Genomic DNA, 72089 nt, shown 5'->3' on the forward strand with positions numbered 1-72089 from the left:
AGCCTGTCACTCCATTGTGCATGCCATGCCATTCCCTCTGGACAGCGCTTGATTGGAGCTAATTTCCCCCTCCTACAGGACAATGATGCTAAGCACAACTTCAAATTATGCAACAAGTATTTAGGGAAGAAGCAGGCAGCTGGTATTCTGTCTGTAATGGAATGGCCAGTCACCAGATCTCAACCCCATTGAGCTGTTGTGGGGGCAGCTTGACCGTATGGTACGCAAGAAGTGCCTATCAAGACATTCCAACTTGTGGGAGATGCTTCAGGAAGCTTGGGGTGACATTTCTTCAGATTAACTCAAGATATTAACAGTTAGAATGCCAAAAGTCTGCAATGCTGTAATTGCTGCAAAAGGTGCATTGTTTGACGAATGTCTTTTCTACAATTCCAATGTCTTGACTACAGGTATATGTTCTATTCATTTTGCTTCTCATTTGCTAAATAAGTCAGTTTTCATGTAAAAGATGCAATTGTCTAAGTGACTCCAAACTTTTGAACGGTAGTGTGTATATATGTATGCAGTTGTTGGGTCGACAGTCATTATGTGGACTACTATTGGCAGGAGGTCAACATATGAAAAAAGCCGACATGCATTGGGTCGACATGGTCAAAAGGTCAACATGAGCAAAATGTTGACATGTTAAACATTCAACATTAAAAAGGTCAACAATACTTTTTTATGTTTTTTTGTGTCTATGTTGATGTACAGTAGGTCGACATGGACACCATATAAGTGTATTGCACCAAGTTGTCCTTCTCAGTGTAGCTGATACTGGGTGAATATGCTGCGCGGATCTTTCTCGCTCATCATTTTCTACTGACAGATTTATATTTGTATATCAGTATGTAATATAAATGTAGCTTTTTTCATTATTTTCTTTTTTCACAAAATAACTGGTTATTTCAATTACTTAAATTTTGCTAATATATTTCAAGGAAACACTATTTTCCACATTCAAAAAACTAAATAAATGTATGTATATATACAATACTGAGTGCCATTACTAGACATTTGCACTGTGCCAGAAAGAGAATTGGTGTCCACCATAATAGAAACAGGGATAGGCAGATAACTTTGTGTGACACCCACACTTAGGGGCTCATTCGTCCAGGGGGTTGGTAGACAATAAACGAATGCAGGCTTGAGAGCGCAGATGCAATTGAACAGGAGTGATTTTATTCTTCACTTTATAACAATAAGAAATATTACGACCTCTGGTGAACCAATCTCTGTACCCATCAGGTCAATGGTACAAGATACTGGAATAAACAGGCAATTCTCAACATACCATACATAATATACTAACAGTACTTTGACCTATGTTAACTTGAGTCTAACTGGTACCGGTACCCCATTTTTATCCAAGATCCGAGTTTAGGATTCGGCCTGTGTACAGGAACCAATGTACAGTTCCGGGGGAGGTGTCCCTATGGGGTAACCCTGCCTTCCTACGGATAAGTAGCCGGAGGGTGACTCTTGAACTCTGGCCTTCCTACGGATAAGTAGCCAGAAGGTCACTCTTGAACTCTGGCCGAGGTAATGGTGAAATAATCCTTGTCGTGTAATACTGTGGAAGGCAAATGAACTGTCCTTGTAGCTCAACAAGAAAGGATTAACTGTACTCCAATGGTTTACAGGACTAAAAGCAATGAGATCTGTATATCCAAGTCCATGCACTAGATGGGGCTATTCCCAGGCACTGTAATACAGACACTGTCCTGTAGATGGGGCTACCTGGGTCTTGTACTGCAGCCAGGCGGCCTACTGTAATTAGAGTCCTCCTTTGCATAGGCCCTGTTAACATGTGGGATGGGGACCAGTTACTCTCTTTCCCCACATGGCCTATTACATTAACTTGGTGTAGCTGAAATGTCACTGAGTCACAGGGATCAGCACATCCCTAGGATACCTATTAATATTAAGCTTCTTTCTCATCTCTTCTTGTTTGGAGCGTTACCCTTAGGGCAAATGTTCCATGTATAATAGAAAGTCTGGAGTAGTGTTCAATGTGAGTGTACAGGGCAACACATACTCACAATGTCCTGGGTCAAAAGGCACCCGAATGCTGAACCCTTCCTGATATCTGTACAGCAGGGATTCCACTGCAGCTGCTGCTCCCACTCTTCTCTGTACTTCACACAATCTGTGCTGGTATGATGCCTAACACTGCTCCTCATGGTCTGTCCTGCCTCACTGTGCACACTGCTTCGCATGGTCTGTGCTGCATCACTGTGCACACTGCTGCTCCCAGCTGTAACACACCTGCTCTGTATCTCAGCACACTGCTGCTCATGGCTGTAACATGTTCTCTCACTTTCTCAGCACACTGCTGACTCTCCCTTTAGAGCTCCCCCAGCTCCTAGCTCTCACAGCATACTTCAAGTGCAGTCTCCTTTTTACTTCCACTTCCTGTCCCAGCAGCCTGCTCACATGTGTTCTTCCCCTGCAGTCATCTCTGGGTCCTAAAGTCCTCCTCATTTCACAGCTCATTGCAGACTCCTGCTATTCACAGTACAGTAAAATGGAGTTAACCCCTGCAGTCTCTTGGGAAGATTTACTATACTTTTTGGGTGTCAAACAAGAGAGGGGCATCAGGCTGTGGACTGCATGCCTCAGCAACTGGCAATGCAGAGACAGGCTGGCACTTGTAGTTCCACAGCAGTCCAGGGGTACTACATTTGTCTTGAAGGAATGCGGACATAGAATTGTACCAATTCAAATTACACTGTACAGTACTGTTCTTTATGCACATTACACTGCACAGTAGTGTCCATTATTCACATTACACCAGCAGAGCCCCTTATGCATATTTCACATGTAAGCCCCTCCTCCGCATTCCTCTCCCTTACCATCATACCTCCTCCACATTCCTCCTTCTCATCAACATACTTCCTCCCCATTTGTGTGTGTGTGTGTGTGCATCCTATTCCAGGTGGCACTCATAGACTATACAAGGATAAAATTGTTAGGGAGGGACATTTATTTATTTATTTTATTTACAGTTTCTTTTATAGCGCAGCAGATTCCGTTGCACTTTACAATAGTAGACAGTGATAAAACAATCTGGGTAACAACAGACAGAATTGGGGATTAGAGGGCCCTGCTGACAACAGCTGATGGTGGCAGGGTATACAAAGGGAATCAAAGGTGGATGTGGTAGGTGCGTCTGCAGGGCAATCGCGCTTTGTGCCCAGCATTCTCTGCCTAACCATAGCTATGGTCCTGACAAGAACAAATAGATAGATGGCACATTTAGTTAGCTTAAACACTTTAGAATCTTCTTCTTTTTACTAAGAATAAAAGAGCTTCTTTAACTTCCTTGTTACGAAGGCTGTAGATAAATGGGTTGGCCAGAGGTGTGAAAACAGCATAGAACAATGCCATCACCTTGTTTAAGGATCCTTCACTTGCAGTAGGTTTAATGTACATGGCAAACATTGTTGAGTAGAAAGTGGTAACAACTAAAAGATGTGATGCGCAGGTAGAAGCAGCTTTCTGCTTTCCTATGTCAGATTGGATTTTCAAAATAGTTCTAAGGATATACGCATATGACATCATAGTTAATATAACTGAGCTTAGAATGACTGAAGATGCACAAATAATAATAGTTAGCTCTTTAAAATAAGGATCAGAGCAGGACAGCTTTAGCAAAGGGGCTGATTCACAAAAAAAATGGTTAATAACATTGGCATTGCAAAAATGCAGTTGTGACACTTTAATAATTGGAAATGAAGTAGTCAAGAACCCTAAGACCCAGGATGCAGCAGATAGAAGAAAACAGAGCTTATGACTCATGATGCTTGTGTAGCGCAGAGGGAAACACACTGCCAAAAAGCGGTCAAAGGACATTACAGCAAGAAGGATGGTCTCTGTGGCACCAAGGAATGTGAAGAAGAAGAGCTGTGTAATGCAGCCAGAGAAGGAAATACTTTTTCTCTTCCTTGGAATGTCCACTATGATCTTGGGGACAGTTACGGAAATGTAACCCAGCTCCAGGAAGGATAAATTACTAAGAAAGAAATACATGGGTTTGTGAAGCTTACGAACAAACCGTATTATGGTGAGGAGTGATATATTCACAATGAGGGTTGTGATATACATTACCAGGAAAAATACAAACAAAAAGTTCTGGTATTCCTGAATGCCGGAGAATCCCAGGATAATAAATTCCTTCACATTAGACCGATTTCCCATATTTGTGTTCTGCTGCAGTAAGAATAAAGAGAACATGTGACCATAAAAAAACAGAAAGACAGTAACAGTGCCAGACACAGAAGTTTCTAGTTTGCTTTTGGCCCCCAAAAAAACAACAAAAATCTACCTTATGGAAAATGAGGATTTCATAATAATGTGGATAACAGATATCCAGATAAGGCATACTCAACCTGTTGTAATAATTGGAGGTCACCAATGATGTAGCACATATCATTGTCCACCAGCACTCTTCAAGGTGCATGCCTATACTCACTTTAATGGAGATCCCTCTGCAATCTAGAAATACATCTACTGCCGGTGTGCAAAGTGTATATCTCTCTATGCCACTCACGCCGTGAGATTTCATCATGTTTCAGACTGTATGGCTTTATCGCCTTAGATAGTCAAGGCTCAGAGTCTTCAACTAATGGAGAGCCCTCTGGATAGTCTGGACCCTATACTTAGGTCGCCTTTGTTACCACCCATTTTATGAAAATACACTTTTAAATGCACAGTTTAGCTATGGGCCAGATGTACTAAGCCTTGAAAAATTATAACATTAAGAGAGTGATAAACCACATAAATGTTTCTCATACAACTGCCACATATATTTCACAACTTTCAGTATTTTTAGAAGTTATATGGACAAGCTGTACTAAGATGTACCACCAGGGGTTAAAGTGAGGGGGAACGGGGTGGAACTGAGTTCCACCACCTCTAATGGTGAGGTGGAAAATTTTAACCTCCACATTGGCCCTGCACAGTAATTCTAACAGAAAAGCATTCTAGTTTGCAGGGGGATGCCAAAAACCCTACCACTGGCCTTGTCTCTGCCTAATGGTGGTAAGGGAGGGAGGGATAATTAGGTGGCAGTGATAAATGAGTTCCACCACCTCTGCATGACCACTTTAAGCCCTGTGTACCACCAACCAATCAGCTCCTACCTGTCATTTTTTGCTGTGGCCGCACACACCCGGCATATGCACAAGCACAGAAATGCGGGAGTGTATACGCCAAACTTCTCCTTTATCTCATAACAATAATTGCACTCCTAAAACTGATTGCATTTGGGCTACTGATGATAAAAAAATATTTTTTCTTTGCTCAAGCATATACAGAGCCGGCCCTAGCCTAAATAACGCCCTAGGCAAGATTTTGTCAGATGCCCCCTAGCACCGCCACTAGTTCCGCCTCTGACCCTGCTCCCCTTTCCCAGTACCATCAACCCTCATCATAGCAGTCATCATTTTGGTGCTACTACCCGCAATATTTTAAATAAAAACAGTGCACACATTTGGTGCGCAGCCCAAACAGGGGTGTGTTCTTGCTGGGAAGAGGCATGGCCACACAATTTTACCCCCAATTCAAATTATGCCACACAGTAGTGCAATTTTATTCACATTATATCATACGATGGTGTCCCTTATTCACGTTACATCACACTGTATTACCACTTTACCTTACATACATTACTCCTCACATTATTCACATTATACCCTTAGAAAAAAATCCTGAGAAATATTGTATTTCAACCACCTCCATGGCCACACTGCAACCCAGCACAAAGCAGTGTGTGCTGGGCAGAGGAGAAGAGCTGCAGCTGCTGCTGTCACTTAAGGGGAGGGGGCCCGGGGCCACCACTGGGCCCTCCCATCAGACTTTGGCCTGGGTAATTTGTAGCCCCTACCCCTTTCTCTCTGCACCCCTGATTATACCACACAGTAATGCCCCTTACACATGACACACATTATTAATGTCCTTATAACCATAATGCCCCTTACACATTATGCCAACCTTTATCAATGCCCTTCATACACATAATGACACACATAATGTCCCTTACACATATGTTGCACATTATTAATGCCCTTATACACATGACACACATAATGCCCATTACACATACAGTATGTTGCACATTATTAATGCCCTTATACACATGACACACATAATGCCTGTTACACATATGTCGCACATTATTAATGCATTTATACATGACACACATAATGCCCCTTACACATATGCCGAACACTATTGCACAACCAACCCACCCGCAGACAGCACTCGGACAGCCGCTAACACTGTGAACTCTGCCTCTGCTTGCATACAGATGTTTCCTCATACGTATTGCCTCAATAGGCCATGCAGCTCCTGGCCAGTACTGCTAACGCTGGGTGCCTTTTTTTTACAGAAAATTTGTCTTATTTGCATTGTTATGACCAGCACACACAAGGAGCTTCCAATGATTAAAATGAAATGCGGCATGCCTATATTCTGTGCGACTGTGGCTGTACCTGAATACGGAATGCTATGTTACAGTGATTTCCATGAATACACTATTTCATATGCAGATACAGCCTCACTCACACACAGAATATAGGCGTGCTGCGTATCATTTTAATCAGCAGAAGCTGCTGATGCCTCATTCCTAATGCCCTAGGCAATTGCCTAGTTTGCCTATGCCTAAGGTCGGCCCTGAGCATATAGTACAGTATATAATGTTTGTGTGTGATGCTTCAGCAATTTTACATTGTAGACAAGATGCCAGGATGTCTATCAATAGTTTTTTTAAATTAGTTTATAAATGAATAGTGAATGGGTAATGTGAAAGCAAATTAAATGGTTACAAACATTATTATACAGTTAATGTACAGTACATGATGTACTATATTCAGTGTTCTCTAGTAGTATGAACCTGCATCCTGTAATAGTTACAACTTTGTACTATATATAGATATACACACTATTGCATCTTTTCGGTGAACACCTGCAATTATGTATGATAGTGAATAAAAATCAGAAGATACTGTTAAAGACATTTATCCATACATATTGTTAAGAAAAGATGTTACACTGCTCTCCAGGAGAACTACAGATGGAGCCGGCTTCATTTTTCCAGCGGCCAGCTCTCGCCAGTGGCTACGGAGCTGGCTATGGATCCCCGCCACCTCTTCCGCCGCCTCCCCCGGTGCCCCTCGCCGCCCCACTGTCCCCCCTCTCCCTGCCCCTCTCCCTCAAGTGGAGACGGGTAGGGACCCGTAGCGGCGCCGTCCTAAAACTGGGATGCGCATGTGTGTGAGACGCACGTGTGTCCCAGTCAGATGGAGCACCTCTGCACCGGCGATCGCCAACGAGGACATTCTGGCGATACCCGGCCAAAGAAGAGAAGCGCTCCATCTCTATTCCTGTAATTCACACCAACAGTTTTAAATATTTATAATCTGTACTTGGGGGGTTATTCAGCAAGGATATAAAAAAAAAACTTTTTTTAATGGGCAAAATCATGCTGCACTGCAGGTGGGTGCAAATGCAAAATGAGCAGAGAGATTTAGATTTAGGTGAGGTGTGTTCAAACTAAGCCTGATCGCAGGACAAATATATTCTCAAAATGGGCAAAACCATGTGCACAGAAGATGGGTCAAATGTAATATGTGCAGAGAGCTAGATTTGGGTACGTTTTTGTTTTTTTTGCAGAGTAAATACTGGCTGCTTTATTGTTATACTGCAATTTACAATTTAGTTTTCACATACCCCACCCAAATCTAACTCTCTGCACATCCTAAATTTGCCTCACCTGCCTTGCACGTAGTTTTGCCCATTTTGAGGACAAATTTGTCCTGCGATCAGGAATGAATTAGTCCCTAAAATCTAAATTGCATTGTAAACATAAAGCAGCCAGTATTTACTCTGGACAGAAACAAAATAACTGACCCAAATCTAACTCTCACATCGCACATATTACATTTCCGCACCTTCATAGATTTGCCCATTAAATAAATATTTTGCTTTTGTGATCCTTAGTGAGTAACCCTCTTAAACTGAAGTCCTTACTTGATATGTTTTTTAAAAATATTTCCAAACATTTTATTTTGAACTGGTGATAAATCTTTTTGGGTGCCTGCACACTGAGCTCAATTGCTAGCAGCTGCACTTTCCAGGTGACCAACCCAGACTGGTTTGACAAGTTGTATTTGGTTGGTACCTGTATAACGTACCTGTATAACGTTACACTATATTTGTTGAAGGTGTATGTATTGTTTATGCACTTATTTCTTTAAGTAAAGCTTTAAGCACTTTATTGTATATCAAAATCTGTGTCATCATTATCACACACACCAAGGAGCAGAGCGCAGTACTACCAACCAAATACATTTTAGTTTGAACAAATTTTAAACTGCAGGATTTTCCTCATATTATACTAGTTTGCCACATGTACTGTACAGTAACACATACTGCAACATTCCTGACAGTTTATTGCTTGTAAACTTGGAAAAGATTTCATAATGCAAAATAACTTGTCACAATACAACAGTTTTCTTGTGTGCATGGGTAAGACAAATGAAAATTAGATTAAAAACAGAAATACATTAAAGGAAATCATAAATAAATCATTTTAAACTTGATAATAATAATAACAAATAAATATATTTGTTGAATAATATGTAACAAAACTGCTGCATACAGTACCTACAATTTATGTAATTGGCACTGAAGATTGTATGGAAATGGTCACTATTCTGCCACATCCTATAAATAAAATATAAAATAAATAATTTCTCTACAATGCATCTTCTGTAATACTTTGAGCGTTCTTCTATAACACGTATCTCTGTCCTCTTAAATCAAATTATTTATTGTTCCTAAGGGGTTTCACCCATAGATAGAGTTTTGATTGGCCAGTGAAACACTACAGTACTTACCAATGGGAATACATTATTCTTAAAGGTGTGTTTTATCATGGGAATAGTGTATCAAAACTAAAACAGTAAGAAAGTTATATTTATAAAGTTTAGACAAACTAAAAGAAATATATGAACAAAGTCTGCCATACACATGGCTAACATATAAAGTAAGAATAAAGGCATTCTCTTCTTATGGAGCAGTAAGGCACACTTTTTCTGAGTACCCAGACCTCCCCCCCCCCCCTCAAGAGAAGATTATGAGACTAGGCACAACAATCCTAAACTCGACCCTCATAAAACAAATTTGCGTGTCAATAGGAAGGGGGCAGAGCCAATATAGTGTGACACCATTAGAATTATGGCCTTGCCCCTACCGATATTCCAGTGAATCATGGTATTTAGCCACTAGAGCAGTGGTTCCCAACCCTGGTCCTCAAGTACCCCCAACAGTGCACGTTTTGCAGGTCTCCACACAGAATCACAAGTGCTATAATTAGCTCCACCTGTGGATCTTTTCAAATGTGCCTGAATAATGAGTGCAACTGCAGGATGACCTGGAAAACGTGCACTGTTGTGGGTACTTGAGGACCAGGGTTGGGAACCACTGCACTAGAGCATGGGGCTAAGTGATATCATGCCTGCCCTCTTCTTATCTACAACATGCTGATTCTGTCGGTAAAAAGGAGGGTCAGATGTGCTAAGCTTTTAAAAGTGATAAAATGGAGATTGATAAATGACCATCTAGCTCCTAACTGACAGTTTTCAAACACAGCCTACAACATGGTAGTTAGGAGCCGATTATCACTGTCCATTTTTTCACTTTTCAAGGCTTAGTGTATATTGGCCAGAATGTGCATGTACAGTATATGTTAATGTGTGTGTGTATATATATATATTTGGTGAGTTGAACAGTTTCTGCTTTATATCTGATGATGGTTAAGTAAACCGTTTATATTGAACAACTGAGTGGTCTCAGTTTATTTGCTGAAAGTGAGTGCCGCTGCTCCGCCGCCGCTCCCCTACGCGTTTCGTCACTAGGACTTTGTCAGAGGGCTGACGAAGTCCTAGTGAAGAAACGCGTAGGGCCGTGGCCTGGCATCATCATTGCTGTTCGTCCAAGGAGTAGCTGAATCTGCCTCTGCTTAAATCTTTTCCCTACGGGAACCATCAAGCTGATAACGGTGCGGTTCTGTCTAACCGCCCGCTGTGGTACGTGATTCTGTACTTTGTGGTCCAGTGTTTTAAAATAAATAAAAATTGTACCATCTTTTACCTGCACTATGGAGCGCTCCTGTTCATTTCTTTTATAGAACAAATCTGTCACCTGTGGAAACCAGGTTGTCTGAAGAGCCGGGTTGAAGAGAACCCAGAGGGCTTTTACAAAGAACTGCATCCCCATATTGGGGCAAAGAAACCTCCCATCAGTGGACATTTCTTTAAGGTGTTTGCGCACATCATTTATTTTTGATATATATATATATATGTGTGTGTGTGTATGTGTGTGTGTAATGTCTTGCATATATATATATATATATATATATATATATATATACATATATATATATATATATATATATATATATATGCATATATATATATATATATATATATATACTTTCTGCATGTAAATACGGTATATATATGTATTGTGGCAGGGACAGATCCAGTCCAGGTTTTGGAGCAGCAGCAGCAGTAAAACCGATATGATCAAGTTTAGTTGGATTAGCACCACCTGTGGCTTCCTAATAAATGCGTTTCTTTCCAGGGCAGAGGGTAATTTCTCGTGATGGTGGAATAGCTACCCAAGTGATAGGCGGGGTTGTGGGTCTATGGTAGAACCACTGGTGCATTCTGTAGAGTTTGAACTATTCTGTGATTACCTGCTGCTTGCTGTAACTATGCTTGTCTATGCTGTGAGCTGTTCCACAAGTAAAGAGAACCTTGGGTAAGCCAGAAAATGTTTCACTTGTGGTCTAAGAGGCAGCAAGCCTTAAAGGGCCACCGTATCATTGGTAAAATGTTTGCAGTTTTGTGTTAAAAGTGGGCAGTAAAGCAGGCAGGTGTCAGCTAACACTGTTTTGTGAGTCTGGCATATTATATTCAGCCTCCTAAATTTTCCCTTAAAGGGGAAATGCAGGGAAATATGGAGGAATCACTGAAAAAGTTTACTGAACTGGTAGTTGGGCAGAAAGCTCAAGTCCAGATGATATATGAGGCCAACAAGCTCAAATTCAGATGCTGCATGAGGAGTTAAACAAGCTGAAAAATGGTGGGCATGAGTGGGAGAGGCTACTAAAGCTCACTCCAGCTGATTGAGGCATGCTGATTGAGGCTGTGGCTAAGTCACATTCCTACCCTGATCTTAAGAAAACTGTACTTGACAGGATTGGAGTGATGGGCCCCAGCAAAGTCCAATAATTCCATGACTGGTGGCTGGAGATCTCTGAACCTTCCTGGATTCAGCTAGCCAAACTTGCCCAGCTGGTCAAGGCCTGGTTGCACAATGTAGAGACAGTCGCATTGGACAAGGCTATGTGGGTGTTAGACTTATTGGTGTCTGGCTGACCCCCAGAACTCAAGACCCAGTGGTTCCACCTTCCATGGTGTGCTTTGAATGTGGCGAGCCTGGTCATGTACCTTGAGACTGCCCAAAACAGGGAGAGCCAATGGATTGCAGTGCGGTAAAAGTGGCTTGGCCCATGGCAGCTGCAGGTGTGTCCCAAGCAGAGTTCACTCTGTTCCGAATGCTGGTACAGTTAGAAGCCGGAAGATCTGGACACTGGTGAATACTGGTAGTGAGCTCACCATTGTCACTGCCAATGAGGTTCTGCCAGGAGCTGACAAGGTCCTCCCTACATACCCCTGATTATACAAGGTCAGACATTGAAGGTGGTAGATTCAGTGACCTCCAGACCACCTTATTCATTAATCCTGCGCCATGACTTCCCAATGCTGTAGGAGCTGGTTACATGTTATGACCCTAACAAACAGTGAGCCGCTGAGGCGTCTTGGTCCAGAGACCAGAGACTACCAAATCAGGGAGAGCTATGTCAGCTACTGAACCACCCCAGGAAACAGAGACTGAGGCCAAATGGAACCCTGTGGGTGAGAAGATATCATTGCAGGACTTTGGGCAAGATCAACGCAATGGTACATGTCTTTTGAGACTGTAAAAGTAGTTAGTGGTAGGGTGATTGCTGCTTTACCATCAGAATTTGTGCCATATTTTATGTTGAAAAATAATTTGCTATACTTTGTTACTTCTTTACAGGGGAAAGAGTCTACTCTTTTAATCGGTTGTTAGTTCCCTGTTAACTTGAGCTGTTGGTATTGAAAGCTGCACATACACATTTGTGGGGTGGACGTCTAGGGGAGGAGAAGGAACTCCAATGCTGCTTTACCATCAGAATTTGTGCCATATTTTATGTTGAAAAATAATTTGCTATACTTTGTTACTTCTTTACAGGGGAAAGAGTCTACTCTTTTAATCGGTTGTTAGTTCCCTGTTAACTTGAGCTGTTGGTATTGAAAGCTGCACATACACATTTGTGGGGTGGACGTCTAGGGGAGGAGAAGGAACTCCAATGCATACATTTAAGGTTTTTGGCCAGGCATCTATGCCTCTATCAAGAGTTATTGTCAGGAATGCCCAGTTTGCCATAAGACGGCCCCTCGGCCAGAGTTAAGGGCTCCACTGGTAACCTCCCCTATAATTTCTATACCTTTTGAGTGAATTGGTATGGATCTGATAGAGCCCGTGGAAAAATCTGCTTGATACATACCTACTAGTGGAAGCAGATAATGCCACTAGATATCCCCAGGCTATACCTTTGCATAATATGAAATCTGGCACTATTGCCAGAGAGCCAATAACCCTGTATACCCACCTGGGAATACAAAAGGAGGTCTTAATGGACCATGGTATCCATTTTGTTTCCAAACTAATGAAGGATTTATGCTGGTTGTTAAAGGTCAGGATTACCACCTCAGTGTACCACCCACAAACAGATGGCCTGGTAAAAAGGTTTAATCAACTCTTCAACAAAATATAAAGAGGGCAGTGTCATAAGGAAAATGAGACTGGTATTTGCTCCTACAGTACCTTGGGCCTTATTCTGATCGGTGCGGCCAGTTCCGAATATGTGGCCAGGACCGTGCGTGCGAAACCCCGCCTTCCATACGGATCGCCAACTCCGTCCGTACGCGTTAAGAAGCTGGCCGAACGTACCGCACGTGTATTTTTCATGGAATACGCCTCCTCCATCTCAGGGAACCTCCCCCATCATTCGATGGTCGCAGAGTGGTCCACCAGCTCCTGCAACCTCAGACCACACAGACATTTTTCCGTGCAAAAGCAGGGATCTTGGCGGGCAGCTGACATCCGGCGATGTCATATGTCCGCCCCCTACACGTGCGTCACGACTGCATTACCATACGTACGCCCAGCGTTTGCATGGGAACGCCCATGAAACGCGGGGCGTATGCATATGGTAATGAGCCCAAATAGCCCTTCACGCCCCTCTCCACCCCCTGTTCGGAGTGTTCACATTTCATGCGGGATTTGGCCGTACGCCCCGCTCGCACATGTGCAGAGACACCTCTGCACATGCGCAGACACAAAACATCGGTGGCACGAACGCACGTGGATATTACCGCACCAACCAGAATAAGGGCCCTTATTTGATGTAAGTGGTCCGAGAGGTACTCCAATCTTCTACAGAATTTAGTCCTTTTGATCTCCTCTATAGAAGACAGCCAAGAGGGATTGTGGATCTAAAACAAGAGTGGGAACAACCACCTTGTCAGAATCCTAACATCATTCAGTTTGTGTCCCAATTGTATGGCCATCTAGGGCAGATTGCACACTACTGAAAAACACAAACACAATGTCAAAAACAAAGTTATGATGTCACTGCAGTCAACGAGACATCTTACAGCAAGTAAGATGTATGCTCAATGGCGGGGCCCTTATGAGATCATAGAGGTGGTGGGACCAGTCTATTACAAGGTTCGAAAGGAGGGTAAAAGAAGGGATACCATATAAACCTGTTAAAACCTTGGAAGGAAAGTGCCAGTCAGGACTCTTTAGTAGCTATGAAACGGTTCCAGGATGCCAGGTACCCATTGAAGTCATACTTCGTCCTGGTCAGAAATTTTGAATTTGGTGGCACTGTACCAAGATGTGCTTTCTGCCATTCCGGGAAGGTCAGAGATCATCCAACATGATGTTCTAACTCCACCCAGAGTTGTCATTAAACAAAGGCCATATCACATACCTGAGGCAAAGTGGGCAGTGGTAAATCAAGAGGTGGATGAATTGCTACACCTAGGGGACCTAAAGAAATCAACCAGTGAGTGGATTAATCTCATTGGCCCTTATTCTGATCGGTGCGTACTTTCCCGAATTCTTTCGGATCGCGTTTTTTAGCCGTCTGCGCATGCGTGGGGAACGCTATGCGCATGTGCCACGTATGGTCTCCGTACTTGTTCTCACTAATACCGTACAGAAATGTGCACCGCAATCATTCGGCCAATATGGGTGTGTTATGGGCGTCATGCGGAATGACACAGGGGCGTAGTTTCAAAGTGGGCTAAACTGGGCGGAAACATGGGCGGACACGGGGGAGTACACATATTTGGGTAGGCGTGCATTCGGACAGCACGCCGAATGCACGCGAACAAAAAGGGTAGAAATGTGCGGTGTCCAAAAGGCTAGTATTGCTTTGCGGACACCACTCGGTCATGCGCTAGGCAATCGGAACGCCTAATCAGGACGGACGCAACTCAACCAATGTCAGCTGAACACAATACAATCACCTACTTTACTCATTACTTGTTAATTACACGCTTCTCACTGCTACAATTGGAAGCATTGCAGCTTAAAGGGAACATTACATGCTGCACTTGTCACACACTTTTACACAGCAAATAATCAACACAACTTAATATTAATAATACTAATACACATGTCACTTCTGTGTGTATCAATTAATACAGACATTTGTGGGGCCCAAATAACATTTATTAAATAAACTTTGCCAAAAATGTCAAAAACATCACAAAACAAATGGTACCATAACAGGACTAAAAGTAAATAATATATAATAAATAGCCACAGCAGAATCATTAGGAACACATCAGGTGGCTTCACAACAAAAGTACAGCACCAACACTTCAAGTACAGCACACAGTAATGGTAGCCGAAACAGGGCAACAGGGGAACCAAACATGACATTTGAACCGCGGGCAAATGTGGTGACCCTCGGCACGGATTTTGACACAGGATGCTGACACACACAGCTCAATGGAAGATTTGGGAAGACATAACGGTGGAGATAAATGGGGACACAAGTTCATTTGCGGGCACATTTGCCCCTGGCAGGCTCCTTGCCACGTGCAGCAGCTCTTCGGCCTCGCCCACGGCCACAGTCAGATGGTGGGTCACGTGGAGCACATGCTGGGGAGGGGGTGGATCTTCTTCCCCCTCTGGCAGCAGGGAGTGATGATGTTGGTAATGCACCAGAAGCGGGTGACATTAGGACCCTATTGGTGGTAACTAGCTCCACCATAAGTTCATTATGGCGGAGTAGGAGTTCATTTTGCCGCAGGGCTTGATCAGCCAGCACCTGCAGGCTAGCAGCAATAGCTTGCTGGCTGTCACTCATAGCTTGCTGGCTGGCACTCATAGCCTGCAGGCTCGCAGCAATACTCTGGTGGCTGGTGGTCAAACCCTGCAGCACCTCCTCGGCCCTACGCACCCGCTCGAATGCCGAGTCTCCCTGCTGCACAATACTGTCTAGCACACGGCCTTACGTGGACAATTCAGCCGCGGACATTTCCGGCTGCTGCTGCACAGGCCTGCTACTGGGGCCAGGTGGCACATACTCCACAACCTCCTCAAGAGAATCTGGACCAAGCGGTGGGGATGCTGTTGAACGAGAAATTACCAATTACCACACATTCCATGCCAAATTCAAAACATCTACTTATGGCCTGGCAAATAATTACCTTCAAGCGTAGAAGCCATCACTTCCGCTGGGGACTCGCTGTCTATGGTGCTCACCCTCCGGACCTCCTCCACTGCAATGCAGCACTGGGCCATCTCTTCCAGGGGGGTGAGCTTCAGCTTGCCAGGCATGGGGCCAGCCCCAGAGGTGTGGCTGTGTTCCCACCGCTGGGTCAATTTCTTTTTGAGGTTGCCTTTGAAGTCTTGCCACCTGCAATCAAAGTGTACATATTAATACATGTAACTCCTCATGTTTGCTGTAGCACCCATTGCAATCTGAAACATAATACAACATGTGCCTACTGACACCAAACTTACTGTACATTATATTAATTTTTAAAACCAACCCTTAGAAGATACAACAACAGTCACCCTCCAATAACTATCAATTCAATGTCATGGCCAACATGTCTGTGCCTCCAAGCAACGTGAACACCCATTGACCAACTCCATCTAATATTGAATGTAAACATTACTGGACTTGTACTGCTCAAATGTAACACACATGTACTTGCCTCTTCTTAACGTGCTCCGCCTCACGAACTTGTGGAGCCACTGCATTAATCTCCGCCGTTATCTCCTCCCAGATCTTCCATCTCCTTGTGTGTGTCAACTTTACCGCTGGGCACTCTATTAAATCACGTGCCCGGGTCACCAGGATGTCAAGCTCCTGCGGTTCATATGCCATGTTTCTTGTGGTTGGTTCCTCTGTTGCCCGACTGCGGCCACGGGCACGGCCACTGGCACCGCCACTGCCACTGGCACTGCCACGGGCACGGCCACCGGTTGCTGTACTTAAGTGCTGGGCTGGCTACTCTGTTGGGAAGCCACCTGCTGTGTTCCCAATGATTCTGCTGATGCTGAGGATGGGCCAGCTGCTGATTGGCCTGATGTTGATGGCCCATCTGGCTGCTCTGGGTTGAGGGGGACATAGGTGGTGTTGGCTTCCATGCGGGACAAGAGATTCTGCACCACCTGTTCTTCCTCTGACTCTGAGCCAGCCATGTTTGCAACAACTGTTTGCCTTTCTAGGACAACTTTAAATACTATTTCTGTAATTGGCGTTAATCAGCTGCAACCTGCGTTCCGTACGGCCGCGTTCCGTACGCCAGCGTCAACCGTGCGGCCCATACGGGACGCCCCTTGGTGTTGAAAAATATTTCTCAAAAACCTGGCAAACTGAGTAAGTCTGATTTAGTAGCTAAATGCAGATTCCAACACCAATGACAAAATAAAACTGAGGTCACACATGAAATGTATATTTGAATGTACATCTGTACTGTGCACTTGTTTGGTATGTAGTACAGCTGACACTACCCATTCCATATGTCAATCCAGTCCACCACTTAGCCACAAGTAATCAGTGCTAGCATCCAAATCACATGTGAAAGCACTCCAAATTCAGGCTGGATGCTAGCTACTTTTCATTCCACCTCTGTAGTAGGGGCCAGTAGAAGGTAAGTGTACACATGGCAGCATGGCCTAATTTTTGTAAAAGGTCTGCCACTATTTGCTATGTTTCTGCTGCATAGCTTTCATTATAAAATAGCTGTTTAGAACCTTGTGGAGTTAGGTGTAAGTGTCTAGTGATGCAGACTATTTCACCTGGTGCTTCTACCCATGTTTGGTGGATGGTATAGATTATATATAATGTGTTTCCATCTTATTTTACACTGTCTGTTTAGGATGGGTGTGCGATGCAATGGGTTAGCCGTCTGTTTTTGGCGCATACACGCTGTTAGTGTAAAAATGAACAATAAAGTTAATACCAAATATCACTCTGATCAACCAATGACAGCACATGATTGTTTGATTTGTGCCATTGCTAAGATGGCGGCCTATGGGAGAGCAGCCCCATTCTCACCCGCGGAGCTGAGAACTCTGGTCTCCGTTATGGAGACCAGGCTGGGGCGGGCGGGCCCCTTTATTACCAACCGCCAGAAACGCAATGCCTATGCGGTGGCCCGCCTCCGTATATTCGCACGCACCCAGGTGCGGCGGACCATCGCTCAGCTGGAGCGGCGGTGGTCCGACCTCAGGCGCAGGGAGCCAGAGAGGCTGCAAGAAATAAGGGCCAGCATTGCTAGATGTGAGTATTTCAACAGTAAATGGGGATTTGGACATGATTGCTTACCTGACATTATTTAATCCACTAAGGTCACCAGCCTGATCATGAGTTAAACATGGCATACAATATATGAGTGCTACTTCCTGTTTGACACCCTGTAATGGTCATAAAATATGTTATTGGGGAGGATTAATGCTTGTGATGCTTACAATGGCCCAAATGTCACAGCATACCTGCCATGTTACAGGCTGTGTTTTGTAAAGGCCACTAAGGAGCTGTTTGCCTGTACAATTATCTGTACTTCTAACCTTTGCATTTATAGCTTGATAAGGCTTAATAGTTATTACCACTAATTGCCACTTTTTTGATTTTTCCCTTACACAGCACGTGATCGCGCAAGACAGGCCCGGGAGGAGGCAGAGATGGCCCTGGAGGACCTGCCGCAGGAAGGGAGCCCGGAGGAGGGGGCCCAGGAAATGGAGGAGGAGGAGGCAGTGGTGGCCCTGGAGGACCAGCCGCAGGAAGGGAGGCCGGAGGAGGGGGCCCAAGAAGTTGAGGATGAGGAGGGGTGGGCTGTGGAGGCGCTGCCACCCGAGGAGGAGGTCATCCAAGGTGAGGCCGAGGTGGGAGCATTGGAGGCCCCTGAGGAGGAGGTGGAGGCCTGTGAGGTCGTCCAGGCGGCCGGAATTGGTATGTATACATAAGGATTAATGTATCCGTTTGGCATTTACTATTTGCTATGTAGCACTGGTGATTCAATTGATTTTTACAATACTATAAAGTGACAAAACAAACGGGATAGCAACAGACACACTTTGGGGTTAGATAGGGTGGGCAAACCATCCCTTTCAGCCAGGACACATATTAATGACACAGGTTGTGAGGATGTCTTTCATATCGATTTTAAGTGCCACTGAACCTGTGTAGTTAATCTGTATCCTGGAAGAAAGGGATGACTTGCTAATGTAAGTGTTTCATGTCCCTGCTGCTTGCATACAATCTGTAGCCTCATATAGGTGAGTAGAGTTTACTGGTGAATGATCTTTGTAAACTAGATTCAGTATGGCATAAATGGAGTATGGACAGGCGTGGCTTAGACTGGAGTAACAAGTGGTCAGTGCCCCTGGGCCCTCCTCTAGCTAACCACCCCCTGCGGTCTGCATGTATGTTTTGCACCATAATTGTGTGTGGATTTGGTCTTAGTAATGCTTTTGAGCATGGGAGTGGGTTAGTGCTGCAGCTTACCCTAACTGGCATTCTGACAATGATTTCTGGAGCAGACCATCAGCAGGCAAGCCATGCTTGATTGCACAAATGTACTGAGCATTCCTGAGAGTTGTGTAACTCCCCTGCCAGGCTCCATCATATAAGAGACACTGAACTTTGTTTGCCGAATTGTGATTGGTGCAGCGCGTGACATGCTTCTCAGAGCTTAGTCATGGGTAGGTTTGGATTGAGAAGGAGCAGTATGACTGTGAGGTGTTCGACAGAGTAAAGGGTAGAGGGCCAAAATCAGGCTTTCCATGTAGTATATATGCATGTATGTATAGGTGTATGTCTCATATATATAGTTATATATGTGTATATATATATATATATATATATATATATATATATATATATATATATATACACACACACCTGTCACGGTGCATGTTTAAAAAGTAGGTTTGACTATGTAAAATGTATGCATGAATATCATTAGTCATTTTTCAATTTGAATTTCCTCCACAGATGAGCCTGCCCAAGCCGAGGAGGGTCGCCGTGGGGCCCTCCTTCGACTGCGAGGCCTGATGCGCCAAATGTTGGCGGAAATGGACCGCATCATTGATGCCGAAAATTAATTTTGTTGTTTTGAAACTTGTTTGTGAATAAATATTTATTTAAAGTTCAAAGTTGTCAGTGTTTTTTTCTAACATGCTAAAGTATATGTGTAACTTGTTTAAAATCTTTAAAATAAGCAAAATGTACATAGAGTATATAGATGTATGTTAGGGTCACATGCTGTAAGGGTTAATGTGTGTCATGAATGTAGTAGGAATGTGGGTCAGTATAGATGGGCATTTAATTGATTGAAATTGATAACAATCTCTTTTTCTGGAGGTTGCCTAATTGCCTAAGTGGGTCATGTGATCGCTGTGTGTACTCAGTAAAAAAGTGTGGGATTGAGCGTAAATACTCCGCATCGGGGCGTACGGACAGCTTCCCGTACGTTCTGACGCGGTAAGACCGTGCTTGTGCGGGAAGACCATGCAAGAATCTGTACGTTTCCACCGCACACGCACGGTTTGTATGTCGTCCGTACACACGCCCTGTTCTTAAAGAGTGAGTCCGTCCGAATGCGGAGGACACGTGGGCGTTTCTACGGACGATGCCCGCACGCCGCCGCACAGCGTGGCGTGCGGACCGCACCGTAAGAATTCTTGAAAGTACGCACCGATCAGAATAAGGGCCATTGTCTAAGTACCTAAGCCTTAAAGCCTATTGTGTGATAACTGTACTGTCCCTGCCTATATTGCTACCTACCTGGCTGCTGCAACGACCAGTGGCGCCGCTGATGGCTGCCTAGGCGCTGTGCAGCTTGGCGGGTATGTGTTCCCTGTGTGATAACTGTACTGTCCCTGCTTATATTGCTACCTACCTGGCTGCTACAATGACCAGTGGTGCTGCTGATGGCTACCTAGGTGCTGTGCAGCTCGGCGGGTATATGTTCCCGGTGTGATAAATGTACTGTCCCTGCTTATATTGCTACCTACCTGGCTGCTGCAACAACCAGTGGCGCCGCTGATGGCTGCCTAGGCGCTGTGCAGCTTGGCGGGCATGTGATCCCCGCAAGTGATGTCTAAATGCTCTCAATGTAATGCGTTTAATGTCTCAATGGAATGTGTATAATGTCTCAATGGAATGCATGTAATGTGTCGTCGTCGTCCCCCCCCCATTTCATCCCTGCTTGATGCTGCACTGTAATCCACAAAAAATTCCTAGTGTGCGCAAGCACACATGGCCAATAAAGTTGATTCTATTCTATTCTATTTAATATTCTGCAATGACTTCCGTAAAGGAAATCAAGTTTTTCACTTTTATTGGTACTCTAAGTCCTGGATTGATGAGTTGGTAGAAAATTTTGCCAATAGTCCGTATCTTACCACTCTTGATTTGACAAAAGCATATTGGCAGATTCCTTTTACAGAATCTGCTAAGGCAAAAACAGCCTTCTCTGCTCAGACCTTACTACACATGGGCCGTCTTACAATTTCTCCAGGATCTAGACCGCCGATGTACGCTTCAGGGTAAGTATTGGAAAAATGGTTAAAGTGTGCTCGGTGTGGGTCCCCTTGGGATTCAGGGGCCCCTGTGCACAGCACACCCTGCACCCATTATAGATACTCCACTGCACCAGACATTACTGTGGCAGCATAAACCTGCAACTGATAATGAACTCCAACTTGCCTCGGGCAATTGGGATGAACTTACTGTACGTCTCTTTTTCCTGTACTGTCATTTCTATATGCATGTGTTGTGTGTATTGTCCTCCTGCCATCTTCAGACTGTTTCCTCCCCACACCCTCTATGTTTTTTACTGTTCTCCCAACTCAATCTCTCTCTATATACCGTCTCCTGTCCTCTCCTCTTTCTTTTCAATCTGCAGTTTTTTTTAAAATGGCATCTGCAGACTGGTAGTGACAGTGCAATGTCAGGGCAACATGCTGTTGATGCTGCCAGGACAAACAGGTTTTGTACCTTGATAAGTGGGAACACAGTATCTGGGTGCAATAATTTAGGGTCCCCCTGTGTGCAGAGCAACTGGTTACTGCACTGCCATTAATCCAGCCCTGCCTGCAGCATGTAAGTATGTCTCTTTCAGAAATTTGTTTTTTTTATTCATTAGATGGACTTTGCAGTTCCCTCAAGAAGACAACAACCTAGGCAGCTGCCTTATGGCTATTTCACATGCTCCGCCTCCTGCTGGGCGGCGAAACCCTGCACGGCCAAGAAGCCGTGCCACACTGAGAAGTTTACAATGGAGGGGATGGCCACAACCCGGCAGCCGTCCCTTCCAGTGGTGGGATCCGGCTGCAACCAGGCGGCCGGGCCGTGGCCATCCCGTGTGAATGGACACGATCGTGTCTATTATTAACTACTGTGTGCGGCAAGGCTTTTGGACGTGCAGGGTTTTACCAGCCCGAAATAGCCCATAAGCTGCCTTAAGCTTGTGAAATATATATATATTTTTTGTTATATGTTTGTTTTATTGTTTTTTTTTATCCACTGTGCATTTATTTGTTTTGTCTTAATTAAGCTTATCTACAGTATTTGTGAACCAAGTGAAGCCATATTCTAAGAAATCGATGAGCAGGTATATACTGAATATTCTCATTTTTTAATTAACCACTTTTCCACAACAGCACATACTTTGAGTGGTGTTTTACTGCATCTGTAATGCAAATAAGATGAAAAATGTAAAGTAAAAGATGGTGAACTACACCTCTCAGAGTGGCTGAGTTGCCACAGGTGTCTCGCTCTATTCGGAGTATTGAGGCTGGGTGAATGAGAACACATATGTATGTTGTCAAAAGAGTGATTATTCAAAAACTTTAATTCAATAAATTAGAGAGACTTGAAACAGGACTTCTCTATTACATAAGTAAATTGTTTGCACACGAGAGAATATTCTATTAAATGTCTTTGTATCGTGGGATTTTATTCTTGATTCTAAAAACTGTATTGATTAACTGCTTGATTTTAGGAACATGGCCTTAGGTTAACATTTCATAATACAGGTTGATTCTCCCAAATCCAAAATTCTTAGAACCAAAAATGTTTTGAATATTTCCATACCATAAGGAAGGGGTGGCCAAACCTGTCCTCATTATTTACCAACAGTTTGTGTTTTTCATGCAACCTGTGGATCTATAGAAGGAATCAATGCAGCATGTTTGAAAATATGACCGTTAGTAATGACTAAAGCTGTGCACCAGATAGGTGATTTGGAATACATGGACCGTTGGTAGATCTCGAGGACCGGTTTGGACACCCTGCCATATTGAGATACCGTTTCCTAGAGACGGGACCCAAGTCTAAACAGTAAATGCATTTATGTTTCATACACAGCCTGAAGAACATTTTTATACAATATTTGTATTGAAGAAACAAACTTTGTGTAAACTGAACCATCAAAAAGAAAAGGTGTTACTATCTCTGTTATGCTCAAAAATTGTATTTCAGAATATTGTTGATATGGAATTCTCAATCTGAATAAATTGCAACCTTAATATGTTGGTACGAATCAGTATTGTTAAGACATTACATATAAGCATGCAACAAGCATGTAACTCAGATGTACTGACGTGGCAACATTTTTGTGGATGTGACGATTTTATGTAATGCTTGTTTTATATTACTGTTTCTCAGACAATAGATAAATGGATTTAACAAGGGGGGCAAAATGGAGTAGAATACAGAAATCAACTTACAGTATCTTCTGCAAAACAGTAACTTTCTCTTGGCCTTACATACATAAATATGACAGCACAAAAATATATGCTGACCACTGTAAGATGAGAACCACAGGTGGAAAATACCTTCTGTTGCCCAACTGTAGAGGGGCTTTTCATAATAGCAAAAATAATGTTGGCATAAGACACAAGAGTGAAAAAAAGGCAGCTAAAAATCATGACCCACATTAAGCTAAAAAAGTAGGACTTGAGGAAAGAGGTGTCTGAACTGGATAGTTTTAAGAGTGGGGATACATCACAGAAATAATGGTTGATGGTGTTTGCTCCGCAAAAACATAATCTTGCTAAAAAAAAGTGACAGGAAGTAATGAGCCAAGGAAGATCCCCAGCCAACAGCCACCTGCCAGACTCCAACAAAACTTGGAAGTCATGATGCTATTATAGTGTAAAGGATAACAGATTGCCGGTACCGATCATACGCCATAATGGCCAACAAGATGTTTTCTATTCCTCCAAGCAGAAAGAAAAAGTAACACTGCGCAAAACAAGCACTGATGGATATTCTGTTTCTTTTCACCAAAGTACCTGATAGCATATTAGGGACAGTCACAGTTGTGTAACAAATCTGCATAAAAGCAAAATTGCTTAGAAGAAAGTACATTGGAAGATGGAGATGATAGCCAGCTAGAATTACAGCAAGGATATCTAAGTTTCCAGACACTGTTAGCACATAAGTAAGAAAAAAAAAGAAAAAACAGGAAAGACAATAGGAGCTACTGATACTTTTACTGAGGAAGAAGCAGTAGTTTAGTAGTATACAGAGAGGTAATGGTGTCAGGCTGCTGTATGATATGTTATGCAAGGTGTCATACAAAGGGTAGAGTTCTTGAGGGGTCCTTAGTTCTGGGTCAAGACTGGCAGTTTCCACATTTTTCTAGAACAAAGGAAAAAAAATATTAGTATATGGATATATTAATGTATTGTACAAATGGTTGTGTAAATAATTTTGCAGGAAAAATGATGAGACAGAAGGGTTAACAAAGTGGTTGAATGTACACTTGAGGGCAAAGAGTAATTATTGGATAAGGTGTTTTATTTAAGATGACTTTAAAGTGATATAGTTCTACAGTATATGTACATATATAATCAGAGCCGGCCTTAGGTATAGGCAGTGGCGGGCTGGCCGGGGGGCAGGGTGCCATGTGGCCCCCGGGCCACTTTACCAGTTGCTACTGCAATGCATGGTAATGATCCACCCATGCATTGTCCAGCCGTCCAGTGGCACTTTCTCCTGTCAGCGGCACTGCCCGCGGCTGCAGGAACATGGCCGCCGCCCGTCTGCACTGAGGACGCATTGTCCTCCTCCTGTCAGCGGCCCTGGCCGTGGCTACAGTAACATGGCCACCGCTGACTTGCACTGAGGACATATCCTCAGTGCAGAGGTAACATCATGATGCCGACGCTGCCCGACTGTGCGCCTGATGTGTTAGGAGAGCCGGTGAGCAGAGGAGGAAAGAGGCAGAAGCCGCAGCAGCACCACAGTCCCGCAGATGAAGCCACACCTCAGGACAGGTGATTATAATAATCATCTACGGCATTCAGTTGGGTATTTGGCACTGCCTTAAGCGTCCCAAAACCCTTGTAGTTGATTTTAAGTAAAATGTTGGGCGTCAGTGCAACCAGTGCCTAATTCTAATTATCAGTATGTAATGCTGTACAGTTTGTAGTTACTGTTAGTGTTGTGAATGCGTTGCAGGGCAATGGTACATAATGGAGAACAATATATTTTATCTACCATTGCCCTGCAACTTTTCCTCTTCCATTACTCCATCTAAATTTGTCTGCGGTGTCCTCCTGTTATTATAGAGGAAGAGCAGCCTGCTGTGTCCTCCTGTTATTATAGAGGAGGAGCAGCCTGCGGTGTCCTCCTGTTATTATAGAGGAGGAGTAGCCTGTGGTGTCCTACTGTCAGCGGTGTAGCTAGGTGTCATGGTGCCCGGAGCAAGGGCGTATTTTGCGCCCCCCCCCGGTAATGAATTGGGGGCATGGCTAACATGTGTTGGCATGTTACATTTGAAAAAAAAAAAACTTAAAAACCACTGTAACGGAATCTGCTGCGCTATTTAATACACTGTAACGGAATCTGCTTCCCTATATAAGACACTGCAACAGAATCTGCTGCGCTATATAAGACACTGTGACAGAATCTGCTGAGCTATATAAGATGCTGTAACGGAAACTGCTGCGCTATATAAGACGCTGTAAAGGAATCTGCTGCGCTATATAAGACGCTGTAACGGAATCTGCTGCGCTATATAAGACACTAACGGAATCTGCTGCGCTATATAAGACACTGTAACGGAATCTGCCGCGCTATATTAGACACTGCAACGGTATCTGCCGCGCTATATAAGACACTGTAACGGAATCTGCTGCGCTATAAAAGACGCTGTAACGGAATCTGCTGCACTATATAAGACGCTGTAACGGAATCTGTTGCGCTGTATAAGACGCTGTAACGGAATCTGCCGCGCTATATTAGACACTGCAACGGAATCTGCTGCGCTATATAAGACACTGTAACGGAATCTGCTGCGCTATATATGACACTGTAACTGAATCTGCTCCGCTATATAAGACTCTGTAACGGAATCTGCTGCGCTATATAAGACACTGTAACGGTATCTGCCACGCTATATAAGACACTGTAACGGAAACTGCTGCGCTATATAAGACGCTGTAACGGAATCTGCTGCGCTATTTAAGACGCTGTAACGGAATCTGCTGTGCTATATTAGACAGTGTAACGGAATCTGCTGCGCTATATAAGATGCTGTAAATAAATAAATATATATACACATAAAGATATATACAGCACAGCAGGGTGGCAGCAGAAGCGGGAGAGATTCACTCTCCCGACCCCACCCCTCCCCTGGGCCCCACCAATCCCCCAAACCCCAAGTTTATAACATCATCAATTAGCTGTATTAAAAAAAAAAGAAATCCACCTTCACCTTAAGGATAAATGATCCAGCAGGTCCAGGGCGGCACAGGCGGCAGCAGAATACCTTCTCCTCCTCCAGGCTACAGCCAGCGCTTGTGGTGGCTGATGACGCTGCTGTAGCCAGGGAGGAGGGTAGCATGGGCAGGTGACCCTGGAGTTCTGCCGGAATCTGCTGCACTGCGCTGCCCGGAAGCCATCACGAGCAGCAGCAGCAGCATCTTAGATGAGGGAGTTAGACGCCCGGCCTCAACGTCCGTGATGTTTGGACCGGGTGAGCAGGGCAGGAGGCAGGCCCGAGGCGCCGGGCAGGGCAGCCGGCAGCGCACGCTGCCCACTGCCCGTTAGTACTATTATGTCTATTATGTCTAGTCTAGTGCACGGATCGATTGCGGAGGGGGGGGGGGCGTGCTGGCGGTGCCATTCTGCCAATCGCCGCCCAGAGTGTGAGCTCCAGTGGCTCCGCCCTCCCTACGCCTCTGCCTACTGTTATTATAGAGGAGGAACAACCTGCGGTGTCCTCCTGTTATTATAGAGGAGGAGCACCCTGCGGTGTCTTCCTGTTATTATAGAGGAGGAGTAGCCTGTGGTGTTCTCCTGGTATAGAGGAGGAGCAGCCTGTGGTGTCATGCTGTTGTTATAGAGAAGGATGAGCCTGCGGTGTCCTCCTGTTATTATAGAGGAGGAGCAGCCTGTGGTGTCTTCCTGTTATTATAGAGGAGGAGCAGCCTGCGGTGTCCTCCTGTTATTATAGAGGAGGAGTCTGTGGTGTCATACTGTTGTTATAGAGGAGGAGCAGCCTGTGGTGTCATACTGTTATTATGAATGAGGTGTTGTTGTTGTTATTATAGAGGAGGAGCAGCCTGTGGTTTCCTATTTTTATTATTATTATTATTATTATTATTATTATTATTATTTATACAGGGAAGGAATGTTTTTTTTCCAGCCTTCAGCCCCCCCTTATTAAAAAACTATTAAAAGTTAATCGTTTTGCACCTTTACATAGTGTTCAGCATTACGTGAACTTTTGTAAAAAAAAAAAAAAAAAATCTTTACACATTTTTTTTTGCATTATTTTTTTTTTTTATTTTGCTACATAAAAGTTATTATAATAAAGTATCTATGGTATAATCAACTCCAGGCCTAATCTTTTTTTTTAATTAATCCATATTTTTAAAACGAAAATCCTCCATTTAACAATGCGCTTTTTGTTGTGGGCCAGTGCTATGGACTTGCCCCCCAGGCTAAAAGTTGCCAGCCAGCCCCTGGGTATAGGCAAACTAGGCAATTGTCTAGGGCATTTGGAATGCCTAGGGGCACCAGCAGCTTCTGCTGATTAAAATGATATGCAGCATGCCTATATACTGTGTGTGAGTGAGGCTGTATCTGCATATGAAATAGTGTATTCATGGAAATCACTGTAACATAGCATTCCGTATGCAGGTACAGCCACATTCGCACACAGAATATATTCATGCCACATATAATTTTAATCATTGGAAGCTCCTTGTGTGTCCTCGTCATATAACAATGCAAATAAGACAAATTTTTAGCAAAAAAGGCACCCAACGTATGTGCAACATATGTGTAATGGGCATTATGTGTGTCATGTGTATAAGGGCATTAATAATGTGCAACATATGTGTAAGGGACATTATGTGTGTCATTATGTGTATAAAGAGCATTAATAAAGGTTGGCATAATGTGTAAGGGGCATTATGGTTATAAGGACATTAATAATGTGTGTCATGTGTAAGGGGCATTACTGTGTGGTATTATCAGGGGTGCCGAGAGAAAGGGGTAGGGGGTACAAATTGCCCAGGCCAAAGTCTGATGGAAGGGCCCAGTGGGGGGCCCCGTGCCCCCTCCCCTTAAGTGACAGCAGCAGCTGCAGCACTTCTCCTCTGCCCAGCACACACTTCTTTGTGCTGGGTTGCAGTGTGGCCATGGAGGTGCTTAAAATACAATATTTTCTCAGGATTTTTTTCTAAGGGTATACTGTGAATAATGTGAGGAGTAATGTATATAAGGTAAAGTGGTACTACTGTGTGATGTAACGTGAATAAGGGACACCATTGCATGATATAATGTGAATAAAGTTGCGCTACTGTGTGGCCTAATTTGAATTGGGGGTACTATTGTGTGGCCATGCCCCTTCCCAGCAAGAACACACCCCTGTTTGGGCTGCGCACCGAATGTGTGCACTGTTTCTATTTAAAATATTGCGGGTAGGAGCACCAAAATGAAAACTGCTATGATGAGGGTTGATGGTGCTGGGAAAGGGGAGCAGGGTCAGAGGTGGAACTAGTGGCGGTGCTAGGGGGCACCAGCCAAAATCTTGCCTAGGGCATCATTTAGGCTAGGGCCGGCTCTGTATATAATTAAGTAATATTAATGATAACTTGTATAACTATTAATGTAAATATCTGTATACCAAAAAGACTTTTACTAAAACATTAAATATGAAATAAGAAAAATATGGTATGTGGCAGCCTTAATCAAGTATACTGACACAAAATGTCATTGGGTGTTAAGAAGTACAAATTATATTATCTTCATTATTCTCATGCAATTTTAAAATACAGTACAGTACAGTATGTTAAAGCCTGATATAATCAGGTTGAGTATCCCGTATCCAAAATGCTCGGGACCAGGAGCATTTTGGATAACGGATTATTCCGTAATATTTTAATATTTCAATGATGTATTTAGAAGTATCTTGCATTTATGCTGTATAAACACATCAAACACATGAAATGCACACAAATATATTTTATTTGTTCAAAAAACAGGGTTTCAAAACATGAAAAAAAAATTGTATACTATCTCAGATATTGAATTTGAATGCCAAGCAATCATTTTATTGAACATATATAGTGCCAGTTACATATCATGTCCTCAGTAGTGCTGCTACAAATGTCCCCAGTGAGTTTTTAGGGATTTTTTTTTTTCACTTTCTGCAATGTATGGTTTTCGGAATAATTCGGATAATGGATATTCGATATGGGATACTCAACCTGTACTATATTACCACAATGTAGTGTCTATGGGATTATATGGATGCATATAAACATCATTTTAAAAGTAGTTTTCTTATGTAAAGGCCCATACGCACTGGGCGACTTTCACGTGAAAGCCACGCATGGCCCGGTTATTAGTTAAATTAGTTAAAGCGTTCGAGAGTTATCGTGGAACATCCATACACACACACACACAACACACACACACATTGTTCAATTATACATATGTAGATTTTTAAGTGGCAACATTTTCATGAAATTTCTGGGGCTATAAAATGTAACACACCCCAGACTGAAAAGTGGAACAGACAAACCAGGTAATTGACAATAGACCAAATCTTATGATTTTGTCATTGCTTTAGCACACAAAATAGCTACGTTGCAGATTTTCCGAATCTGTACAATAAAACTAATTGTCCTTTTTAGAAAAAAAATGTTTTATGTTATAAAAACCTGAATGAATGTAACAGTTAAAGTAACAGACTGTAAAGCAATATAAAAGCACAGGAAACATGAGCATGGGTAGCATAATCTCAGGAATGGTTCCATTGGTGAATGAATGGACTAAGAAATAATAAAAGCTCAGATTATTAATTCAGGGAATATAAAGATTTTTCTTCTGAAAGAACATTTTGATTGACTGCTAAGATCATTAAAGAAGAAAATTATAGGATTATGATACAATATACTCAGTTGGTCCTTAAAACTGAAATAATTACAAAATAGTACATATAAATAATTTAGGAAGGAATAAATATTAGATAAAACATCTTCCAGGAAAATGCTATTGCTAACTGCATAGTAAGCAGCCCGTATGCGGAATGGCATCAGTTAAAGCAGCTTTAATATACTATGACTGGCCTTTGACTATCCGCACGGATAACTGATCCTAGGAGAGAATAAGACTAAAAAACTAATTGATTATGCATGCCTGCTTATTTTTAGTAATGCAATTACATCTAGTCTAGCAGAGAGAGCCATTGCAATAGAAGGGCACACAAACGTGTATTTATTTCATTTTTCCACAAACACTGAACAGTCTAATTTTTTCTTTCAGTTGAGACTTGAGTTTGGATAGAGCCCTACCAAATTTAAATCTGCACTTTTTAACTCTGTCCCACCTGTTTTTTGGAGCATGGTTTTAACAATGTGCAATTACAGGTATTTGCTCTCAGTGGTGTAACAATTCCACTGCCATCTAAGTGGTGGCTTAGGGGTTCCATGCGGTCTTGCCATCCACATGGAATCTGCTGAAAACAGCCTTCCAAAAATGGCTGCAGCCTTGGAAGAGACAGATGCTAGAGGTAAGCTACAATCCATACACGACTCTCACCTTCGAATAATTATTTCACTGTGTGCAGTCTGTACATAGCCCAGGACTTACCTGTCAGCTGTGATAGAAACAGGCTGATCGGGGCCGGAGCTGACGTCACTCAACTTCCCTTGACACACCTGGACATGACTGCATTTTCCCTGACTCCCTCAGAAACCAGTCGTTTATGACCCGCAAATGCTGGCTTCAACTTGGTGTACAGCCAGTGATAAAAAAGTAGCAGTAATTTATCACAGGATGGCCTTGCCCATGTGTACTATGAGCCATCGAACAGTTGTTCGATTATCACCTGACCTGTGAACTCACAGCCATGCAATCAGGTCTGAATAACCCCTATAGTTGAGATAGACACCGGGGTGACCATGGCCGAAATCGAGAAGTAGATAGGTGTCTAATCAGGATCCATTCACTTGATACATCAGGAAAAGCTTGGCATGAGCAGGGTCTCTACATACTGGGAGCCCCATCAGCTGATATGAGAGCAGAAGAAGACTATCTAAATGATAGCAGGCCGAATGTATGAACGGTCAGCATCACTGACCGTTCTGCCCGCTGCTGGTTTTGGATGCGGCTAGCGAAGCCCTATCTCAACAGCAGGGACAGCGCTGTCCCTGCTGTTGTCTCTGGGCTGCGCTGGGGATCTTGCGTATGCCCAGTCCAGCTGGCCGGGGGGAAGGAAATGGCTCATCAGTGTAAACTGGCATGTGAGCACTATTTACAGTTAGTAAATCACAGTGTCTCATAACAGGCCTCCTGCGTGTTTCCCCAGGTAGTGAGTCTACCTGGGGAAACATACCAGCCCTGACACAGCTTTTATCAGCCTCTTACAGGTGCAGAAACTAATTAGCCTGTTCTCAGACTTAAGGTCTAAAAAACTCATGGATGGAGCCCTCCCTTTTTTTCTCACATCCACACCCCATGAATACTTATCTGGCTTTTACAAAAATCCCAAAAGCTATGAGCAGAGTAACCACAAACATCTTCCTGGTCTTTTTAAAATACATAAACCTAAGTCAAATATATCTCCAATTTATCATTAAACCAGTGCTTACAGTATGTCACACTGACAAATAATCTCCCAAATGGCCCTATAACTAACTGTGACCTTCTCCCTAGTCAAGGCTAGCTTTTCCAGCATTGGTCATCAAAATAAATTACCCCTAAAGACTCTTTTTATACCTTAGACTCCTTCTTCCCTTCCAGACTGACAGGGAAATGATGCTCACCTTGCCTTCTACAGAGAGATGCTCTGTATTATTAGTCACTTGCCTTCAGCTGCACCAAACTGTCAGTAAAACAGAAAAGACACACGTTTCCAATCCTTTAAGTGCATGACTTACATGAGCTTAACAGCTAAAAAAAACCTGGGATCTCTGTAGCACACTGCCCCTATTGACAGTTTGACATATGGTTTTATGTTTTTTTTTTTTTATATTTAAAATATGCTGGAGAAGGAAGGACATGTTTGCCTACTTTTGTGAGGAGAGAAGTTGTCTGAGGAAAAAGTCCTCAGTTTGGCTGGTCTGCTAAAAAACTTGGTTACAGTGGGTGGGTTTTATTATGACAGACAAGTTGGATGGTTGATCAGTTGAATGGTTAGAGGAAAGCTGGTGTTATATATGGCCAGTATTAGTCTAGGTCAGAGTATTATTTAATATAGTTAAAGATAACCATTTTTCTAAAGGAGCGTGCACACTATACAACTGTCACGTTTCCGGTAGCACCGTCTGGAGTGAAACGGAGGCTAGGTGCTTTGATATATGGTTTTTGCATAGGCGACAGAAGGGAGGACGGCAATTGGATAAAAGAAAAAACAGTTTTAATAAAGATATGATGGTACAGAAGATGAGGAATGGCACAAGGATAATACTGTAGATAATGAGTAAACAAAGTCAATGATATGCAATACTTATTGTAGAGCTTGCAGGTGATTGGGATGAAGAGATTACTTGACTTGAAGGTTAGAAAAAATAAATAAAAACTTGAAGAATTGGATGATTGGATTGCCGATTTGGATGATTGAATGAAAGATTGGATGATTGGATGGTTGGATGATTGGATGTTTGGATAGTTGGAAGAATCCGGGAAGGGTGTGCTGACAACCCTAATAGCTGTAACCAGGAGGGATCGCAGAGTAATAACCGCCAGGCTGAAGAAAGGATGACCCCTTTGGGGGGCTAACCTTGTCCGGTCCGTTAAGGCGGCAGCAGGGGTCTGCGATGTGATGGTTGAAGACATCGGGTGTAGCAGGATACCGGATAGAGTCTCTGGAACTAGAAGTAGCAGCGCTACCAGCAGCAAGGAGAGTCAGATGCCTAGCATAAGGACATCATTGTACTGACTGCTGGTTTGGCCCAGCAAGTCAGTATTTGAAGGGAGAGCTGCACTGTGATTGGTTGTATGGAAATTGGCAGTGCAGCCTGATTGGAGAAACAGGAACAAGGGGACTGATAGCGGAGGTGAGTGCCAGAGTCTGAACTACCCTGTTAGGAACCCCAGGGGCAGCCATAGCCTTGGAGGCGTGAGTGGCAGACATGGTGGTCGTGACAACAACATTTCATTAATGACATTCACGATAACAATATCATTAACAATATATATTGTGCATATAGTCAAGGTTCTACAGACTATATTGGTAACAATGTGTGCTCCCATGGGGGTTAACATTGTCTGCCATCGTCTGAAAGTCAAATTTGACTATATTGTCAGTGACTGCATGTTCTCAGAAGGGGCAGGGTGACATCACTGAACAATATTGTTAGGGACATTGTTTATGCACTAGATTATTTGCCTGCGAGTTCAAAGTACATCGCTACTGATATCGCTCAAGGAGCATATGTGTGTACCCAGCTTTAGATCCCTGACTGTACCATCAGATCTGATTAAGATGAGTAGGTTAAGTTATGAACAGTTAATCCAGTGGTTCACAAACTTTTTCAGTGCAAGGCACCCTTTGGGTCTCCATGACTTTTTCAAGGCAACCTTTTTTTTTTTTTAAATAGAGTATTTTTATTGCATTTTCAAAACATGTAAACAACTTGCTAAGTCCCGACAGAGACACAAACAAAAGAAAAACAACTGCCACATAGTGTTGAGTAATAGTGTAAACATACAAAGGATGATATATGAATATAGATAAATTATATAATACTGACCCCCTTCACTACTAAGGATATCATGCATTAGCCCGAAGGCGCCATCCGGGCACATACACCAATAAAGAATAATGGGTCGTAATCACAGAGTAATATTAACATGGCACTGCAACACCATGAATGAGAAGTGCATCGAAAATAATCAGCGGTCGGGAACAAAAACTCTACACTAACCTACATATATATATATATATACTACCTATACTTATACTACCCAAAGCAAATCCCCCCCAAAAAGACCCAAATCAAAACCTCCCCAAAGTCCCCCCACCCTGTATGACCTAACCCCAACCTAGGTATACCTGGATCCCAAACAATCCACCACCCCAACTATCTAAGCTAATTATCCCACAAGGGAATAAATTAGTGGCTTTTAGCTGATATTAGCTAAACTTGCCTAAAAAAATCTAATTTACCCCTTCTGCCCTACCCACCCCCTACACTACAGTATCTATCTAACCCCCCTAAACCCTCCCCCCCCCACCCCCCTTAAAAAGGATAAAAATAAAACGGATGCCTGACAGAGGCGATAAAAACAAGACCAAACTACTTTAAGAGCAGAGTATTTAGCCAGTGCTTCTCTGATCTCAATGGAGAGAAAGCAGTAAGGAGTACACAGGAACCATGTATATATTGTCACACAAACAAATATACAGCCCCCTAAACTTTCTAACAGCAGGATATTTAAATGGTACATTAGGCGAGAAAAGCATTATAGACTGCAATGCATTAGAAATCAGTCAAAACGAATCGCAAAGTATAGAGATATTGGGCAGACAAAATTGTAGGCATTGTTTCGGTTTAGGCAGACATATTCATCAATGTCACTTATGGCCTTATTCTAGTTCACTCTTTCTGACAAAATCCTTTTTAGATGGACAAAACCATCTGCACTGCAGGGGGGCAGATTTAAAATGTGCAGAGAGAATTAGATTTGGGTGAGTCATTTTGTTTCTGTGCAGGGTAAATACTGGCTGCTTTATTTTTACACTGCAATATAGATCTCACTTTGAAGTAAAACCCCACCGAAATCTAATTCTCTCTGCACAAGTAACACCTGCCTCACCTGCAGTGCACATGGTTATGTCCATCTAAGAAGGATTTTGTCAGAAAGAGTGAACTGGAATAAGGCCCTTAGTCCGGCCAGGTGTCAACTTGTTTCATACAGGTAGGTGCTGCGAAGAAAAGTAAATAAAAACCATACGATGTATCATAAACATTGTATACTACCATACTGTATATATCATAGAAATGTTAAAGCAGGATGTAAATAAAAATAAATAAAAAAACACAACCCAGTAAGAGGTAAAGAATCATAAAAATGGTATTGTTAATGGCTTTGTATAATAAACTATCATATATTAGTCCGGCCAATATTCCACGTAATTAATGTGCAAAGTCTCAGGAGCCACATTCTCCCAACATACATAAGATCGAGCAGGAGTGCCTCCCATACATACAGTGGACATTTTATGAAGGGGTAGTGGCACCGATAGCAGTAATTTTAGAATATTTGGAGGAATTGTAACCATAGCAGTAGGACAGCAACGGGAGTCAGCCTCAGGTACAGACAGGTAGGGCACGGGATCCACATCACAATCAGACTCAGGCGTTGTAACATCTGGAGGGTCAGGAGATGTATTTCAATTCTGCACAACGCCGTAGTCTTCAATCGTAGGAGTTAGAATGGTAGTAGTGGATGTAGAGAGCACCATTTCACTGACAGGAGGGTCCCAAGGCCGAGCCAGTGCAGACGACACAGACATCCCATTATCAGGATCCATATTCACAGCCGCCGTAACTTCGAATTTGGCAAGTAGCCTCTGAGTGGAGGCGTTGATGGCCTGAAGGAGTTGCAACACAAAACCTGACATCATAAATTATTATGTGATACTCAGCTTAGAAAGTAATGGTAAAATGGTGGTGGCTAGCACACCACCAATAATCACCAAATGTCTGAGCAGGATAGCGTCCAAGTACCTTGTGTCACAGAAAAGCCAGCCAGAGAGCAAATCTTCTGCAAAAGGGGGCTGGATACAAAGAGCAATGGAGCTGTATATGTACTGACCAGGCAGCCGTCCGCAGGGCCGTATAGAGGCGCTGTATATGAGGAGAGGCTGCCAGGCACAGATGAACAGAAGAACACAGATGAACACAGGCAGACCAGTACCTCTGTCCCCAGGAGGGTCACCCGACCAGCAGGATGGAGCCGGGGATGGGCTGTATGCAAGGCTGTAGCAGGGATGGCAGTCTCTCAGCAGGTATGTCCACGCCACCCCACAGCCCGGCAGTCGCACTCACCACAAGAGCCAGGTGCAGAGCGCAGCAGGCAGGGCCAGGCTGAAGCTAAAGAGCGGGTCCAAGATGGCGCCCGCATCCGGATGAAGGGGAGCACGGAGCGCAGCAGCCGCCGAAGCCCCCACAGGCCGTCCCGGAGACCCGCAGATGGCACAGGAGGTGCAGGAGAGGTTCCAGGGAGTGAAGAGGTAAAGGTGGTTTGCCAGGGGTCCCTGGGGCAGGATAGTTTTACAGGATATTTAGCGGAGCTTCCCCACCAGCGTCCGCTCACGTCCCAGGTCAAGCCACGCCCCTTCAAGGCACCCTTTAGTGAAAATAATTACCGAATTGTCCCTTTTTAAGTAGTTCTGTCAAAATAATGCTATTAGTATTTAAATCAGCTAAATATACTTAGTAACTTGTTTGCAAATATAATAAACATACATAAATCCAAGAAAAAATAATATATTTGATATACAGTAGTTCCTGACTTCTCTAACGGCACCCCAGCATCACCATACTTTAGTATCTTGAGTGCGATTCACAATGGAAAGATCTGCTTTATGCTTCTCCATGGCGTTCAGATTCGCCATCTCAGGATTTTGGAATCTGAACATCGGTGCGGAAATGGCAAGAAAGCAAAGTGCTTCCCTGCTCACTGCCCAGCACCAAGCGGAAGCTCTGCACCCTGACCTCCCTGCAGCGTCCTGGGAATTCAGGTGCTGGCACATGTGCAAAGGGACCTGCAAGCTGAATCCAACACCACAGAGTGGGACCACAGGAAAAGACAGCGCCACTGGAGCCCGAGATATCACATTACCAGAAAGGTAAGTATAAATGAATTGCTACTTACCAAAGTTATATATCACATTGAACCAATGTGATATATAGTGATAATTATCAATTTATTTTAAGTAATGTATATGAATACACTCCTATGTCTTATTGCAGTGCATTCCTCACCTGCACCTGCATCCAATATAAATAAAAACAGCCCAGGCTTTCTATAAATATCAGTTTTTTTTAAGTAAGTAAAATAATTAGTATGCTCATACCCCCATTATCCATGTCGGCATGGAGTTGATTTTATATAGTGTGGCGAATCCAAAGTGTGGCGAGCGGACGCAGAAAACTAAGAAAATAGCTTAGTAGGCACCCAACTAACATATACTGTAAGTACCAAGATTTCTGTGCACACTATGGGGCCCATTTATCATTTAATATTTGTGGCTAAATCCCCGGAAACACTTGTTTTCCGGGGTTAGCCGCAAATATGAAGTAGCACAGTAATATTCCGTCCAGTTAGCATTATAAATGCGATCCTTATTAAATTGGCCCCTATGTATCCATGCACCAAGACCTCCCTCCTCCATTCATTGTATGTCACTTATATTATAGAACGCACCTCCTCCCCCAACACACATACACAGGGGTGTAACTAGAACTGTGTGGGCCCCATTGCAAAAGCTTGAATGGGGCCTCCTCCACCACCATTGTCACTACAATGCCCCTTAAGGGGGCAGAAGAAAAAGTGAGGGTAGTGAGAAACAAATGGGCCTGATTCAGACCTATTCCCTATGCTGTGTATGTTTGCAGGCCAGCGAACAAGTAAACGCCCCCAGCTGCGCCCCCTCTCCTTCAGCCTCATGCTGTTCTCGTACACATCCCCTTTGCATGCTAGCAAGGGTATGTGGGCGTGCGTCTAGGCTGCGAATGTATGCAGCCTAGCAAACAGGTCTGAATCAGGTCCTTAGTTTTGGTGTGCATAGTGGACCCCTCCTCCTCATCATTAGAATCCTCCACTAACTGCTGCACTAACACTTCCCTCTCTTACTCAGATGGTACCTCCTCAGTCACAAGTCCAGGTAGTCCTACAACATTTTCCACACTTGCTAGATATTTCACAAATACACACTGATGCCCATCTACTAGAGTAGCCCCCTCCAGCAAGTGTCACCTGCCTCTAAAGGGTCTCCAGCTTCGCACCTGCAGGTTCCGCAGGTTGGCGCCTGCAGGGTCTCCAGCTCGGCGCCTGCTGGCTGCCGCGTTCTCTCACGAGTAACTGCCGGGGGCAAAGGACAGCGGCGCTGTTGCTGGCAGAGGTATTGCCAGCCAAGACAGCACTATTTTGCTCCTCTGACAGCTGCCATTACCTCCCCCCTCGCTATGACATCCGACAGCCTGCACCCCAGTACATTCACCTGCCTCTGCTGACACCGTTATTACACATTGCGTCCCTATCGCATTCTTCCTTCATCCAAGCACAAACCTGCCACACGCCACCCCTAGCGCCGGCTGACTCTGCCCAGCCCATATATGTGGCTGCTTTGTTAGGGACATCGGCTGCGGCACCCCTGTGAGAGTGCTGCGGCACCCCAGGGAGCCCCGCAGCGCACAGTTTGGGAACCACTGAGTTAATCTATGGAGCTGCTGGTAATGTTATCACATTGTATATAGGAACCAAGACAGCTCATCTCCACTCCTCATCAGACTCATTGACATCCTGTTTGTGTTGTTACTGGACAGGGCTCTTTTATAAAAAAAAGAGAGCAGAAATCTCTACTGCTGTGCTGTGTGTGTGCAGGGGAAGAACTAGAACTTTTTGTGCCAAATAGCTAAATCTAGAGAGGTTAAAAAAAAAAGCCGCACAATTATCGCCAAATGGAAAAAAAAAAAACTGTAGCTGGCCCCTAATGTAGTCATTAGGGGCCAGATTCTCTAAGCTTCAAAAGTGATAAAATGGACAGTGATAAACAGCCAGCCAATCAGCTCCTGTCTGACATTTTTCAAACACAGTCTGTGACATGGCAGGTAGGAGCTATTTGGCTGGCTGTTATCAATCTCTATTTTATCACTTTTAAAGCTTAGAGAATCTGGCCCTAGATCACTTTGGGCGGGTACAAAATGTGGCAATGTGACCTACAGTATGATGTCACTTTGTTGTTAGATTCACACCTGGGCTACCTAGAAATGGTAACATAGTGGGTGCAGTGCCAGATAAAGGTTCACATGGGTCTCAAGTTTGTTTATAAAGGGCCCTAAGTTTGACACTGGGGTTTGTAACCATCACTGTGGCGTAAGATACCAGTTTTCACTGGGTACCTCAAATATTAAGCATCTCCTAAATGCAGCTGTAGTGACTGCAGGAAGAAACACCTGGGCCACGGGGGCAGTGTGTCTGTGTGTGTCATGGTAAGTGGCATGGTAAATTTGTTTTTGTGTGTATGGCTATGAAACAGGGAGAGTGTGAAGCTATGGAGGCAGCAGGTGTGTGTGGCTCCATCTGTAGTAATGAGATACCATCTTAGCTGGTAATTGTTAGGGTTATCTTGTACCGTGTGTAGTTTATTTATTTATTTACAGTTTCTTATATAGCGCAGCAGATTCCGTTGCGCTTTACAATAGTAAACAGTGATAAAACAAATTGGGTAACAACAGACAGACTTGGAGGTTAGTTATACTCAGGGCTATTTTTCAGCAGGCTCCAGCAGAAACTGAGGCCCTTATTCTAGTTCACTCTTTCTGACAAAATATTTCTTAGATGGACAAAACTATGTGCACTGCAGGTGAAGCAGGTGTAAAACCCAACCCAAATCTAATTATATCTGCACAAGTAACACCTGCCTCACCTGCAGTGCACATGGTTTTGTCCATCTAAGAAATATTTTGTCGGAAAGAGTGAACTAGAATAAGTGCCTTAGTTCCTGCTGGAGCCTGCTGAAAAATAGCCCTGGTTATACTGTATAATAAGTTGAAGAGTGTGTGTGTGTGTGTGTGTGTGTGTGTGTGTGTCGCATTGCGGACACATTGTGGCACTCAGAGCTGCCAAATTCAACAAAAAGTTACCTCTGGACCCGGTGGTGTGCAACTCGAAGCCGTTTTTGGGAAATTTCTCTTAGAAATTTTGCTGTGATTGGTGAAATGGAATAAAGATCGACGATCTGGTCAACAGATGACGAAGGAACATCACCACACCCATACATAACACACACCATGTATTACAACACACACACACCCAAAACAGTAAACACACACATGAACACACAGAACATGCTGTACACTTAAACATTGCACAGATACACACAACACACTACATACACATATATATGTAAATGAGTATATCTGGACTTTTTTTTTCCTTCTCAACATTTATGTGGAATTTCTGAATATTGTTACTGTATCATGCTGAGAGAGCATTTTCCCCAATGTTCACCACTGACTTAGCAAAGGAATGCTATGTGCATTCTGGTTTTTCCATCTAGTTGAAAAATCTGCACTTTTATACTATTTCAGGGCAAATGGGGATTCATCTCATTCAAATGGAGGGTCAATTTTTTGCCCAGACGAACAAATTGGCAATGGCGAAAAACACCTGAATTGGGGAATTAGCCACTGAACCATGTGCTTTTGACACTTATCAGGTGAAGTTGCCTCCATTTATGCCACTTATTGAGGCATTTTTTACCTATACCACCCTCTCACCCCAAAAACATAATAATTAAAAGGCATTGGTTAGAAATGTCTCAGTATGTTGCAAAAAAAATGGATACAATTGAATAGTCGGGCATGTAATTAGTTGACCGATGGAACTAATTGAACTAATTGATCTAAGTGAATATCCATCACATTGTTCAGACAATGGGGGAATGTAATAAGGGAAAAATGTGGAAAAACCCCCATTTGGGGGGTTTTACTCCATTTTCAAATGTACTATGACCCGGGCGCCGCGTTTCTGCCTCCATTGACCCCTACCCAATCCACTGCCTCCATTGACCCCCACCCCAGATGCCAACCCACCTGGCATACCTTCCTCTAGGAAGCCTGGACCCATAAGGTAAACTCCTCCTCACCCTAGCAACCCAGATGGAGGTCCTTCCAGCTGCAGAGGGGAGGAGGAGGCACCAGGGACAGCCTGCTTCTGCTTCCCAGGGGGAGTGAGGAGAGCCCAGGGAGGTGACGAAGAACACCTCACAGGTATCGTGGGGGGCCTCCGTCACCGCATTGCAATGTTGATCGCATATGTTAGTACATATGTGATCAACATCGTGCGAGGGGTGGTGATGTTTTTTAATACATCCCGCCCAGTATGTTTTATGTGTGGTTTAATTAGATCAAGCATTTTTTCAACCTTGGGAATGCTGTGTCTTTCTATCTATCAATCTATCTTTCTGTTTTTTTTTTCATGTGTTTGTATACATTGTATATTTTTGTTACCTGTCTAAAACTATTTTTCTAAAAAAGCCTCCAAAATGAAAAAAGTGAAACATCAAATTTTGTAAATATAAGCCACTTAAACCTGATTCGGTATACTTCCATTAACAAACATGTGTATATGTTAATAAAATCATATTACTTAACTAAAAATTGCCAACATTTTTGGAAAAATTGTTAAGTAAATTAAGTAATTTAGAGCCTACTGGTTCACAATGAAGATACTGTATGATATACGTGATATATAAAGGTGAATACTGTAGTTTTGATATAGACTTTGTCACCTACAGTCTTTGAATGTGGTAAACCAATGCCATATTTTTAAAATACTTTTTGTGGGACAAATGTGATATATTTAATGGGCCTAATTCAGAATTGTACGCTAATGTTTTTCCATTTCAGAGATTATTAGCAAATTGCAGATGCGCTGCGATCGAACTGCATGTGTCAAGCTTCCTTTGCGACCATGCTCACAGTGAGGATATTGCAGAATGAATGACAGGAAGTGACTATTTTATTAAAAGTATTAGGGAGTGGGAGAAAAATGCTTGTGTGATGGCCAATTCAGGGGTGTGTACCTGTCAAATTTCAAATTAGTTGCGATGACTCTGGGTGACTCTGTTCACTGCTGGGCGGCAGCTTCACTTGCTAACATTAGCGATTTCATAGCCTAAAATTGCATTAGCTCTAAATTAAGCCCTAAATATTTTAGGTCCCCAATTATGTGCTAAATTTCTATTTTAGAATTTCTAGGACAGAAATATAAACAGGTATCAGCATGTTTTCATAGTTTAATGTTATGCTTGCATGAATCAAGGAACCTACCATGGCAATAAAAGTAAAGACTGGTTTCCATGGTGACTGTGGCATCATACACCTCCTTATCTTAAACCTCTGCTTAAGTAGAATTAGAAAATTTGGAACCTGGGGATGTGGTATTACAGTGACGATGCAGGAGAGTAAACGCAGACAAACAAAAATAATAGTTTTCAGTGCTTAATACAGTGTGAAGTCATATCAATTATATGTGCTATTAGTGATTGGTAAGATATTTCTTTAAATCTGCATCATCTCCAATAATTTTAGCAGAAAAATATATCACAATTATTTTTTTTAGAGCTCCTTGAACTTCTTTATTTCTAAAACTATAAATAATTGGATTTAACATAGGTGTCATAATTCCATAAAGAACAGGGACTACCCGGTCCTTATCCAAGGAATAAGTAGATGTAGGGCGTATGTACGTAAAAACAATCGTTCCAAAATAAAGTATAACCACTATCAAATGAGAGGCACACGTAGAAAAGGCTTTCTGTCTTCCTGAAGCAGTTGTAATCTTCAAAATAGCTTTGGCAATAAAGACGTAGGACATAATTGTTAACAAAAAAGACCCTATGATCACAGACCCTCCTGAAGTATACACCACTACCTCATTAATGGTAGTGTCAGCACAGGACAGTGCAAGCAGGGGTGGGATGTCACAGAAGAAGTGGTTAAGAGATGTAGATTTGCAGAAGGGTAAACGGAACGTGAAGATGGTGTGAGCAAGAGAGTTCAGTAGGCCAGCAGCCCAGCATATTATTGCCACTACTTTGCATTTTTTCCAGCTCATTACTTTAGTGTAGTGTAGTGGCATGCATATAGCCACGTAACGATCACCTGCCATAGCAGCAAGGAGAATACATTCAACCCCCCCAAAAGATATAAAAGAATACAACTGTATCAAACAACCAAAGAAGGAGATACGTTTCACTTCTGATAAAAAGTCCTGTAAGAGTTTAGGAACTGTTGAAGTTGTATAGCACATATCTACAACGGCGAGATTACATATGAAGAAATACATCGGGGAGTGAAGAGCTGAAGACAGAGTGATAGTGATGACCATCAGAGAGTTTCCAAGAACTGTGATTACATAAACCACTAAGAAGAACACAAATAGGTATGGCTGACTCTTGGCATTGTCAGTCAGCCCCATAAGTGTAAATCCAGTTGTCCATGTTCTGTTCTTCTCCATGTTTCTGTTTGTCTGTCAACTGAAGGGAAAACAGTGTACAATGTGAAACATCAGAAGAGTAAATGGTATTTAAAGAAAGTTGAATGTTTTTTTTTAAAAGTCATTTCTTTTTTATTCCCTTTTTAAAAAAATTATAAAATGCTCTTTATAATAATTTCAATTACATGATTATAAATCATACATGACTACTTTGCTCCCTCTTTCTCTGGGAGCTTAAATCAGGATACTTAACCACCTTTCTGAGGGACCTGGGAGTGCCACACAATGTTCAGGAGCCTCCCAGCCATTCATGGGGGGTAGGCAATTATGGTGTCGTTGACAAAGCCAAACTCACTGCACTTGTGATTCGCAGATTGTGGTGCGAATGGCGAGTGCAGTGCAGTGAGAGATTAGTGTCAAAGTCACCCACTGCAGCAGTGGTCTCTAAGTACTGCCGCCCTGTCTAGTCTATAATGTCACTACATTGCGGTAACCAAGATATGCCGAACACATTTCTGTTGAGACTTTGTCAGGGATGCCCCTCTTGTGTGTGTGTGTTTAATCTGCAGGTATCACTGTAGTAACTGAAAAGCTTTTAAATACATCCATTGGAGAAATAAAATTGCAACTCATTGAATCCACCCTTATGGTGTAATCACACATATCTTTGATCTATTTTTATTATTTTAATAACAATATATGAGACTGACTGCTGCTGATACAGTATCTAATTTTATGCCCATAGACTGACATAACACTGTCAGATAACATCTCTCTTAGACTGACAGAGTCAAAGATTTATCTTACAAACTGAAGCCATCAGATAGACTTTGGAAATGCTGTCCAATGTCAGGACATCTGTCAGATTGATAATTAGTGGTTGGTCGCATACAATTATCTGCTCAATCTGGTGGATTGGCAAAATAACTGTGCAGGCTATACAGTACCTAGAACTATTCAAAATTTTAACATCATTCTCACACAGCAAATATTGAACTGTTAGTGTGTGCGTGTGTGTGTACAGCATAATCATAAATATTAAGACAGTTCTTTCAGATTATTACTATGAATCTTCATAGACTAATTTGATGTAACACATTTTTACATGGTCTACATAATAAGCTCAATATTTCACCAGAGATTGTTCTATATTATTTATGTACTTATTTTACATGCTTTACAGTCTTACTATGGTCCGTGTTAATCATAATTTATAGAAGAAAATAATACATAATATCTATAAGACCTAAACTAACCCTGCTAATACAAAAAATCTAAAACATGTAAAATAATGTTATAGCATACAGTACAACAGAAGATATCTGCCTTGCGTTTTTTGCATCTATGTAAAATGTACTTGAAATAAAAATTTTATGATTATACATTTTATATACAATAATGCTTGATGAGAATTAGGAGAATATTGTTTTCAGATGACGTTATGGTGTTTATCAATGTACCTGATCCTCAGGATATCTTTCCTGCAGTACTACTGTATGTCATGCCATACAGTATGTCCCTACTGTAATAAAGCCACATAGTAGCAGTTATATATATACAGGTTGCTGGAGCTCCCAGTGGGCCACAGATGATGCACTATACCATTGTGTATAGCAAGACTCTTCAATACATTTAGTTTTGTGTAAATATTACAGTTTTGAGGTCATGCTGAGGTTACAGTTAATAATACATTTAAGTTGTAATGTGTATATATTATATTGTACTGTAGCAACATTTTACGCATACAGAGTTAACTGGGTTAAACAATTTTAAGTTTCTGAAGTTATTATTATAATTTATATCATCATTTATTTATATACATAGCACCCAAGAGACTTGCATCGCCCAGCATCACCCAGTTGCAAAGTTCATAAATAAGTAAACTAAACAAGAATATGGTGATTTACAGTTCAAAAAGGTATAGGACAAGTACAGGGTATATAAACATATCTGTAGCAGCAGACAATATTGAAATAAATATTAGGGTGGCATAAAACGGTGGGATTAGATGCCATCAAAGGAAGTATTGAGAAGGTTTAGGTAAAATAAAGTAGTGCACATGAGGGAAAAGGACCCTGCTTGTGAGAGCTTACATTCTAAGGGAAGGAGCAGACAGACAGGGGGGACACAGAAGGGAAGAGATAATCATATAATAGTGGGTTAGGATGAGACTTGGCTGGATTTGGTGAAGAAGTGGATCTTGAGGTCCTGTTTAAAGTTTTGGAGAGAGGTGGACAGTCTTATAGGGAGATGTAGGGAATTCCATAGATAGGGATCAGCACATAAAAAATCTTGGGTACAGGAGTGGGAGAAAGTGACAAGTTTGCAGGAGCAGTGGTGCTGAGAAATGGGACAAGGGGTACTAATGACCCAGTCCCAGGTCTGATGGAGGGGTCTAGTGAGGCCCTATTACCTGGCAGCAGCAGCTGAAGCAGCTCCTCTTAACCCAGCACATGCTGTTGTGTGCTGGGCTGCAGTGAGGCCAGATAGATTTGTAAAGTGCTTTTTTTTATTCTAAGGGTAAATTGCCACGCCTCCCATTATTATGCCATGCCCCCTGAAAAGTACCTTGGCTCTGCCAGGCTCTCTACTGCCCTAGGCAGGAATGGTGTTGAGAATTATTTGAGCGAAGATAAAGGGTGGGAGTGTAAAGGGAGATAAGGTCAGATATGTAATGGTAGAGGAGTGGGCAAGGGCTTTGTAAGGGAGTGTGAGAAGCTGGAATTAGATTCTGATAAGAAAGGGGAGCCATTGTAGGGCTTGAAAGAGGGTGGGGAGTGAATGTAGTACATTTGGTAAGGGAAATAAGCCTGGCTTTAGCATTGAGGATAGATTGGAATGGAGAGAGTTTTTTGTCAGGGATGCCACATAGCAGATTACAGTAGTCCATTGTGAGGGATAGCAACCACCCAGCTATACTGTATTCACAGTGGCGTAGCTACGTTTTGGGTGCACCCCCGCCATTAGGGGGGGCACCCCCCCCCGCCGCCCCGCCAAGCACCCCTACCCCGCCGCCCATGCAAACCCCCCCTCAATCCCCCGGTGCTATAGTTACGCTGCTGTGTATACAGACAGAAAAAGTGGATGGAACTTGGAGACAGTAAGAGGTGAAAACACAGTGGATGCTTTTAATCCAAAAATGATTTATGAAACGTAGTTATTTGATTAAAAGCATCCACTGTGTTTTCACCCCTTACTATGTCTCCGAGTGCCATTTTTTCTGTCTGTATACAGTATATATTTTCTGTCTGTGTGTATTTATATATATATATATATATATATATATATATATATATATATATATATATATATACCATCCTATAACATACTTCAGATCTAATATGTAATATGTTTCAAATAAAATATGTATTCTTTCATTGTAAATACTCTTTTACCTTTTTTTCACACTTGGATTACCGACACCCCATAGGGAAATATGTATGTATTGTAAAAATTGTAAGTTATTTATTTATGTAAATGCCAGTTCAATAGAAACAGGTATATAACTTTGGCACATTCATTACTAGTCACGTCTATACACAGGTTCTAATTACCTCATACCTTTTAAAGGCTCACTAAATTAGGGGCATTGTGTAATTTTCTCCTTAGGTCTCACTTTGGGACAGCTGCCCCTCCCCCCCCCCTTTTTTTTCCACGTAAATGGGTTCCCCTTAAGATTAATAATATGGTAATATCATGTAATTGTTCCTATATAGACACTCCCCATCAGCTGAGCTGAGACTCAAACCTCCCCCCCCCTTTTTTTTCCCATTAATATTGTATGTTTACCACATCCACTTAATTATGGATATAAGCACTCAGTCATATAAAGGTCACTTTATTACAGTAAACAGTGATATTCCTATTCCGTCCTTCACTTACTGTAGATCACTTTTTTATCTCAGTAAATGTCTATTGCCCATTCTGAATTAGGACCATGTTAATATCTTTCGATATTGTCCTGTATAGGCATATTGTCCCTGCCTATTGGAACGCATTTTGCGTTCCACCTCGTCACTTTTCCTCCGCTATTACCCCACACTAGGCTCCCTTTAGATCTATTACTAAGGGCACGATGTCATATCCGCCCTTTGGAACACAATCTAGGTTCCACCTACAGGATGTAGTACTCAGCCCAGTTTTTGAAATCCAAGATGGCCGCCAAATGGAACGCACAACGTTCCGTTTGCGTTCCATCTTAGTCTAAACTCTCCTAGCGGCACATTGCACTAGCCCACTTGAACGTTTAAATGCTCCACCTATGGATCACATTCCATTGGTACTATCTGCACTAGGTCGGCTTTGGACCTAGCTGTATTAAGGGCGCAACGTCATTTCCGCCCTTTGGAACGCAATCTGCATTCCACTTATAGGAAGTAGCGCTTGTCTTAAAAATCCAAGATGGCCGCCAAATGGAACGCACAGCGTTCCGTTTGCGTTCCATCCTCACCCTAACTCTGCTTTTAAGCGTTATACACCGTTCTTAGAGGTCACCATGAGATATTTATCTCAGTCCACGCTATTTTAATACCACAGATTAAGGTGTACTGTCGTATTTAGTAAGGTACACGATCTTTTCACTACTATTAACTCCCGGAAGTGATGTCATCACCAGGGTGCTATATATACACGCTGGCTACACAGGGCTGACATTCACTCTGGTGAAACCCTGCTGCTGGCTACTTCTCTAGGATCCCTATGTAAGTAACTTCTCCCAGTACTTTGCTATTTGTTACAAACTTGTTGATTGAACTGGGATATCTTTCTGGACTGTAATATGGTAGTAACACCTAGCCTATTTTATTATTAGACACTGATCAGATCACACATCAGATTTATCGGTTGTGAAAGCCATTTGAATTGTCTGCTGTGAAAATTCATTTGAATTGCCTGCTGTGATACTTAAAAATCACATCTATTTGATCCCGGTATGTTATATCTCTTGTATATAAGTATAATCTCTTCTCATTATTATAAAATTGGTTACTGATGGTGTTGTATATGTATATTTCAAAAATGTCTCTATATAGAGTATTGAAAACCCACTGGATCGTTATATGAAATTTATATCTTCAGACTCTATCGGTATAGAACTCTTATAGGTATGTGCTACCTGACAAATTATCACGTGGTGCTTCCGGAGTGGCTACAACTATTTTCTTCTTGCAAGGGGTTACACCCTCTCGATATTAATTTTCTTCCCTCATCATGGTCGTCTTTTTCATCTCCCATCTTCTGGTCGTTCTCCTCTCCTCCATCTCCCTCTCTTGTCCTTGATCTCTATTTTATATGAGACTACAAGTTTTGCATGATTTTAAATGATTTTTTTTCTGCATTGTTATAAACTTACAGTGTCTGCTGGCCATGTTATCTGCCCCTGATGAAGTCAGGATCTGACGAAACGCGTTGGGATACTCTCTACTGAATAGAACATTATTCATGTAAAGCTGTAAAACATATGTGCCACTTTCTGTATCAAGCAGTTTTTATTTGTATGTATTTGTGATACCCCATTAAGGGATCTTGTTTACTTTTATATTAAACGGTTAAAACCAGATTGTCTTTGTTTGACATTGGATAGCGCCCTCTGGAAAACCCCCTTTCTTTCCATTTCTATTCTGGGTCTTGCCTAACAGAGGACCCCCCAGAGGTGCTGCTGCCACTCTCTCTAGCGCAGAAAGGGTTCTCCCATTTGCTATATATATATATATATATATATATATATATATATATATAGATACAGAAGTACCAACACACTCGCCATTCCTAGGAATGGGGTGCAAACAGCACCCACATCCCAGGGTGTGGTGCGGTGGCCTGTGACCACACACTCTAGTATATATATATATATATATATATATATATATATATATATATATATATATATATATTAGTTGAAAGTATTTATACAAATAGAGATACACCCATGAGCAGACCACCCAACCAGAACACTGGTCACACACCCCACATTATTAGGTGCTGGCCACAACCCCTATTATTGCCCCTTGATCATTTTCAGCTCTAGGCCCATTTAGACCTTAATCTGGCACTGACTAAAATAGATATTAGTACGTGAGGTAGTTGGGAGATATCTACTTTTAGTGGAAGTTAGGATGAGGTGAAATTATGATAGTAGACCAAAAAGGAATGGTCAGATAGGTAACAATAGACTAAACAGAGAGTAGTTGCCTATGGATTTAGCAGCAAGGACATCATTTAAGAGTGAGGACATTTTAAGTGGAGTGAAGGGGATGGAAGGCAGATTGGAATGGATCAAGTAGTGAGGAGGAAGAGTGAAAGGAAGACAGTAAGGTGTTTGTAGACAATATGCTCAAGAAGTTTGTATTCAAGAGGGTGTCTGGATCAAGGGTAGGTTTTTTAAGAATAGGGGAGAGGAGTGCATGCTTCAAGGCAGAAATTACAGTGCCAGATGTGGAATTAAGCAAGTGGACAAGATGGGAAAAGGCAGAAGGAGTAAGGTAGAAGAGGAGACAGGAGAAAGGAGGGGATATGGTCAAGTGGTCAGGTGGAGGGGGAAGAAACAGATGAGGGCCATGACTTCATCACCAGATGCATGGAAGAATGATGGAAAAGTAGGTAAGATGGATGGAGGGTGGTGATATGGGATTGAAGGTGGCTGGTTGCTGATGCTATGGTGGGATGTGAGCTACTGACATATGAAGTCAATTTTTAATGTGAAATAAGTAGCAAAGTCAAGATCAGAGTGTGAGGAGTAGAGGTGGAGGTAGGCATAGGAGGGAGCCAACAGTGGCAAAGAGGTGCTGGGGGTTTTTAGACTGGGAGGGGATTACTTTTTTGAAGTATGATGGAAAGGGCAACACTGTTTATTGATGGAAAGGGAGTATAGGGAGGTGGGGTCAATAACCTCAATGTTACACTAAGTGATGGTAGCATTAGGAGGTAGAGATGGAGAAACAGATAGAGACAGGTTAAAAAGAGCCAGTGGTGGTAATAGAAGGGAAATTGGGGTTGTAGAAATACAGTATCACAACAATGACTGAAGACTAGATCAAGTGAGCTCCCAATCACATGGGAGAATGGGAGGTCCACAGTGACTATGGGCCTTATTCTGCTCGGTACGGTTGGACCGTATACGGGCGTATAGTTTTTTTTTCATCTGCGCATGCGTAGCTTTCGCAATGCGCAGGTGCGGTGACCTCACAACGCTCACGGAAGGGTCTCTCCGTGCGAAAAAACCTGTCCGCAAGAGTACGGTCATTGTAGGCGGCATGGGGGCGTTTTTAGGGGAGCGGCCGGAATAATGAGGAAAACTGGGCATAAACATGGGCGTACATGGGGGTGTGCACCAAAAATGTACGGTGCTACAACTGCTCGATCGGCGAACGCGCCGTGCATTTTGGCCCAAAAACAGGCGGACACCAAAGATAGCTCCAGACCACCCCTAGAGATACCGTATGAGAGCGGACGCCTGGGTCTGCTAATTAACGCTGATTACTACACCTGAATGTAATAAGCAATGCTGCAGCCTATTAAGTGAAAACCATGATTTCACTTCCTGCAAGCCACACACAGCCCTCAAACATATCTTGGAACACCTCTACATGTAAAGGTTGGTTTAATTTTAGGTAAGATTCATTCAAAGACCTGCTTATATATGTCAAGGTAGTTATTTTATAACCATCTACACCCATTCAGAAAGTGTTTTTGTATACTTTTAAAAGCCGGACACTCAATTCACAGAAGTCGACATGTGTCAACTTTTTCACTGTAACACAAACATAACTTTATTTAAAATGTAAACCAATGTGGGGACACATAGATAGTGATTAAAATGCCACATTAGAACATAATAAATATACATGTAATGAGGGTTAAAATGTTGTTTTCTTAGGGTGTTTATTAAGGTAGACAATTGACTTAATAGAAAACAATTATTGAATAACAGTTAGAATAATTAATTAATTGTCTAAATTATAGTTGAAAGGCAAGATTTGCAGTGCCATATATGTGAAGGGTATGCCACCGTGCACGGACGTACGCTCACTCTCACAATCGGTGACACACGCTGAGTTTTCCATTGAAAAAATGCGAGACCTGTCCGTGCACTGTGGCGTACGCTCAGATATACGGAAGATATCGGTGTGAAAATGGACAAGACCCATCCGTATACGGTGGCATATGCTCTGTTGTACGCCAGTTAACGATGTCTAAGCAGAGACCCGTCCGTATACTGTGGCGTACGCTCAAGTGTACGCCACTCCCCATTGTCGGTGTTTGTGATCGTCCATATGCGGCTGTTCTGTGGGCGGACTTACGCTCACCATCCGCGCACGGGAAACGTACGGTGAAATGGACTGTACGTCCGTTTCACCGACCTAACCAGAATAAGGCCCTATATGAGGTTAAGAAGTTTTAGGCAAGGGATTTTGTGGGGTTATCAATAGGTATGTTGAAACCACCTAAGATACTGGAGGGAAAGTTGTCAAGGAACTTAAAAGGAGTGCCAATGGTGTGGTAAAGGACAGCAAGTCAAGGATGAACAGATTGGATTTGATTTAAAATGTAGAGAATGTAAGGGACCATTTTGGGGAAAGGAGTAGAGCAGGAGTAGCTAGAGGGTAAAGGGAAACCACCACCAACATGGAGACACCAGGGTTAGGGGGTTTTGAGAATGTGAGGCCCCAAGCAGAGAGCAGCAAGTGAAGAGGTGCCAGTGTAAGTTATCTAGGTTTCAGTAATGGCTAGGGGATGCAGTGAGCTAGAAATTAAAGGGTCATGGAGTCTTTGCGGGTGTTGTTGTCAGCCTGGATATAGTTTAAATGAGGTACTGTAAATAAAAGCAGTGGCTAAATGAAAGGTAAAGCAATAGAATTAAAGAAATGCAGGTTATATGTGATCAGTTTAGATGGTTGCAGAAATTTTATTCTAAAATAGATTGTGTTAGAAATCAGAGGATGTGAAAAAATGGGGCAGAGGGAAAGTAACAAAGCAGGACAAATCAAATATATTGCAAACATCCAGCCAATATCTTCAAAGACTGTACATTACTGACCAAACACAGGTATTAGCAATTACAATGACATCTTGATAAAACAAGTGTATGTTGTTTAGATAAAACAAATTGGTTATATAGTGGTAATAGGCAGTGAGTGAGGATTGCTGGACCAGAATGAACATACACTTAAAGTTGTGCAGCAATCGAAGTCCTGTTGAAGTTGTAAGATTTGTCTTCTTTAATTTACATTCAGTAGAAGTTCAGTGTGAGATCATCAAAGATATTGCCTTATAAGCACACTAATAATTCTCACACTTTGAATTCTACAAAATGGCTATAAACAGCCTCCGTCTACATCAGCCTTCAATAAATCTGTATACCTGTTTAGCACCCATCACCAATAACCCATTAAGGTCGACAGCAATACATTATTAAACAGATTGTGAGAGGAGGAAACACCACCAAATATTCACAATAAAATCCTGGTTAAAATCATGCTTAAAGCTACAGTAAAAAATAATTGCATATTACCTAAATTAGGTTATGCAAAACTGTGATATTGGCACATTTACACCAAAGTCTGTTGGAAGTAGTAGTAGTAGTAGTAGTAGTAGTAGTAGTAGTAGTAGTAATGGTAGTTAAACATTACGTAAATTAGGTTATTAGGTTAAGTTCAATAATTTATAATTTATAATTACACAGTTATAGAGCAAGGAAAGAACTCTTAGATGACAGTTTTCAATAAAACTTTAAAGGGAGAAATTAAACATCTTTTTTATATCAAAAATTCTAATCTTAAATGGCATTGGATTAATAACCTTTAGACTTTTCATTACTAACTATGAAGGAGGGATCTCTGTTCTTAACACTCATTCCAAACAATTTACACTTGAGGGGTTGATCCTTTGGAGTGTTGTACGTCATTCTTTCAATGCACAGTAACCTATAGTATATTCATTCAGAGATTGTAGAATAGTCTGTATTTAATGTACTTTGGGCATGATTCAGAGTTGATCACTAATCATAACTAGGGGCAAACCTGGTGCCCATGGTGGTACCTAAAATTTGGACAGCAGCGGGGTCTGTATGCGGACGTTGCTGGAAGTGGGTGCGGATGCTGCCGACAGGCAGTACCAGTGCAGTCAATGTTGGTGGAGGGTGCAGACACTGCCGGCAGCTACAGAGGGTGTAGGAAAGGAAATTATTATTATAATTATTTTCAAGTAAAAATGACAATACCACCACACCGATTAAGGTCCTTATTCTGATTCAATCGCAAAGGCAAATTCCTTCTGAAATGGACAAAACCATGTGCACTGCAGGGGGCAGATGTAACATGTGCAGAGAGAATTTGATTTAGCTAGATTTGAGACTTCACTTTTCCTTTCTAAATACACAGCATAGGCTTTACAGAAGCTCAATCAGACTTTCTATGAAAAGGGAGATTAAGCTGACAGATTACTTGCATCTAGATTCAGATCCCAACAATCTCAGAATAATATTCTGGCTATTAACACTAAATCAAGATCATTGTCCTATAACCCAAATTATATTAACCTTGAATTCCAAAAATATTATTCTACACTCTATAATTTGGAGGCTATAGATGGTGAACATGGCCCACCTGATGCTTATTTCTGACTTTCTGCAACATGCTCATTTGTCGAGGCTGGATTGGCGTTTTGTGTATGTGACAACTATACCAGGCACCGTAAGATAAAATCAGTGTGATTTAATAAACAAATAAACATACATAGAAAAATGGCTTGTGTGGATTCTTACCCCTAAGGGTGTTTGGAGCCAGCAGGGGATGGTGTGGGGGCAAAGATGCAGTCTGGAAGTGCACCCTGCCTGGCTCCAAAAAGGCTTAGCACGAGGTCAGTCCACAGGTACAGATGATGTCAGTCACTTCCAACACATTTCGAGCATCCAAGTGCTTTTCTTCTAGGGCACAGTGACTGGCATCATGATCCTCTGGGTTTTTGTAGCAAATGGCCGGCTGGGAGGACCTCCGTGACTGGAAGTGCGGCAAAGAAAAAAATCATAGAGTTCATTCATTTGTCGAGACTGTCCTCTCAAGCTTCATGAACTCTGAATAGAGATGTCTCTAATGACGAGATAACTGCAGTCCTGAAAGGTTCAAAATCCTCTAAGTCCCGTGGACCCGATAGTTTTACGGCCTACTACTATAAAAAAAATTAGCCTCCATCCTCAACCCTCATTTTAGAGAGCTGTTTAATGTTGTCTTACATGGCATGCCATTCCCAAATACTATGCTAAAAGCAAAGGTGATTGTTGTTCACAAGGATGGGAAAAACTGACAAGAATGCATTAGTTATAGACTGATCTCATTATTGAACTTAGATATTAAACTTTATGCAAACATTTTAGCCACTAAACCCAATGGTGTTCTTCCTGGTCTGATTCACTTTGACCAAGTTGGCTTCATCCCAGAAATGTCAGGCCAGGGACAACACCAGTAGAGCAATAGATCTTATTCAAATATTGAATAGTAGACACACCCCGGCCATCATACTCTCTCTTGACGCCGAAAAGAGTTCAATCGCATTTCGTACCCTTTTCTATTTCAAACAATTCAGACTTTTGGACTTATGGCAAAATTCCTAGAGGGGATTTCAGCGCTCTGCTCTTCCCCTATTGCCAAAGTTCTTACTAATGAAATCTTATCTGACTCCTTCCCATTCTCCAATGGGACAAGATAAGGGTGTCACCTTTAGTTTTTGCCATGGTTATTGAACCCCCTTGCTGCTGTGATTAGACTTTCTGAGTACATGGTGTGTTAGTAGGCCCCCATGATTAGAAAATATTGCTGTTTGTAGACAACATATTGCTCTCCCTTACCCAACTGCAAAGATCTCTTCCTGCTTTATTTGAAATCATAGAAGAATATGGGGTTATAAAATTAACTATTCAAAATCCAAAGCAATGCTACTGATGACATAAAGCGCTGCCTACAGTCTTTTTATAACTTTACCTCAATGAAATCACCTCTCAATATAAATCTCTGTATTCTAAACATAAACTAAAAATAGATCTCACTAAGTGGAAAACCCACGTCTGGGTGCCACTCTTTACCTTGTGGATGAGAAGGCTGCTACCCACTAGATTGTGGTTCTGGTTCCCCAGTTGTGGCCGCTACCTCATTAATAGGAAGGAAGCTTTTGGATGTGACCACTATTGTTAATATCCCTTTATTCTACCAACCAGCCAGATTCTGTCTTAGGATACCGCCCCCGCCCAGCATTATACACAAACCCACCCCCCTAGGGAAAAGACCAGGATTACACACACCACAGCCTCCTTGGAATACAACGCCCCCCAGCCTGAGCCAGCACCAACAACAATCCACCCCCCCCCCCCAACACCACGGGAGTGGTGGGAGCGGCGGGTCTGCCTGCACACCCCCCCCCCCCCCCCGGAACAGCGGGTCAGTCCGCAGCCCCCCCAGAGGCAGCGGGTCTGCCCGCAACCCCCCCTGGTGCAGTGGGTGTGGCCACCCCCCCCCCCCCTGCTGGAGGAGCTTCCTTTCCCCGCTGACTAAAACCAGTTGCCTGTGCCTAACAGCGTGCAGATGCGGCTGTAAGGAGGAGATGGAGACAAGGAAGCAGGAGGAAGGAACAGTTGCAGTTTGCACATGCAGCACTCACTAAGAGGCGGTCTCAAACTCAAACCAGCGGAAAGCTGTCACCAGCAGTGTAAGATGCAGGGAGCCTGTCTCCCAGGTAGGAGTCTTTTAGTAAACTGTTCATTTGAATAAACCCAGTGTCCCAGCCCCAGTGTACAATGTAACTAACCTGTACACAGATTCCCCAATAATAAGCATCCTGCCTGGTGCTGGCAGCTGGATGCAGTGAAAACTGTTGCTGGGTACAGTGTGCCTTGGTGCTGGGTTCAGTGTGCCCTGGTGCTGGTGAGTCCTGGTGCTATGTGCAGTTTGTCCAGGAGCTGGGTGTGGTGGGCCCAGGAGTTGGGTGCGGTGGGCCCTGGGTGTGGTAGACTCTGGCGCTAGGTATGGTGCACCCTGGCGCTGGGTTCAGTGAATCCTATTGCCTGATGCAGTGTGCCCAGGTGCTGGGTGCAGTGGGCCCTGGTGCTAGGTATGGTGCACCATGGCATTGGGTGTGTTGAATCCTGGCACCCGATGCAGTGTGCCCGGGTGTGGGTGCTGTGTGCCCAGGTGCAGTGGGCCCTGGCGCTAGGTGTGGTGCTCCCTGGTGCTGGGGTAGTGCGTCCTGGTGGTATGCACCTTCCCAGCAAGATCACTCCTCTTTCTTGGGATGGTGAGATGCCAGTGCCCTTTGTGTCACAAGGCACCAACATTTCTAATTACAGCTTTGTGAATGAGGATTGCTATGTGGGTGAAGGGTTGATGGGAACTATTAGCTGCTGCTGTGATCTATGCCACTGGATCATGGGTCAAAGGCAGAACTATGCTATGGGGCACCAGTCAAAATCTTAGGACATATAATTGATTAGGACTCTGCAGATGCCCATAGGCTACTCCATCATTTCAGCTTATAATAGCCTTGAACAGGGTATATACTGTATACAAATTGGGGGGGCACCAACATTTAATATGCCGCCGGGCAACTGGGACGAATTTACGCCACTGCACACACGTCACACACTTACTTCAGTCCAGCGTCGGACTGGGAGGGCAGGGGCCCACCGGGGCCTGCCTAACGTCCGGCATGTGACATCAGCGGTCCTTTTATGCTGCTCCCACTGCTCTGGCCTCCTCCCCGCTCCTCCCAGCTTACTCGCTCCTGCCTTTACGCTGCCTCCCCCACCCACTACAGCTTCTGCAGTGTCTTTGCGTGCTCCACACATCCGGTGGGGAACTGGGGATAAAGATTAAGTCACCTGATGGTCGGCGGCGCTGCACACAGCTACTAAAGCCAGGACTAAAGCAGTGCAAGAAACAGGTTAGTCACACCATTACCACGAGTTAACACACATTTACAGTATGGCAAATTATACAGTCATGGCATAATGTGTAATGGTTCACAGTGTGTAGCATCATGTGTAATGGCCATTATAGTGTAGTGTGGTATATGGTTCCGACAGTCGTAATCCCGACAGTCATTAGCCCGACATCGTGATCCCGACAGGCCAACCTCAAACAGCATGGCGAGCGCAAAAAAAACGGTTTATGCCACTTGTCTGCTAAGTTTGTTTTTTCTGGAGTGCCACCCGTGACAGCAGATGGGTGTTTGGCACTCTGGATAAACGTTATTATTTTTGTGCCACGGTGCCTTCCAACAATTAATACAGTATATACAGATTATACTCCTTGATGCCGATAAAAGCACTTAGAGAAGAACAGGCGTCACTCCACGGGCTTGTCAGAATAATGTTATATTTGGTGCATAATAAAACAGAAAAGTTCCATTGGAACTTAAGTTCTCGGTATTAACCCCTTCAGTGGCAATCCTGAGAATTTTCCGGGCTGTGCCTCAGTGCCCAGTCTGACAAGCCCGGAAAATTCTCAGGATTGCCACTGTTCTGCTCCCTTCCCTCTGCGGCACCGCCTCCTCCCTCCTCCTCCCCCTCCTCCCCCTTCTCCCCCTCCCTTCCGGGTTTCTTATTGAAGTCCACGGCGCCGGCTTATGACAAGCCGGCTGCCGGGGACAGGTACGCAGTGCGGGGGGCGCAGGTCCGGGCAGCCGCTGATTGACAGTGCAGCGGCGCTGCCCGGACCCATGGCGGTAGTGGTGTTTTTTATTTATGTTAGATCTCCCCATAAAAAAATCGCCCAGTGCGGAGCGCTCCCCCCCCAAAAAAAACCCACCACTGAATGGGTTAAACTTGTTACCATTCTTCGAGGACATACTTTCATGATTAATAAAGTATTGTTTGAACATTCTTACAGGATTGTGCTGGCCTAGAATATTGAGATATATGACCATTAATTGATATGTTCATAGATCATATATGTTTACAGCAGTGATGTGCCACTATAGTGTAAATTACGATGACATATGTTTATACTTTATTATAGAGCATCAATATATCGTAACAAACTCTCCATTATAACAATATATAATAGTATTATTTTTGTTACTCATTTATATACTAATAAATTCCTATACACAAAGGGAAGCATCTGATTGATACCGGGAGGTGCAGTATTTTAATTAACATTGTAATTAATATTTTAAACACGAATATTGATAATAATCAATGTATTAATCGATTCAGGAAAGTATTTCACCGTATGAACCATTACACCCCTGAGATATACGTTTGCTAACAACAGCCCTTTTAAAATACACTGTTTTATACTCTCACATATCCACTTTCATACACACTTATGTTGTTCACCTTATGTCTAATCGTTATCAGCATTTCATGTTCACGACATATTTTATGTTTGCAGTATGTTTTTGTATCACCGTGAATTACATGTTTGCAGTTATTCATTTGTCACTAGTTCATTAGTTTTTATCACTCTTTTCAGCATGTCCTGGAAGCAGGGTACCAACAAACTGTGACCTTACACACCACACCTACCTTCCAGGGGGTGTGTCAAATGACGCAATTGCCGGAAGTTTCGGGTGTACGGGCCCGAAGCATGGTGAGCGGACGATGATGCTATTCTGAAAGTGGCTAATATAACTGGCATAAGCTGTTGCCGCAAAAATGAAGAAGTACCTATATATATATATTTATAATATATATATATTTATAAATAATATATACTGTATGTGTGCAGAGTATTTTTATATTCAGTGGTCAATAACATGGTGTATGTGTCACGACTGAAGGGCTGGATGAAGTCGTGTGGTGTGTAGCAACCGGAGACGGACCAGAGGAGGAAGGATTAAATCGTGCAGGTTTAATAATAGAATTCATAAATAGAACAATACACGCTTGAATACTTTGTTAAGTGGCAGTTTAGCAGTAATAAGAATTGAGCCGGCACGGCACTTTGTAAAGAAGAAAAAGTTCATTTAAACAATGACAGTTCAGGCACTGCGGACTGCAGGCTGGGGTCTTGGGAAATGGAGAAATCCGGAAAGAGAATGTACTTGATGGTAATGAGGGATCCTTGAAGACTGAAAGAAGATGGATGATGACAGAAGAATGGGCAGTTGCTTGGAAGCAGACGACTTGAAGACCTTAGGCCAGGAAGCTCAGGGATGCAGGCAGAGACCAGACTGTGGAGAGATCTGGCAGCGATGGGGTTAAGCTGAATCGAGACCAACACAGAGCACTGAAGCAAGGCACCAAGTCAGGAGAGGTGAGTCAGAGAGCCGGAGTCAGCTGGGAGCTGTGAACGCCTCTGGAGACTCTTTGTACTGACACTGAACAGGCCTAGGCAGATCCCCTATATCCCTAGAGGGCGGCTGCCATTGGCTGTCAGGTCAGTATGGGCGGAAACCTCAGACAAGGACCAATCTGCTATTTGCCCTTAATCAAGATGGCGACGCCGGCCTCCCGGTGCCCCTACAGCACATACCGCTACACTTGCTGGCGTCCCATGCTGCCTGCTGCCCACCAGACTGCCGCTGCCTGCTGCCGCTGACCTGGAGACCACTACACGCTAGCCGACGGCGGGCGCGAACGGGTGAGTAGTAAGCCCGCCGCGCACCGCCGCGGCTGCGTGTGACAGTACCCCCCCCTTTCTGGGTGACCCCAGGGCACCTACGCACCTTGTGTGGATTTCTTTGAAAGAACTGTCTCACCAGACGAGGAGCATGAAGATCTGCAGCATCAACCCAGGAATTCTCTTCAGGACCGAATCCAAGCCACTCTACCAGATACTGAAGATGGGTATTGCGGCAACGTGAGTCGATAATGCGCCTCACCTCGAACTCTGTTTCTCTTTCCGAGCCAATCTTGGGCGGTTTAGGCACCTTCTTCTGATATAAGTTCAAACGCAAAGGTTTCAGAAGAGACACATGGAACGAATTTGATATTTTTAAGGAAGGAGGGAGCTGTAGTCTGTAGGCCACCGGATTAATCACCTGAGTGATCGGGTACGGCCCGATGAACCGAGGAGCCAGCTTCATGGACGGTAACCGAAGGCGTATATGGCGGGTAGACAGCCATACTCGATCTCCGACCTTCAACTTAGGAGCCGCTCTTCTTTTCCTGTCCGCCATCCTTTTATATCGAGCGGATGCTTTGAGGAGAGCTGTATGGACGTCTGACCAGATCTTTGCAAACCGTTGTAGGGAAGAAGCAGCTGCAGGGACTTCGGACAATGATAGATCTGAGAACTCCGGAGATCGGGGATGCTTGCCAAAGACAGTGAAAAAGGGAGTGGTGCCAGAGGAAGAATGATAAGAATTGTTGTGCGCAAATTCCGCCCAAGGCAGAAGGTCTACCCAGTCGTCTTGAGAGGAAGAGACGAACAAAGGAATGAAAGCCTCCAAGTCTTGGTTGACTCGTTCTGTCTGCCCGTTGGTTTGTGGGTGGAAAGCAGTGGAGAACTTGAGCTTGACTTGAACAGCAGAACAGAGGGCCCTCCAAAACTTTGCGACGAACTGCACGCCACGGTCAGAAATAATCTCTTTGGGCAACCCATGGAGTTTGAAGATGGTGGAAATGAAGAGCTGAGCCAACACTGGAGCAGATGGAAGACCTTTCAATGGGAAGAAGTGCACCATCTTTGAAAAGCGGTCGACCACCACCCAAATTACTGTATGCCCTTTGGAGGGAGGAAGTTCGCCGATAAAGTCCATAGATAGGTGGGACCATGGTTCTGTTGGTATGGCTAGAGGTAGAAGAGGACCGACAGGAGACGTTCTGGAGGACTTATGCTGGGCGCACTTTACACAGGAAGCGACAAAGGAGTTTACATCGCGACGGATGGTAGGCCACCAGTATGACCGCAACAGGAACATTAAGGTCTTCTGTGCCCCGGTATGCCCTGCGAAACGGGAAGCGTGTGCCCAGGACAGCACTCTCTTCCGGAGATTGAGAGGAACGAAGGTCTTGCCTGGTGGAGGTGAAGGCTGGACTGTTACTTGAGCAAAGACCAGAGGATCGAGGATGGGTCGAGGAGGAGTCTCAAGATCAGCGGAAGTTTCAAAAGAGCGTGAAAGGGCATCGGCCTTGGCATTCATCGTCCCGGGTCTGAATTTGATTTGAAAATCGAAGCGTTCAAAGAACATGGCCCAGCGGGCTTGACGAGCTGTAAGACATTGGGCCTGCTTGAGGAATGAGAGGTTCTTATGGTCGGAGTACACCGTAATTTTATGTCGTGCCCCCTCCAGGAGGTACCGCCACTCCTCCAACGCTGATTTGACTGCCAGTAACTCCTGCTCTCCAATGGGGTAATTCTTCTCCGCTGGAAGAAACTTCTTGGAAAAGAAGGCACAGGGATGAAGCACCTGGTCCTCCCCTCTCTGCGACAAGATTGCCCCTACCCCCTCTGAGGATGCGTCCACCTCAAGAATAAAGGGTTTGTCGAGGTTTGGCTGGAGAAGGATTGGGGCGGAGACAAAAGCATCCTTTAGTTGTTGGAAGGCTTGAGAGGCTTCAGGTGACCACTGACTTGGATCAGAACCCTTACGGGTTAGAGCAGTAAGAGGTGCAGCATGGGTAGAGAAGTTCCGGATGAAACGACGATAGTAATTTGAAAAGCCCAGGAACCTCTGGATGCCTTTGAGCGTGGTGGGCGCTGTCCAGTCTAAGATGGCTCTTACTTTCTCTGGATCCATCTCTATCCCAGTGCTGGAGAGGATGTGGCCAAGGAATGGAATGGAGGTAACCTCAAAGACGCACTTGTCTAGCTTGCAGAATAATTTATTTTGGCGAAGGCGCCGCAAGACCTCAGCTACTGTTTGCCGATGGAGATGGAGGTTCGATGAGAAGATGAGAATGTCATCGAGGTACACCACAATGGAATGATACAATAAATCTCGAAATATGTCATTTACAAATTGTTGGAAGACGGCTGGAGCGTTGCAAAGACCAAAGGGCATCACCAGGTATTCATAGTGGCCGTCTCGGGTGTTGAACGCCGTCTTCCACTCATCTCCAGATCGTATACGGATCAAGTTGTACGCCCCTCTTAAATCCAGTTTAGTAAATATGGAAGCCCCTCGGATTTTGTCGAATAATTCAGTGATCAGAGGCAAAGGATAGCGGTTCTTGATCGTGATATCGTTCAGGCCCCTGTAGTCGATACACGGGCGGAGGGTTCCATCCTTTTTTTTCACAAAGAAAAACCCCGCTCCGGCTGGCGAAGTGGACGGGCGAATGAACCCCTTATCCAAGTTCTCTCGAATGTAGTCAGACATGACTTTGGTCTCTGGCAAAGACAAGGGGTAGATGCGACCCCGTGGTGGGAACTTCCCAGGTATCAACTCTATCGGACAGTCCCAGGAACGATGAGGCGGCAGGGTATCGGCACCTCCTTTGCTGAAGACGTCAGAAAAAGAAAGATATGGTGTGGGTAACGACAAGGGTGGAGCTGGTGAAGACGAAAGACTGGAACCTCCTACTTCTTGAGGATTAGTTTGATGGAGTGGAATGACACGAGGCATGCAAGTAGTTAGGCAGTTCGTACCCCAGGCTATGATCTCCATACTGGTCCAATCAATATGAGGGTTGTGCTTAGTAAGCCATGGTAGGCCCAGGACTACCTGGTGTGAGGACTGAGGAAGGACAAAAAATTCTAGAGTCTCTTGATGTAAGGCACCGACGAGAACTGTCACTGGATCGGTTTGAAGGGTGATTTGCCCGCTGCTGATGCGACTCCCATCTACTGCAGTGAGAGCCAACGGATGGGCCAAAGGTTGCACCGTCAAGGAATGTTGAAGAACGAAAGAGGAAGAAAGGAAGTTCCCGGCTGCTCCGGAATCTAGTAGAGCCTGGACCTTGATTTTTCCCTGAGGGCACACAAGAGTAACGGGAATGGTGGGCACAGTTGAAGAGGGAGATGAAAGCAGAACTCCTAACCTGGCCTCCCTCGGGGAGGTTAGGAGCGGTCGTTTCCCGGGCGCAGTGGGCAGGAAGACAACAGATGAACGGAAGAACCGCAGTACATGCAAAGATTCTCACGACGTCTACGAGATTTTTCTTCAGAGGAAAGCCGAGAGCGGTTGATCTGCATGGGTTCGTCTGGTGGTGTGGTTGTGGAGGACCCAGGTCTAGGAACAGGAACAGCGTTGGTGGTGAGACGAGGGCGGAGACGGTCGGAGCGATTTCTCTCTAGTTGACGCTCCTGCATCCGTAGATCTACTTTGTTGCACAAGGAGATGAGTTCAGCCAAAGTAGCAGGAGAGTCACGGGTAGTTCATTCGTCCTTGATACGACCTGCCAGCCCATTCCAGAAGGCGGAGACGAGAGCCTCTTCGTTCCACTTTAGTTCAGAAGCCAGAGTCTGGAACTGCACAGCATATTGTCCCACTGAGCGACTACCCTGGCGAATTCTCAGGATCTCAGTAGCGGCAGACGACACTCTGCCAGGTTCGTCGAAGATGTGACGGAAAGAGGTAATAAAAGCTTCATAGTCATTGAGCAGGGGATCAGCACGTTCCCAGAGAGGGGACACCCAGTCCAAAGCCGACCCTGCTAGGAGAGACACAATATAAGCCACCTTTGCCTTGGAAGTAGGAAAGTGAGAAGACTGTAAGGTGAAATGCACATCGCATTGGTTCAGAAACCCACGGCATCCTTTCGGAGAACCATCATATTTGCTGGGGGTTGGTAATTGCATGTGATGAGGAACTATTGGTCCAGGTGTAGGAACAGGGACTGGAACCTCTGGAGCTGGAGCCACAGAAACTGAGGGAGCCGCCTGGGGCGGAGCCAAGACCTGAAGGAATTGGGCCACTTGACGTTGGGTAGCCTCCACTTGCTCCAGACGAGCCATGATGCTGTGAAGTGCGTCCGCCATGGAAGCCTGTTCTTCACCCGACTCCATCGGGTCAGTACAAACTGTCACGACTGAAGGGCTGGATGAAGTCGTGTGGTGTGTAGCAACCGGAGACGGACCAGAGGAGGAAGGATTAAATCGTGCAGGTTTAATAATAGAATTCATAAATAGAACAATACACGCTTGAATACTTTGTTAAGTGGCAGTTTAGCAGTAATAAGAATTGAGCCGGCACGGCACTTTGTAAAGAAGAAAAAGTTCATTTAAACAATGACAGTTCAGGCACTGCGGACTGCAGGCTGGGGTCTTGGGAAATGGAGAAATCCGGAAAGAGAATGTACTTGATGGTAATGAGGGATCCTTGAAGACTGAAAGAAGATGGATGATGACAGAAGAATGGGCAGTTGCTTGGAAGCAGACGACTTGAAGACCTTAGGCCAGGAAGCTCAGGGATGCAGGCAGAGACCAGACTGTGGAGACATCTGGCAGCGATGGGGTTAAGCTGAATCGAGACCAACACAGAGCACTGAAGCAAGGCACCAAGTCAGGAGAGGTGAGTCAGAGAGCCGGAGTCAGCTGGGAGCTGTGAACGCCTCTGGAGACTCTTTGTACTGACACTGAACAGGCCTAGGCAGATCCCCTATATCCCTAGAGGGCGGCTGCCATTGGCTGTCAGGTCAGTATGGGCGGAAACCTCAGACAAGGACCAATCTGCTATTTGCCCTTAATCAAGATGGCGACGCCGGCCTCCCGGTGCCCCTACAGCACATACCGCTACACTTGCTGGCGTCCCATGCTGCCTGCTGCCCACCAGACTGCCGCTGCCTGCTGCCGCTGACCTGGAGACCACTACACGCTAGCCGACGGCGGGCGCGAACGGGTGAGTAGTAAGCCCGCCGCGCACCGCCGCGGCTGCGTGTGACAGTATGCTTCATATAAAGCAAAGAGAAGGTAGGTGGGTAGCTAGATATGCCCTCCATGGTGCCAGTTACACCCCAAGGCATAGACCACACCCCTATATCTGTAGCCAATCCCGTACCATGCTGTTCACACCCCTTACAGCGGTACACAATAGACCCATCATAAATCTCAGCTCCAGGCCTTTGAGGACCTTAATCTGGCACTGCATCAGGTGTGAATGAGATGACAGGCCTGTGGTACATCATCCATAATATCCTATTGGTTAAGTTAACATCATGCCATGCGTAGGACCTAGGGTTTAGATCCCGCTCAGGAGCAACTTTTTTTATTATTCCACTATTTTTTTTTTTATGTTTGTACATCAAATGTGTCTATATTTATGCTTTGCTTCCTCCAAGTGCAAACATTAAACACTTTATAGTGCACCACAATGTTCAGTAACAACTGTAGTATAGAAAGCTGCATTGGACACTAAACTGCCTGATCAAAAAGTGGTAAAAAGATCATTTTTTTTGCAGCAGTGATGCTAGCAATTGACCTCACAACACAATACAATAAATGCACTCATATTCAGCTACCCCTCTGAACTTTTTCTATACTGCCACAGGCTTTTCCACCATTGATAAAACTAAACAGGAGTAGCGAAACGCATCAAGTATTGCTGCTTCACCCACCTGCTTTTATTGTTACCTGGATTATAGTCTGGACCAACCCCTTGGGAAGCCTCCTTGCATCTTTTTCACATATGAGGCCATATGGCTTCCACTATTACACCGCTCCCCGAGCCATCACTCCGTGCTTGGAGTATAAGGATTAGTGCAAACACCACTTACCTACTACCTCCAGCTGATTGTTGGTGATTAATACCCATCTTGGGCTGACTGCATGGACTGTTAAGTGGACTGCAAATTCTTTGCACATCTTAACAGGGATGGTAATAACCATCCATGCTTACCTGAAATTTTGGATGGACTCTACGGGATATATTAACATTTTAAATTATTGTGGGTGTATTTTATTTACACTATTGTTTATGTTATTGTTTCATTACATTTTTTTATCCAATGTCCATTTAGAGACATTTTTAATCTTTCAAAATTCTATAGATAACGCTGCTTATTTTTTCTTTGTTGTTTTCATCCTCCTTTTTCGCATGGGGAGAAACAACTGCACAAAATGGTAGTTTTTGATGCTGTAATCATTTCATTAAAATGGACACACAAGAAGGTGAATGAGTTATGGTGGAGCAAAAGGCTGAGAGAAACGTGGGTCATGAGTATCTACAGCATAACCAGAAGTGTAACTCTGGGAGGCAATGGAGTCATCTGCTGCAGAGCTCCTGCTCAAAGGAGCACCTCTCCTCCCCTGCAAGTTTGAATCAGTTCATTGAAAGCTGACAATATAGCTTCTGTGGCTGACTCCCCCTCCTAGCAGGACCATAGATGACACACTTTAGTTATTTTAAACATAATATACATTACATACATACATATATTTATATAAGGTGGTGTGTTTTGTGTGGAGGGGGGTGGCGGGCATCACTATATATCTTGGCTCTGGGCAACTGGGATGAACTTACACCACTGAGCAGCACACACAACATTTACATTTACTATGATTTTTGGTTTTACGTTTTCAAGTGTTAATTTCACAATATTTGTTTATTTTACAATTTTTCGGCATCATTTTTATTTAAAGAATTATTTACAGAATTTTAACATTGAACAAATAAGGACTGAATACAGATGTTTGGAGAGCATTAGGCTAAGAGAAACAATGGGATATAAAGCAAGACAACAGCACACACAAGATTTACTATACATTTTGTGTTTACTTTACAATTGTTTGACAATATATCAGCACAATTTTCTATCATTTTTTTTTATTTACAGTATTTTAACACTGAAGAAACATGGACCAAAGACAGATATTTGGAGCGCATGAGGCTGAGAGAAACAGGGGGGCAGTAATGGCCAATACACATTATATCGCAGACAGTAAAGCCCATTACACATTATATCACAGACAGTAATGCCCATTACACATTATATTGCACACTGTAATGCTCATTACACATTACATCAGAGACAGTAATGGCTATAACTCCTTATGGGTGGGTTATGGGCTAACATCCACCGCCCCACTTTGCCGCACATCACCAGCCACTGCATCGATAATAATCACATATGCCCGGACCGTAAGTATGGTGGGGCTAAGGGGTCACCCGAACCCGATGGGGGGGCATAGACAGGCATGCATGAAAGCTGGCTCCGCCAAAGAGTAGGAAGATTCAACTTCAACCATGTCACCACCATCGGGTTCCTCCACCTTGTGAAACTGTGCGGGTAACATCATGATGCTGTCGTCACCCGCACGTACTTCAGAGGGAGGTGGAAGAGCAAACTCGGCAGGGGAGGTCGAAGAAAGATTGTGCAGCCACGGGAAGACATCTCCACGACCAGCGAGCTGGTGCCGCAGCATCCAAGGAGGGCGGGAACAGTGGCAGCCAGTACGGAGAGGACAGGAGCAGCGGCAGACTGTGGCACTTCAGCATGTTACTAGTGTAGGTGGCAGTGTGACTGCACGGGCTGCCCGGGCACGCAACCTGCTCTCTTGCCTGGATCTGTCCTTCCTTTCTGCTGCCGAGGAGTTCTAAGCAGGCACTGTAAGCCACAGACAGACAGCAGCTCTGTCACTGGAGACACCCTGTCTGTCATATACATTTATTTATTAACAGTTTCTTATATAGCGCAGCATATTCCGTTGCGCTTTACAAAGGGGACAGTGATAAACAAAACAGGGTATTTACAGACAGTCAAAATGTAGGAGGGCCCTGCTCGCAAGCTTACAATCTATAGGGAAATAGGCATTGATACATAAGGATAGATACTGTATTCTTTATTGCATCGATTCCGCCAGGAGGCAAGGTTCTATGACTGGTTCTGGAATTTGATAAGCTTGCCTGAAGAGATGAGTTTTTAGGGAACGCTTATAGGTTTGGAGACTGGAGGAGAGTCTTATTGTGCTTGGGAGGGCATTCCACAGAGTGGGTGCAGCCCGTAGAAAGTCCTGCAGTCGGGAATGGGAGCGAGTAATGAGTGTGGATGAGAGATGCAGATCTTGGGAGGAGCGTAGAGGTCGTGTTGGATGATATTTTGAGATAAGAGAAGATATGTATGTTGGTGTAGTTTGGTTTATGGCTTTGTGTGTAAGTAAAAGAATACATACACTAGTAAGCCTGTAAAATCTTCAAATATATTCACAAAATGTGCCTGATGTTTCGATGCATCACACCTTAAAAAAGAGGCATCAAACCTTGAAACGTCAGGCACATTTTGTGAATATATTACACATCAAATCCGTGAGAGCTGCTGATGACTTCTTCTGAATATATATATAGCGAAGCGAGCCCCGCAAGGGGACTCAGACGCACGGCGCCATGCTGGCGTCGTGAAACTACACAAGTACCGAAAATATTGTACTGTACCTCATCACAGCTTCGCTCAAAGCCTCTAGCGTCCGAATGTTTTGGTCCTACCCCAGCTGAGACCATCTCTCTGCGGGCCCTGGTGTAGGCCTGCAGTTTTTTTTGTTCCCCAGAGACCTGTTCCAGCAACGCAACAGAATGAATAGCTCCACATTACTGTACCTCCTCATTCTGGTAGCGATTTTGACAGTAAATAATCACGTGAGATACAATTGTGATGCTATCGCTGTGCGCAGCAGATGCATGTGCAGTTCACACGTGATGCAGCTGACTGGAAGTTCCTTTACCACTTTCCGTTTATATTATTATTTAGTGTCCAGTGTGGGGTGAGTGGCACAGCATAGAGTTTAAAGTCTGGTCGTAGGAGCCTAGCTATGGAGATGGAGGAGCAAAGTCCACACACATACAGTAGAATATAGTTTGCATGAAACTGAATGGATTTTTTTTTTACAAATTATGTGCACAAGTAAAGATAAATATAAACAGATTTTAATGAACAAAATATGTTTTTTACATTGGAATAAAAAAATTAAGTTGCTTGCTGTGGCCTTCATCTCTAGGCCATTAGAGTTACCCCACCACAGGCCTCTTATCTCAATCACAGCTGAAGCAGGAACCCTGAAATCTTTTCTAAGTAGGCGGCCAGTAAATGCTGAAGACACTCAAGGCTACGTTCAGGGTTTGTCAAAATGTACACAATACTATTCTTTAAAAAATGTTGCTCTAAGTCTTGTAGTAGTCTCATCCGACCACCATTTTGTAAATATGCAATATAGTCGCTCTTTAAGTCCCAGTGACTTGGTGGGGAAATTTATGCTGAGCTCAGCTTCATAAGGGTGGGCTTCTTCATGGCTGATATTCTCTGCCAATCATAATTTTGTAAATATGCTACATAGTCGCTCATTCAACCCCAGGGATTATGTGGGGAAATATATACCGAGCTTAACCAAACCCTATAGAGCTGAGCTAGACATACAGTACTGTACAGTGCCATCAAGTCCCTCGACTATGACTACGTAGCATACTGGATGTACAAAATGGTGGTGGGCCAAGATTATTGCCCAAGAAGAAGCCCACCCTTACAGAGCTAAGCTTGGCATACACAAGTGGAAGCAAACAATAAAAATGTACACATTCAAATGTACAAAAAAAATATCAAAACAGTGGAAATACAAAACATGAGTTGCTACTGAGTGGCATCCCGAACCCTAGGCACAGTGGTGGCTTAACAGCTAGGCCATTAGAGCTACTTACCTCTGGTCTTTCAGCTCATTCACACCTCTTATGCAGAAACCATGAAGGCTTTAGTAAATAGGCAGCCAGTAAATGCCGTGTGCACTCGGGGTTTGTCACAATGTACATAAAATGATTGTATGATTGTTTTTATTGTAAATGTTAATGTAGTAGTAATCTCATCCCACCTGCATTTTGAAAATATGCTAAGTATTCAGTCATTCAGCCCCAAAGACTTGGTGGAGAAATGTATGCTGGGTTCAGCTCCATAACAGTGAGCTCCATTGTGGCTGATAGTCTGTGCCAGCTGCATAGATATACTGTATACAAAATACAAAATATGGGAAAAAAAGGGGGGTGGGGTTCTGGAAAAAATGGCGCTGAATGGAGAATATGTCTGTACTTATCTTTGTATGGTGGTTCTTCTGGTTGATAGTATTTTTGCTTGAGAATTCGTCTCCGGAGCAATGGAAATATGAAAAGATAAGATTTGAAAAAATAGAGCGATATAATGATCTATCTTCTGACTGAAGGTTTAGTCAAGAGAACATCCAGTGTTAGCAAGGTAGCGTACCTTACTTACACTGGTATGCTGTATAATACACATATAATGGTATCTTTTTTAGATGATGGGTGCGTACCCGTACTCACGGCGTATTGGGTGTTGCCACTCCTCAAAAGGTTTCTTTTTGGATATCCTCGTTAAAAAGAAAGTGTGCAATTCTTTTGTAATAAAAAGAATTTATTTACATAAAAAACACACTAAAGTTAAAATCTTTCCTTCATAAAAATGTGTCTTTCACTCCTATGGTGTCATAGGGAGGTAAGGAGATAAGGTCCTGATCCGCGGGGTAGTACCGGTATACACCCAGATGTCAAATAGTGGGATCTTACCTACTCTCCAACCATCACCTCAAACACTTTTCGGATAGAAAGGCACCCTCCTCCTGCCAACGCGTTTCGAGCTGTGGCTCTTTATCAAGGCATGGAGGTAATGCCAGCAGAAATCATATTTATAGGCTATCTACAAGATGGCTGAACTTCCTGTTCCTGTCCATTAATTAGCTTTCCTTCTCATCATTTCTCTATTTACAATACATTATAACTCTTTGTTCAGTTTTATACATTCATTGTTATTGTTTAACAACAGAAATGAGAAGTGGAATAAGTCCTTTAATTAAAATATTACGTTTTTTTCCCGCCAAAATGACGGGTGTTGTGAGGCTGTCTGGGAAATGTAGTTCCCCGGGGAAGGACTTGGTCTTATAATTTTTCATCCGTTTTATGTTTATTGTGGTACTGGGACTTGTAGTTTTTAGGTGGCTTCGTGACCGGAAGTTCGCCCGGAAAAGCATCACTCTGGGTGGCATTATGGGGATCGTAGTTTAGCAGATGCTGCTTTTGTCCCGTGTTGCCGGAAGTCCCGCCCGAGTCCCGCCCGAGATACATCCTTTGATGTGGCATTGTGGGAAATGTAGTTGATGGACGCTGTTTTCATCCAATGTCGCCGGAAGTTCCGTCGGAGATACATCATCTGACGCGGCATTATGGGAATTGTAGTTAATGGACGCCTTTTTCGTCCAGTGCCGCCGGAAATCCCGCCGGAAATTCATCCTTCACTATGGCATTGTGGGGATTGTAGTTAATTCCTTCCTGATTTTGTATGCTGCTGTCTAGCTCCGTCTGATGTTCCCGGAAGTTGTGTAAAGTTTGACACAAAGTGATGCTGGGAATCGTAGTTTAGTTAGTGGCGCATCTCCTGTATATGTTTTCTGGAGTATCTAAATTTTATACATTTTAAATATGATATAAAAATAAATGGCTTTCAATCATGAGTATTTTTTAGGAACATATTTACTGAATTATATTAATGTTCTGGATTCTTTTGCTTGATGAGTCAAAAACGGTTGCTATAGCAACCTGTATATATATAATATATCCATTTGTTAGTTTCTTTTCTTGGATCCATATTTTGTTTATTTTAATGTATTCTGGAAAAAAGGAAACTCAATGAATAATATATCCAAAAAATATATAAAAATATATACAAAAAAATATATATATATATATGTATAAATACAACAGACTACAAAAACCATTTTAACTCAAAATCATTATTAAGGCCAGATGGTTTTAAGGTTTTTAAATCAAAAATAAGTTTCATTTCTGATTTGGCTAAATTTGACTCTATGTTCTTATCTCTCCAGTTGTTCTT

General features: G+C 43.4%; 2 protein-coding genes and 1 pseudogene across 2 annotated transcripts; all 3 read right to left on the reverse strand.

Moving 5' to 3' along the window:
• Positions 1-3276: 3276 nt before the first annotated feature.
• On the reverse strand, positions 3277-10281 carry LOC146079914 (olfactory receptor 8H1-like). Its single transcript, XM_083186629.1, has 2 exons — positions 10156-10281; positions 3277-4212 (listed from the first exon to the last, which is right to left on the reverse strand). The coding sequence occupies exons 1-2, from the start codon at positions 10279-10281 to the stop codon at positions 3277-3279; spliced, it is 1062 nt and encodes a 353-aa protein (XP_083042755.1).
• Positions 10282-23290: 13009 nt separating this feature from the next.
• LOC146079924 (olfactory receptor 6B9-like) lies at positions 23291-36791 on the reverse strand (annotated as a pseudogene).
• Positions 36792-42442: 5651 nt separating this feature from the next.
• LOC146079934 (olfactory receptor 5V1-like) lies at positions 42443-43423 on the reverse strand. Its single transcript, XM_083186666.1, has one exon. The coding sequence runs from the start codon at positions 43421-43423 to the stop codon at positions 42443-42445; it is 981 nt and encodes a 326-aa protein (XP_083042792.1).
• Positions 43424-72089: the final 28666 nt, after the last annotated feature.

The sequence above is a fragment of the Crinia signifera genome, chromosome 1 (assembly GCF_055691185.1).
Source record: "Crinia signifera chromosome 1, ASM5569118v1, whole genome shotgun sequence".
In the NCBI taxonomy this organism is placed as follows: Eukaryota; Metazoa; Chordata; class Amphibia; order Anura; family Myobatrachidae; genus Crinia; species Crinia signifera.

Bases quoted from the DNA above. Each gene is read 5' to 3' on its own strand.
- LOC146079914 (XM_083186629.1), bottom strand. From the start codon at position 10,281: ATGGGGATGCAGTTCTTTGTAAAAGCCCTCTGGGTTCTCTTCAACCCG. The intron at 4,213-10,155 runs GTAAAAGATGGT...TTCTTACTGCAG, and splicing joins AGGAGCGCTCCATAGTGCAG to CAGAACACAAATATGGGAAA.
- LOC146079934 (XM_083186666.1), bottom strand. From the start codon at position 43,423: ATGGAGAAGAACAGAACATGGACAACTGGATTTACACTTATGGGGCTG.